Here is a 72,089-nt window from a genome sequence, read left to right as displayed (position 1 = left end):
CAGAGACTGATGAGGCCTGGCAGGCAGGCATTTAGGGAGGAGCCCGTCTGCTCCACGATGAGGCAGAGCCAGCCGCCATCCATCTCCATTACACACATCCACATGCCACTGGGCAGGGGACAACTCCTGGGAGAGTGACCGAGGGAGGGGAGGAGGTGGGAGGGAGCGAGCGACTGTCAGAGTCCTGTTACACTGTTGTTCCCTGCTGCTGCTCCTCCTCAGTTTATGCATGTCACGCTGCTGTAAATCACTGACAGAGGAAGAGCAGCAGACATGATTTGAATGCATGCGTCATGGCAGCTCGGCTCGCTGTCACTTCTCTATATCACTGTTGAGGTTTTGGGTTTTCATCAAGTTCGTTTTATTTATTGTTGGCTTGCCGTTTTCCATTTGGGTCGAGTTGATGAGAACGAAGCAGTATATCCTTAAATCTGTAAAATATGTTTTGTGTTTCAGAATATTAAAAACAACATTTTATGACTTGATTTCATTCTGTTTTGCATTGTTGTTGTTGGGTTATCAGTTCATCTCAGTCAGATTTAATTAGCTATCATCTGTAGGTGTTTTCACTTTGTTTCTGTTTTGATGATTTATTTAGTTAGATTTTGCCATTGCAGCTGATTGAGTTAGTTTGTTTACTGCATTGTTTGTGCTTTTGTCTCAGATTCAGGTTTTGTTCTGTTTATCTTTCATCTTCCAGCTTTCTCTTCTTCCCAGCTGTTTTCTATCTTCTCATCTCTTTATTTTTCTGTGATTTTCTCTCTCTTTCTGTTTTTGTCTCCGTCTTTCTCTCTTTTTGTTTGTCTGCCTGTTTCTCTATCTCTATCTTTCTGTTTCTCTCTTCCTATCTTTGTTTCTTTCTCTTTTTCTGTTTTTCTCTTTCTTTCCTCTCTCCGTTTTCTTTGTTGATAAAAAATATAGTTAAAATCATTTAAATGCTAGTAATAATTATATTATCAGTTTACTTCATTACACATAATAAATAAATCTATTTAACATAAAAATCTCATAATTTACCCACAACAAACCATAATCAGACTCTTAAAATAGTATTACAGGCAGAGAAAGGTGGTTTAATTAAACAAACAAAAAAGCTATTGTAGCATTTTCCTTTGAGAAATAAAACTCAAATCTAACTGAACAGATCTGGACGTCGTCACTTCATCTTGATATGTTTGCTTTACTTTCTTATAATGTGCATAAAAAAAACATTTAGAGCCGTAACGAGCAACAGCTGAACAGCTGTAATCCAGGAATACAGACCAATCACATTCATTAAAGTAAAAGTGCTTTTATCCTCTGCTAACAGGCTCAGGTTTTTATTATTAGCGTCGTGTCTAACGTCATTTCTGTCTCGCCGAAGGGGAGAGTGTGGCTCTGAGATCTGGTGGGAGGCGAGTCATTGCAGGGAGATAACGGCGTGGAAGTGAGCGAGAGCGGAGGCAGCCATCTGGAGAAGGAGTGAAACAACATTACACACACCTGAGGTACATTAAGTGTCGCTTTCTAAAAACGGCAATGTTTGTGTTCTTTCAAAGTGGAGCGTAAAATGCTGAGCTCGACTTCGTGGGGCTCTTATAAGTTTCATTAAAGGGACTGGGACACCCTGAAGTCGTGACTCTGTGCTGCAGACGGATGTGAATGCAAAGCTCCTCATAAACCTGCTGTAGAGTTTAGTGGTGCAGAGGTTCTGCAAAAACACAACAAAAAAGCTCTGAAAATTAGAATATCACGAGACAAAAATGACACTTTGGAGACCAAAATCTCCACATTGGATCCAAACAAACATTAATTTATTGTCAATTTTTTTTCTCCTTTAAATGCACAACAGTAAATTATACAAGTAATATTTTAATGAAACAAACATTACTGTAACATTTGCCATATTTAAAGTTACTTAATATTTTGGACCAATTATATTTTATTTTGTTGGTCTATTTTTTGTTAGTTTTAGCTCATTTCCAAACATTTTTTTCTTAAAACATTTGCTGTATTTTGCCAAAGTATGTTTCTGAATAAGAAGTCGCTGGTTGCTTGTCGCATGACTTTATATTAAATCAAAATAAAAGCTAAAAGAAAAGCTTGTTGTGCCTAACATTTTCCGTTTAAGAAGATATAAACTTGCCAAAACTTACAAATAGTATCCATCTGCATCGGTACAAATTTCTACTGTTCCACACAATCTTATTCCAAGAGCCACAAATGGCCCCCGAGCCACACTTTGGACATCCCAGCTCTAATAATGCTAGAACTGCTTCGTGTCTTGAAAAAACCCACCAGATATTTTATCCTGTTTCCATTAAATCACCAATGAACTGATGAAATTCGGTTCAAATCAGTGAATAATTACATCATAACACACAATAAATAGAAATTTTGGACAAAATTAACAGTCATTGAAGTCGTTCAAGTTTTAATTGAACAAAGTTGTTCAGAAATGATTATAATGTCCAGTAATGGTTAAATTCCACATTAAGTAGTTTAAAAATCAAACCCATATATTTAGAAAGTAGACTTTATTTGCACAGTGTTATATTGATAGCTTTTTTTCTTTGACAACAAACATATTGGATTGGTGAAACATTAGTCACCTTACATGGTAACTTATGTTTTTTTTTTTTTACCATAATTGCGTTAAAATATCTTTTGCTTCCAGTTTTACTTGGAATTTTGTGCTACTTCAGAGGCTGCATGGTTAATTTTTCAAGCCTAAAATCACAAGAGTTGCTTTTTGAACTTGTGATGTGCCACCTCTGGAGCCAAGGGTTACATTTGAATAAAAATTCAAAACTTCTTTGCGTTCTCAAGAGGAATGTCCAAACTTCTCTTCATGGAGACATTTACATGAGAAAAACAAACTTTTGAACTTGGATTAAAGGGAAGTGAAAACCCGGTTTCAGAGGAGGAATGTCAAGTTTTCTGGCTTATAGTCGAGGGCAGCGCTGCTACGAGACATTAGCATAAGAAAAAGCAAATATTTTCAGCTGAGAGGTTGAGGTTATTTCACAAAACCAATGCTGGATGTTAATTTAATAAGAATGTACAATTACAATGATGAAAATGTTGAGACATGGGTTATTTGGGAGGACAAAATAATTCCAGAAAGTGCTTGCATATTTGGCCTCTGCTGCTGTAAAGGTCTGAGGGATTGAAGGACTTTCAGAGCAATGTGTGATGACAAAACACAAACAAAAATACAGAAAAATAAACTTTGAGTTTTATGCAAAGGTCCATCGGTTATTCATATAAACAAATAATCATGGAACATTTGGATTAGAGGACTAAAATAACTACCAGGAGCTAAAATGTTTTGCTAATCAAACTGATCAACTAAACATTATATTTCCAATTCAGTTAATCTGCTCATCCACTGTGTTTTGCATAATCTGGGATAAAGCAGTGGGATTTCTCTCATTTTAGAACAGCATCAGCAAATGGGCATCAGCATTGCTACATAGATCACCATGTCTGCACAGCCTTAAAAAGTCTTAAATTGATTTAAAAAAATAAGTTTGTCTTAAATTCATTACTCACAGGTCTTAAATTTTGTTGTGGCAGGACTGTTTAAAAACATATATTCTCTAAAGTTTTCTTTTGAGTCAAGCACATGTATCTTCAGTGCCTTCTGTGACTTGAGTCGGTTGCGGCTACTGGAGACTAGCTGCTAATATAGCTTTGCTAGCTAGCATGCTCTCTTTCCAGGTGTAAATTTGTGCAAATTGTACAGCCATAGATTTACCACTGTTGCCAACCCATACAATTTGTGATTTTCTTTTGTACTTTTCTGTTGTGACATAGGTCTTAAATTCCATTGACAATGGTCTTAAAAAGTCTTAAATTTGAAATGGTGGATCTACCGTAGTAGCATTAGCAACCCTGAAAAGCTCAACGGAATCATAATACCCAGCAACGGTGGCTCATAAAGTCCAAAAAAGACGGAGATTTCCTGTAGTTGGTTTAGATGAAGGCTGGGCTGTGTTCATACCAGGAGTTCACTTGGAAGCGACTCGATACCATCTCCAAAAGTGGATCTCAGTTTCTCACCAGGGTTCGTTTGAGTTTGTTCACATCTGCAAAAAAGATCCAGACCAACAGGGGTTAGAAACTGGTCAATTTAAAGCGGATCCACCACATTAATAAAAAAAGGAGGGAATTATTGTTGCTACATGTTTGATAGACTCGTAAAAAATCCAATCTTTGCACTTCCTCTTCAGACTCTCCCACCAGTTGTTGAATGCAGGCCACCTCTTCCCTCTCTTCTTTGCTTCCTGCACAGATTACCACACTGTAGCACAGTCTTTTCCCCAGACGCACGTAAAGAAGGGCTGATGTTAAAAGTGGAGGCTTGCCAGCTGGTGTGTAATCACTGTTTTAACCTTCCTCTCGGTCATTAATCATAGTCAACACATTTCAGCGGGGTATGCGATCCTCCAGCCTCTTTAACTGCGCCCAGTCTTATGTATTCATGTGAGCTGACGAGCAGGAGGGCTGATACAAGGCAGCTAATCAGGGAGCCTACCGTGACAAAAGCTGAGGACCTGGATAAAGAGCATTTATTTAAATGAATGGTAATTTAAAAAGTCGGTTAGTATTAATTTAAATGTGTTTGAAGGGCCAAACCTTGCCAGGGGCTGAACTTGCACATACCATTTAAAATTGGCAGTGAATAATGTGCAAGAACACCTCACTCTTGTGCTTTATTTCTCCAAACCTGCAAATCTCTGCTTCGGCAGTTTAAGCTTAGAAGCGAAACGGGAGAATAAATACAATATATCTTTAATTAAATTTTGTAAACAGAATTTATTTAAAAGGAAAAAGGAGCAGAAAGGTATTTTACTATTGGTGGGATAACAAGACCTCTTGTCCTGCGGTTAAACCCACACTAGATTTGATTTTCAGGAAATAGAGCTGCTGTTCTTTGGAAATATACCTTACTTTTTTTATGTTGCACACATTTGTGCAAATTAATATTTGTAGTTCAGCACAAAAAAAGCGGCAGGATGTTGAAAACTTCTCAGCGTTTGTTGCACTCGAAAACTTTTATCTTCCTCTTCTTCTGCTTCAAGTGCTCCAATTGGAAATTTGCCGATCGTCATCTTAAATATTCCATCATCCAAGTGGAGAAACGTTACGTGTTTGCTCTGATGCAACACAAAGCACATTTCTTCTGGAGTCATTTTTGATTTCCATCATATTTTCCTGGCAGAATTGAAGCCAGACAGTTATTAGCTTCTTTAGATCTGGAGAGTTTTTGGCTGGAAGACCTGCGACCTCACAAAAGCTCGGCGTCAATGCGGAAAGCGTGATTCCACTTCCCGAGGGTTATCGTCCAGAATTTCTTTTCATCAGCCACAGAACTGGTGCAATCTATTTCTCCTCGGCAAAAGGAGCACGATGGGTTAAACTGGCAGCAACCAGTTGTTGTCTTTTGCAGCTGGCCGTCCCAACACCAGCTGTAAAGCATGGAGTGCATTAGTAAGATAACACCTCTGTTACTTTTAACAATGCTGCCGTTCCCCGGTGGCTGACGGTTGTTAGTCACAGCCATCAACTGGAGGGAAGCGCGACTTCAAAAGACGCTCAGATCTGAGCCGAGCCATTTGAGAGGAAACAACATATCAGCCTTGCCGTGTTTGATGACTTTGTGTTCCAACTTGAAATGACGGTGTGAAATTATCGCAAACCGATTCATGAACAGACGCCGAGAGTTCAATCTCTGGACTTTTTAAAATTGTTTTTGTGTCCGTTTGGTGAAATAGTTTGCTTTCAGAGCTCCTTCCTCTTCTGCAAACCCGACATTCAGCTGGACAACCTGGCTGTTGAACAAAAATAAATGACTTGCATTAATTTGTAAATCTCTCCAAGCATGTCAAGTGTGGAACAACAAGCCATTAGCCGCCTCTGGAGATTCTTAAAAACAGTCAAAATATTAATTACACAACTTTAAGTGCTGCAGAAGTCTGCCTTTGGGGAACTACAGGATTAATTCTGTTCTGTATCTTAAGACTTTAGTCAAGCACATTTTTATTATGCACCACACTTAAAACTACGTTTTGTGGGGTTTCAGATACAAAATCTGCTTTTTAAATAATTTTAGGTCCTTTTCAAAAGATATTAAATTCAGAGGATGACTTAAGTTCAAAGCAACCTTGTAAAAGTTTGAAACTCCGGTTTCTGAGTTTTACTCGTGACATTCAGCTTAATTTTTCAGATTCTTTGTAAATTTTGGTCATATTTTACTGGACTTGCCTGAAATGTGTTTTACTGTCCACTAAACCCTGAACATAATGTGGCGATGAACATTTAGGAATAAGAATTTTGAATTAATTAACACTTAAACTTCTTCTATAATTCACAGAATCGCTGGATTTTGGTTTAATTATTCATCAAGCTGCGTTAATTTGATCTGGTCAACATAATGACAGATAATCAGAGAAAAGTAAGACACCTGGTCCAGACCCAGCAGAACACTGTGAACACTCAAAATGTCTACATTTTTACAGGCATAGAGATTTTTTTTCCAGTTTTTACAGTTCATCAATGTGCTTTGCACCTTTTCACTGAATAAAATCCAATTAATTGGGTATTAAAATTTATATCGTCAGTCAAACCGAAGAGCATGCGGTGGGGAGAAAATGTTGAATTTGTTGCTGATTTTAAAAGTTTGATGTTCTTTTTGTCGCAGCTTTATTTTATGGTAAACAGATGGATTATTACTTATTTTTAATGTGGTTTTAAGTCAGATGCCTGTGAGTCATTACTAATAGAAATAATTCAAACTGTAACAACATTTAAATGAATAGTGTTTCAAAACAAATGAGGCTATAATGCTCTTGTTTGTCAGAATGTCACTTAAAGCACATATGTGTGTTTTCCTCTATGTTTTACAAGGTAATAGCTTCCCTGCAGTGTTGCAATCGTTGTTTTGTTCTTGTGCAATTTTTAAAGCATCACAGTTATTATTATTAATTTGTCATTTTGTTTAAAAATACTGTCTCATAAAAACATGTATAATCTGTGAATATATTCCCTGCAGCGAACGTTTCCAATTAAAACGCTGAGATAAAAAAACAATAAAACAAAAAAATATTAAACTTTTTTTTTTTTAATAGTCCCAAACGGATATTAGTTATTCTAGTAAAACTAAATGTTCTTGTTAAAGTTAAACAGAAAATAAAAACAAGACCGTATCTCTCTCATTTAAATGGAAAATATTAATATGTAACATTGAAGCAGTGCAAAAACACAAACCAAGTATTTATGGTCTAATGTCTAGTGAAAATATCTTCCTGCATTTGAGATATTAATACTAAATTAAAAGTAACTTTTCAGCAAGATATAGGAGCTTATTTTAAGTAAATAATTCCTCAATATTGATGGAAACATACTGGTTCAACTGGTAAATTATTTCACTTACAATATTGGAAAAATACATAAACAAATTTTGCTGGACGATAAATTGTCCCAGAAGTTATTGAGACCATTTTCAAAAAAATATAATGATAATAGCATAATAATAAAACAAGAACAAGTATTTAAATAAACTTTAAATACTAATGAACATTTAAAACTGGAACTGGAAGACATTTTAAATATCCAAAATAAATAAACAAAACAATAGCAATAACAAATAAAATTAATAATAAAGCCTCTATAAACTGCGTTTAATGGAAAAAGGGTGATTTAAGATCAAAGCACCAGACTAAAGACTTTAATCATCCAGTTTTTGGTGAAAAGAGAAAAAAATCGTTAATCATTCAAATGGAAATTATTGAGTTTGTTTAAATGTATCATCCGATTAATTGATTTATTGCTCATTGCGACAGGTTTAGTTAAAAATGAAATAATCTGCCAATGGAACTAGCACTTTTTCATCAATATTAAGGAATTATTGATTTAAATCAATCATGCAGAAAAGTTACTTGTATTATTTTTTATCTTATTTCAAAAGGACTAAATTATTTCCAAAGAAACTAGACTTTGCAAAACTTTGTAAGCGTTTGTGTTTTTGCAGAGTGATGCTTGTTTTGCAGCGTGAGTTAATAAAGCCAAACCATGAGTGTGCATCTGAGATTGGCTGCTTCCATTTAAAACATAAAAAAATAAAATAAAATACTGTGTGGATGTGGGAGACGCTGCTGCGGTTGGGCAGAGATAAGTCTGTGTGGCCCTGGGGAGCGCAGAAGGATTTCACCTACAACTCATTCAGATATCAGAGTAAGAAGGTCATTGAAACATCAAAGAAAGCTCATTTCTCTTCATGCAAACACTCACCCCGCTTTTCAGTTTCACACTGAGCTCCAAGCTCCAGATTCATACACTGATCCCTTTTATTTAATGAAAGAAGCAAAAAAGATTATTTTTTTCCTGAATGTCACACTGCGTTTAATGGATTAGCGCCTTTAATCTGTTCATTTACTTTAAGGAAATACTTTTAAAGGATTCCCAATACTATGTTTTCTTTTTCTGTACTTATTCAAATGATTTCACACTGTTTATCAGTCCTTAAAGGCCGAAGTCCTTTACGTTTTAAATCAATCAATCTTTAATTATGGAGCTCTTTTCATATACCAAGATTAAAAACCAGTAGAAACACATTAAAAATGACCAAACTAAATAATATCTATAACACACACGTTTAAAAATGTGTATTTTCAATCTTAGTTCTTAATCTGAATTATTTACACTTCATTTCCACCAGCTGATTTTCCTTCATCAATATATTTTGTGAATTTTATTAGCGCCGAAGAAGTGAAGCTAACTAGCCAATCATGTGTGGTTGCTAGGGAAAAATAATCAACATTCGTCCAATCCGCATCGCTACATTTAATTTGTTTGAAATTTTGCCCGTCATGAAAGATACTGGAGAGTTTTTGAGTTGCTATGGTGATAAAGTTGATGAAGCTTCATCACCATTTATAAATAACAATGTAGATGATTTTCCAAATCTACAGTAAGCTACAACTTCTGTTTTATTAGTGTTAGCAAACCATATTTTTGTTTTTTACTTTTTTTGTTCATCAAAACTCCAGTTATGAATATTGATGAAGTTTATTTGATGCATGTATTGCTCTGGTTAGCATAATGCTAATTCTGCTCTGTTGCTAAATGTTTCTTAAAAAAAAAAAAATGCTAATAATGATGATGCTCTTTGCATTTGTTTCTGCTGCTTTTGTAATGTTAATGTTTGAATATCAGGATGTTTGTCATTCTGATGTGGTGTTATAGCAGCAGCTGAAGTTCTGTTTGCTAACGTTTTAGATTTTAACGATTTATTTTTTTCAAATAAACCCAGGAGAGCTACTTGGTGGTGTTACTTCAGAAGCTGGTTCAGTCGTTAGGATCTCATTTCAGTCTATGTGTGGAGGCATATGGAGGGAACCTTTTGTGTGTCTAGAGCTTCATGGTTGAAGATTTTTGGGCATTTTGAGTGTTCGGTGCATGTCCAATGCGTTCAACGATGGAGTTGGAAAATCTGAACTTTATTGATTTAAAAGTTCAGATTTTTAAATCTGAACTTTTTAAAAATCTGAAAAAGTTCAGATTCAGACGTGGAGCAGCAAAGACGTTGATGCTCCACGTCTTTGCTGCTGGACGTGGAGCATCAACCAATCAGAGAGTCTCATCTATGTGACGTAGTGGAGATGCTAGTGGAGATGCAGGCAGTGATGCAGGTCAGCATTTCGTCAAACTGGGTTCGGTTGAGATGAAAACAGCGCTGATAGCGACCGTCGTCAGCGCCTCCAGCTGGCTTGTGAAACTCACAACACCTCTGAACTACCTGGTGAATTAATAGAATCGCCCGACGGCGTCAATCTGTTGCTTTCAGAAAATAAAACCAAGACATTCTCAATATTTCATCCGCCATTGTTCAAAGTAACCGGGAGAGAAAAAAGGCAAGAAACTCATCCTATCGTGCCGTTATCAGCTGTCGCCGTTGTTTGTTCAATAAAAACTGAACACAAAATGCAAAGACATCTGAACTTCTGCTGTGATTGCAGAAGTTTTCACTACGTAACATTTTGGTGCAACTCTCTCAATTTCATCAGCAGTTGTACAAGGAGACCAGCAACAGAAAACATTGGCTCATCCCAACGCTCGTCTAGAGCAAAATGTCAAGTGTCTGATTTCAAATTGCAAACTCATCCATCTTGAAGCGTCAGACATGTTGGGTGTGAATGCAGCATTATTTTGATAGCCATGATTTTTTAATTCTACTCCAATGTGTTTTAGTTCTTTAGTTTATTTTGATAGAATTTAACTTTTAAGCAGTCACGCATTAGCTTGATATTTTCACAGGTTTTAATCTGATTCTGACTTAGCGTTTGACTCTGATTTAGTGATGAAATACTTTATATTTTGCAAGTTATGACTAGGCAGACAAATCTATTCACAATTCAGCTCCACTAAGAATTTTGTCCACCAGTCGCCACTGCGTTAAGAGTTCATCTCTAGTCCCGATAGAATGTAGAAAATGAACATTCAGTCTTCCTTTGTAAAGACTCTTAAGTATTTCTGTGGCTTTTACAGAGCAATGCTTCAGCAGAAATAGGTGTCTGAACCTTTACACGTCTGCAGCCGGAGGGGAGTTTTGTGAAGTGACAGTGGAGTGGATGGACCAGGTCACTGGTTATTATTGTATTTTTGTGTGAAATTGCTGCATCAATGAAGGTGGGTAGGTTAGCAGTGAAGAGACTTGCAAAATGCCTTCCAGCACTTATATTCAAGGCAAGTCTTTCTCTCTTTTTCATCTAAGCTGAGTGATAAAAATAGATGCTACTTGTTGCATTCTGCAGAGAGATGAAGTGGCTGAGCTAAAAATATAAAGACAGTGTAACATAAAAGCGGGTTTTTAGTTGTTTTCTGGTCAGATTTGCCTTAAATGACCATTTTTAAACACATGAGCGTCCAAAGTACTGGAGGAAAAGTGTACCAAAAAATCAAGAAATGTATCTTTAAAATATTTATAAAAAGAAATAGTCTTGATTAAGAAACTATGGGAGAATTAAATCATCAAACAAACCTAAATGAAGCTTATGGAGTTGGATAAGATGTCTAAGAATCATCGACGGCTGTGGGTTTAATGTTCCTCTGATTGCAAATTGGTTAAATTTCATGGCATTATACTGAAGTACAGAACAAAATGTGAGGCCTTGATGATTGGACCAAGAGCTAAAACGCTTCTCTGTTAAAGGCCTCAATTTTTTAAGCAAAAAAAAAAAAAAAAAGTTTAAAAATAAAAGTTCTGCAAACGGCTGCACAGTGGCGCAGTTGGTAGAGCTGTTGCCTTGCAGCAAGAATGTTCTGGGTTCGATTCCCGGCCCCGGTCTTTCTGCATGGAGTTTGCATGTTCTCCCTGTGCATGCGTGGGTTTTCTCCGGGTACTTCGGTTTCCTCCCTCAGTCCAAAAACATGACTGTCAGGTTAATTGGCCTCTCCAAATTGTCCCTAGGTGTGAGTGTATATGTGCATGGTTGTGTCTCTGTGTTGCCCTGCGACAGACTGGCGACCTGTCCAGGGTGTATCCCGCCTCTCACCCAGTACGCCAGCTGGAGATAGGCACCAACAACCCTCCCGACCCCACCGAGGGACAAGGGTGTAAGAAAATGGATGGATGGATGGAAGTTTTGCAAACTCAATGTTAGCCGAACCCGAATCAACATGACTGACCAGTTGGCAATAACCCCAAATTTGTTCTCTGTGTTTTTGAAGCACTCAGAAATATCTGCCTGTTGTCCAAAATTGCCCTCTTTTTCTTCCTTGCATGGAATCACATTTTACTATGTGACTTTTTTATTTTTTAAGTTGTTTTCCTGAGATTTAAAGGTACATTTATGTCGATGCAGCATCCGATTTTCTCCAGTTTAGAAGATTGGAGGGAAACGCTTTATTTGAAGTGAGAAGCATCGTAGCAAATGGATTATCAGAAAGAGCAGGAGCTTCTTAAAGCTTGTATTTTCCAGGGCCTTATTGCCATTTGATAGCACAAGAAAGTAACTATGGACTCATTCACATTTACTTTTTAGTTTGTTTTATTCAAACTCCAGTCCGTTTAAGTCCGGTTCGTTTGAGAAGGTGTGAATTTGCAATCAAACTCCTGTCTGCCCCAAAATCTTGGAGACCTCTCCAAAAATAGGAAGTGGACTACAACACAAGGCATTCTGGGTAAATACAACTAAGACAAATGTGAGTGTAGTGCTAGTGGGAGAAATGGGTGGCAGTCAAACATAAAGGAGAAATCCTTTATGTTTGAACCTAAAACCTGACGCTCCTCCATTTTGTTTACATTTCATGAAGGAGGAAGTTGTGCTTCTTCAGAGGTTTTTGTGTCGTTTCCTTCATTAGTTCTTGGAGCAGCGCCACCACAGGTGAGGAGGGGAACAGGTTTTTCAAACTGGATTGTTTGACAGTTCAATGTGAAAATGTAGCAAATGTCACAACTTTGTTCTCTAATTTAAACGTCTAACAGACTATCAGGAATGAAAACACCCTATGTTATGTTATTTTAACTTCAATTGTAATAAAAATGCTGAATCACTACTTGATTTTTATTTAGTGGTAAATTAGAACGGCATATTTTTATTATCAAGAAACAAAGTATCATTCCTCTACTTCATATTTACACCTTAACCTGTTGGACTATTGTTAGATAAAATCCTATTAACTTGGAGGTTTGTGGCGATATGGTGACAAAATGTGAAACAGTGCAGTTTAGTATACAAAGCACAACTAAATAAACTTTTATCTAATAATGATTGAATGTTCCACCTCTATAAGTAATTGGGGGGAAAAAGCCTGAAGGTTTAACGTTTGTTAAGACTAAATAAAAGCAGAATCCATGCAGAGTCTTTGAAAGTGCTGATAACGTGTCAGCATGTAATGAGTTTGGCCTGAATCTATTAGTTCACTTTCATTTTTATTCATTAACATGCTTTATAATTTCAGTTTTCCACCAGAAAACAACAACAACAAAAAAAACTACTTTACTTTATTTGTTTATATTGAGTCCTAAGAAATGCATACATGCAGCATGAAGTTTTAACTTTTAAACATTCCTGCACATTTCAATGCTCGCTATTGGCAAATACTGGAAAAATTTAATTAAAAGAATAAATCGAGAATGTATAGATATTAATACAGACTCATAAAGTGGCAATATCTTCATTGTTTGTCTTTACAGAGACGCAATATGCTGGGATTATTGAGTGCATTACTTTTTAGGTTATTATTACCACTTATAGATTTGTGTTTAAGTTATGAATTAGTGATATTAGTTTCCACTTCCAGGTAAAGTAAGATGTTGCCGTCAAATTTTGCAATAGAAATGATCTCAGCTGATAGAAATCTTGCAGAAAGAATTTTTTTCTTCTTTTCTCAGACAAAAGCCTGAGTCTGATGCACCGTTTTGTGTGTTCATTATTCTTTCTTTCATGATTTAAAGACTTATTGGATCAGTAAACAAATAATGTTATATTTCTGGTGGCAAAACCTTCCCCATCCCAAGCATCCCAAGTACTGAATTTGTACTTTTTAGTTTGATGTAGTCGTACTTTCCACTTCCTCCCCAAGATAAAAATCAGCTGTTCCTTCTTTTGGCATTGCAAACATTTTCCTACTCTTATATAAACACATTGTTGTTCAACTTGTTCATTTTAATTTTGCTGATAAATTCAGATTTTAAAGCTTCTTTCCTAATTGTGAATTATTCCAACATCACGCCTGTAATATTAGGAAGGAATGTAGGAAAATTAAAATCAACTTTTCAAAATAAAAGGAAGTGTAACCAAGATTTATGAAGTTTAACAAGTAGAAGCAATTATATTTTCATATTAGTGCAAGTTGGTTGAGATACTTTCAGATTAAAGTTAGAATTCAAATTAAAAAGTCAAAATTCTAAGAAAAATGTACAACTCTGATAAAAAAAATTCTGAGACTAATGTTAAAATTCAAATTAAAAGGGAGAATTCTGAGGAAAAAAAGTTAAAATTCTGAATTTAATTTCTGAGAAAAAGTATTTTTTTTTATTTTATAAAGTGAAAATTTTGAGTTTAAAATGTACAATGTAAAATTCGGAGTAAAAAAGTTATATTTTAAATTAAAAGGGAGAGTTCTGAAAACATTTTTAAATTCAGATTTTAAAAAAGTGAGAATTTTTAGATGGTTAGAATTTTAAGCAAAAACATCTAAATTAGAATAATGAGATTAATATTATAATTTTTAGATTAAAGTCAGAATTTATGGATTAGTTTTTAAAAAAGGGTCAAATATGAGAAAAAAATCTGAATTATTAGATTAATTCAGAGTGGAAAAGTTACTTTTCAGAGGAAGAAAAAGTCTGTATTCTGAGATTAAAATCAGAATTTCAGAAATTTGGACTGCAAAAAGATAATTTTGAGAAAAAACTTAGAATTTTAATAAAAAAATAAGTCAGAATTTTGAGATTAAATTTAACATACAAATTCGTTAATAACTGAATTGTAATAAAAAAAAAAGTAAAGAAGTCATATTAAAGAAAAAAGTCAGAATTCACAGTATTTTCATACTAATCCAGATTGGTTAGGAATAACTTTTTTCCCTAATCAATGAAACCCTCATTTGAAAACCACATTATATTCACTTATTGTGTGGTGGGATTATTTGTTTCATGACTACATGTCAATAAAAAACTCTGAATGTCAAGTTACCAATGATACTAGATTAAAACCTCCAGTAAAGCCTCCAGCCTCCAGTAAAGTCCAGTACTTCCAGTTGAATTTTCAAAATCGTCCTTTTTGCCATTTTTACTCTCAGAAAACAAAATAATTGTAATTTTCAATCTTCTGCTCTTTCCCTGCTTTCTAGTAAACTAAGAATAGGAGATTTCTTTCACAAATACATATAAACAAAACAAGCAGTGCGACTGCAAGAAGAAAACAAAAAGCCATCCAGCGTTGCTGCAGAAGAACCTGGAGGGACCGGCTGGACCTGCTCTCACTAATCATACCTCCACTTCACATTCCCCCTGAAGTCTGAGTGCAGCTGCAGCCGCTGACAGAAACCTTGCTCTTTCTCTCTGCAGCTGCTATGCTCAGCTGAAGAGGACCCCAGAGGGTGGTAATATCTACATTAATTCCCACTGGTGCATTATAGTAATGCTCCCTGAGTGTCAGTGAGCGTGTTCCTGTGGATTTCCTGCTGGTTCACTGAGTAACCCCTGGAGCTGACTGCAGCAGCAACAACTGTGTTCGCTTCAGTAGTTTCTGTTTTTAAACAACCTGCAGTCAGGTTTAAATAATAGCTGCCTTAAATGAGGTAATGCTGACTAAATAGTTTGAGAAGATAAATTCTATCCAAGGATATGTGGGTGAAGTAAACCCCCCAAAAATGACTGTCAATACTTCAGCATGTTTTTACTCAAGTAAAAGTAAAAAGTAGCCGTACAAGATATTACTCAAAAGTAAAAAAATAGTGTTTGGTAAAAGGTCTACTCAAGTTCTGAATCGTTTAAAGTTTAAACATTACATCATCACACGCACCAACATATAAAGTTGAGTGGAAAATTTGGCATTTTAAGGACAAAAAAATGACAATAATTCATACAAACCAATAAAAAAACTTATGAAACTTTAACAAAAACTGCAGGCGTGTCTTTGGTTAAAATATGTTTGTTTTTCTTTCAGTGGACAGAAAATACAGAAATTTTGTAAAGTAAGAGCAGAAATACTTTATGATAAAATTACTCAAGTAATAGTAAAAAGTACAGTGTAGTAAAAATACCAATAAAAGGATTTTTACTACGCTGTACTCTGTTCCACTGACAGATTTTTCCACTGATACCCTGGAAAAAATGTAATCTCATAAGTGGAACTAGAAAACTTTTACACAATATATAAAAATAATTATTCAATTATTGCATTTTTGTTTCTCATCCTCCCTTCGTCCTCCTAATTCCCTCTAGCGCCCCCTGCTGTTTGAAAATCACTCACCTAAACTACTATATGACTACACTTAAAAAAACCTAATTTTAAACATAAAATAAAAAAGAGGGAGCAATAATTCATGCTCCTTTTCCTCGATTTTAGTAGTTTATTTTATTTCAGGATCAGCAATCTTGATTAAATCTGAGTTTTGCACCAGTGTGAACGCTCCAACCTCGCATCAGATCGCCCATCATGTCCATAACTTTCCATCTCTCTCAAACATGGTGGATTGACGGCGTTTAAACACCCGATCCAACCCACCAGTGTCCATGTCTCCGAGTGATTAATGGCTGTTCGTGGTAGTGCACACTCATGCTTTCACCTGCTTGATTGATGGGCCTGTGGATTTGACAGATGGATAGATGTGTTGCAGCACAGCGCCGCGTTAGGAAGAGAAACCTCCGAGTGCAAACCCAGTTTGAAGAGAGGAGACACAAACCAGATGCTGAATGTGGTTTTATGTAAAGGTACTAGTTGAAAAAGCAAACTAAATATAAAAGGAGCGCCCAGGACTCCTGATATCGATCCAACACAGAAAACCAGCTCTGAATTTAGATGTAAATATACTGAATTACAGTTTTTGCACCAGTACAGAACATGTAAATACACCAATAACTTCACAAGTTTGGTCCAACATCTAGAAACAACTTTAACTTGTCCAGTCAGCCAATGTAAAATAAATAAAACAACTGAAAACAGTAGGTAAAAACTGAAACTGTTCAGAAATTGTCTATCTGTAACACACAATCTATAACAAAAAAGAACACTTGTTGTTGGTTACAGTGTTGGCTACAAAGGAGCGTTTTTACTAAGATTGATCGCCATTTCCTCTAAAACTGATCCAGAACCCACATGAGTAATGAGGAAATAACTTCAAGCCAAACTAAAACTTAATAGACCTCAAGGCTGAGCATCTATTCCAGGATGTTCATAAGAAACAGACACACTTTGATTATCTGAGTCCACTTAGAAATCTCAAAATGCACTTTTTGACCTTCACAAATCAGATCTTTGAAGATAAATTACATCCCAACCAAAACATCTTTCTAAAATATGTCAGTTTAAGTTTGCTTCATCGTTTTCCAACCATAATGTGACCAACTGATGGGCTTTCAGGTTGATGTAAAGATTTAAAAATAACTCACAAACCTGATTGTTCACTTTAACGTACTAGAAAAACATTAGTGATTAATTTTTGGTTTTAATGTAACTATAGCTCAATCTATGTGGGGACTGGAAAAACTGAACAAAAGTAAAGTAATGTACGCATGTCAATAAAATTAAGTATGTTTAAGTATTTGTGGTTGTTCACAATCCCTAAAGCCCTTCTAAAAACATTTAGAACTTCCTATTTTAATAGTTGCAACACAAAAATACCTTAGTATTCATTGCAACCCGTTTTAGCACTAGCATAGAAGCTAACAGCTACGGTTTTTCTTATCTTCAGAGTTCAACCAATCAGAGTCAAGGAAAATAAATACAGGTCCTGGATTGGCTGCTTCGTAACTCCAATAGCCAATAGTGTGTCAAGTAGCATTGTTGCTAGGCAGACTAGCTTCCCAACCTGCATTTTTTTTTTTTAGTAATTCGGATATTTTCAACTGAAAATTAGGTGATTTTTCAGCAAATAATTAGCAGACACGTTTCAGAGAAAAAAAAAACTGATTAATAAAAACCTTTTGAAAGTAAATTATTCTGCAAATTCTGGTCCAGTGTATGAGCTTCTGACAAGTGAAAACATTTTTATATTAGTGGGAAAAAATGAGGGATATTCAGCTGGCTGACAGCTGAATACAACAGAACAATTACAGATGATACAAATCCATTGTTATCCATGGTGTTTCATTTAAAACAATGAATATTAAGGCATTTCTGACATTTTTTTTTAATCGTGTAACCAACTGATTTTTGCCATATTAAAACCATATTTTGCTAAACATGTCCAGGTAACTTTTTCACTCAAGCAACAACAAAAAAAATCCTTTTCTGTAGCTTCGATCCACTCCACTAACGCTCACTTCGAGACACACAAGACCTCAGCAGAGCGGAGCCGCGTCCTGGTGTTGCTGAAGTGAAAGCGGCGTTGGTTCCTGCAGGAGCAGCAAGACAGACCCATAAATCATACGTCTACTAATGGCAGCTCCAAATGAGCCCTCTCATCAGACAAGACAAGTGCCTTGCTTTGTGTGCTACTTCAGGCTCCAGTGTAACATCTGTGCGCTCTCAACCAAACCTGCAGGAGATGTGTGGCGCCTTTGTACTCATTAGGAATCGTCTGCTGAGACCAAACAGTTCAATTTAACAACATTTACAGCAAATCTGAGGGATAAACACTAAAAAAACAATACTATGTTCCCTAATATATTTTTTATTTAAACTTTTACCAACAGCTTGTATAATGTATTATATAAGCTACAAACATGGAGAAATTAGGACATAGCATCAACTATTCAGTTCATTAAAAATAAATGTTCACACATGAATGTCTAATCTGTGGAAAACTATGGTTTAAAAATGATCTTTTTCCCTACCAAATCCAAATCCTTGCTTTTTTTTCTAAAAATATTTTCAAAAATGTTTTTTATTTTAATCTGCGAGCCATGCAAAAAAGTATTAGTCAGGCTACAAGATCTTTTTGTTTTATTCCAAAAATGTATTCGTAATTAATAATAGCAGAATAAGTTGAGACTTTACCAGGAAAAATGTGTTAAAATTACCAGAAAAAAATCTGTTTTTTCTGGTAATTTTAGTCAGGAGTAATACTCAGGCTACAAGATTTTTTGTTTTAATATTTTAATTTTAAGAAGTTACAACTTTACCAGAAAAGAACACTGTAAAAAAACACCGTAGAATAATTTTTAGGAGAAAAACAGTTATCAGTATCCAATGTGATCACCTTGGTTTGTGCAATTATTTATGATAATATGATACTTAAAGATTAAAAAGATCACAAAAAGCTCAATATTTAAATTTTTGGCTATTTTTCGCGTTCAAGTTTTCATAGAATATGACTTTATGGAATTAATGTTACAACTTTATTCTTATAATTTGATTTTAAGAAAGAAAGGGAGAGAAATCTCAGTTGACCTGGATTCAAAGTTCGCAGTGGACGATTTGCAGATTTTCCGGTAGAACGTTACTAAGACTTTTTTGCAGAATATATCTAAAGTATTTAAAAGAAAATGCAGCTTGGGAAGCTGAAAGGTCTGGCTACAACACTAGATATTGCAAAGCAGCCAATCCAGAAGAGGCATTTGTTTTAGTTGGAAATAAGGAAAATTGTAGATGTCGGCATCTGTTGTAGCGCTTAATATGTATCAGTACTGTTCATATTGATACATATTAAGGTATATTTGATGTTAGAGCTAATAGCCATTATTGAAGTTTTTGTAGATTTTATCTATATGTAGCATCTATGGCCGCTAACCACTGAGAAATCCCGGAGTGTCAACTGTAATAAATCTTATTTATTAGAGTTTGTGCACCACTCAGTGATACTGTATAAAGCATTTTAAAGCAAAAAAAAAAAAAAAAAACTAAATCTTTTAGTTTTTACATAAAAAAATTGAGAATTTTCAGCCATGTTCTTACATCTAAGCACAATTTATCACTTTTAGAAAGTCAACCTACTTAAAGCTAGTTCTTCTAATCATGCAGAGTAAAGATTATTGATGATTTCCATTAAACGCAAACAAACGAGTGAACAAAACTGGTTGAATGGGTTTTTCTTTAAATGCACTTAAGCCTTGAAGAGGATAGCAGCTGATTAAACCTTATTCCAATAGCATGAATTAAAAGTTATAGCCTGCAGCTTCTGACTGAAGCACAATTTGATGTATCACCTGAAAAGAGGCTTCTGTCTCCTTTGGAGTGCCAAACCCAGTGAATGTTGGGCTTTTGTTCCATTTGGTGAGCGTATAATGGAGTTTGAGTGAGGTTTGCTGGTGCTGTATGCAGATAGCGGCTGAATGGAGGAGAATGTAATTACTATACCTGTCCATGCAACAATGGCCGACCACCTCTCCCACCCCGGGCGCCACTCGAACAAGCTGAAAGCAAGTGCAGCTGAATTGTGAGATCACATAAGCCACCGTCTGCGTTGAATAGATGTAAAAAAAAAAAAAACTTTTTTAAGTAAAAGCAGATGGGTTTATCTCCAAGCGAACGTCTACTTTTCCATCCTTGGTGCCAGTGTGGGTTTTGTTATTTATGGAGCTACTTTGATGCATTAAAAATCTCATTTCAGGATGATTCATGAGCAGGAAGGAAGCAGTTTTACAGGCGGCATAAAGTTTGCAGGCATACAAATGTGAAAATAACTAGGCATTAAAAGTCACAACTGCTGTGTAAAATATATTAAAAGCTGCCTGGTAGAAAGCAGTTCCTGCTCTCATCCCAGACAAATCACAAGCTGCTAACTTTCCCTGTCACTTTTCAGCATATTCCGACTCAGGCTGGACTCTAATATCATGAATGAATAAATTCAACGGTATAATTTATGATATTTCACTCGGTTGAAAAAGCTGGTGGAGTTTTTTCTTGTTGCCCTCTGGTGAAACATCTGTATTATTTAAAAAAAGAAAACCCTCTGATTCGTTTTAAATTCTAAATATTCCTACGATTTTTGATGAGACAATCAGTGCTTATTTATAGAAAGCAGGATATGCACATTAAAAGGACAAAATTGAGGAGAATCCACTTTGAACGTCTCCACTATAACATGCACTCTAAAAAGAAAAAGTTGAACCAGCTTAATTGAATTGCTTCTATGGGTAACAAGCAATTCAATTAAGTTTATCCAACTTAATTTATTAAGTTTAACCAATTCAATATATTCTAATCATCCGACTCAATTTGTTAATTTTTTAAACAAATTTGTTTAAGATAACAGATTTAAGTCAGTCTTACTCAAATCATTTAGTTCACTTCAAAAAATCACTATTTTCACTTCACCAAAACCCAATGAGTGAATCGGTGGGAAAAATATCAAGATTTTCAAAACCTAAATCTTCACAAACCATAATCCTGCCGATTAATCAGTGTTATAATAGTTTATTATTTTTTATTTCATTGTGACTTTTTGTTTATCTAATTCAGTTAATTTAAGAGTCTCTGCTAGATTTTATTAGTTGTTATTAGCTAAACAGTGTTTGGTTTTTGTTACGTTTTTACTGGTTATCGTTGTAGTTTAGGTTTAAAATTCAGAATTCAAAAAGGTTAAAGTATTTTATTGTGTTTATGTATCGATTTGGTAATAAATACTCAACATGAGATACCATTTTCAAAAAAATGCATTCAATTATTGTGGAAAAAACAGCTGACTGACGCCATTTTGTGGACTAGCATAAGTGCAATGATATATTATCAGTGAGTTAAAAAAAAAATAAAATTAACTACCATTTTTATTTATTTCAGTTTTTAAAAAATGTTCTATCAATTTTAGTTTTTACTTCCTTAATTCTCACTAACTATAACAACCTCGCCTAGCTCTGCCTAAATGGGCACAAAGTTGGATTAAATCCACTTTTCTTACTTTAAAAAAGTTCAAACAGCATAAAATAAAGTTCTAATTACACAGCAGGTTTGCAGCCAAGTTTAAAAATGAAAAAAGTTAGCTTCTTGACAGAAAAGTATGGAGTTTAGTGCCTCCCTGGCAGCAGTCTGTCTGCAGCTTTGGAGTTTGGATCTGGTCTGCAGGCCTCCAGCAGCTGGGGATTCAGCTCCTTTCCTAAGGACTGTTTTGCAAGGTGGACACTTTCCAGAGAGCGACTTGCGTCTGGCTCTGTTTACCCACCGGACTTCAGTCAGTGTTTTGCCGTTCTTGCAACTTGAAATGTGTCAAGTAAGAGCAGATTTCCTTTTTATTTTCTGGCCTTCCTCACTTTTAGGTGACAGCTGCTGAGCTGGCACATGTGCATCATGCTCTTAAGCACTGGTGTCGCTATGACAGCAGCGCTGACGCTGCACACGAGCAGGAGACACTCTGTGGATCTTTTGTGACTCTATGATTGGAAAAAAAGATACCAAGTTGAAGAACAAAAGTAGAAGCAATTTTCTGAAGCCAAGGCGAAAATATTGAGGTCAGGTGATCTTCATTTTTTCAGTCTGGATCTGAAGTGACAGCTTGTGGGTTAGTCCTAAACACATATCCCTAAATATTTACCGTGAAACCGCTGTGTTGTGCGTGTAATGTGAATGTATTTTTTCTGTTTTGTCACATCGCAGTGATTCAAATCATCAAACTAATATCAAAGATTTCATTGTTTATCAAGGTAAGAAAAGAAATGTGTTGTTTGTGAGATGCTTAAGCCTAATTTATATTAACAGACAGGTTCTTGATAATTAAGTCATTTCTGTGATTCCATGTGTCACACAGGGATAATGTTTATTGGTAACTAGCTGCTAATACCCCTCTAGCTAGCTGATTAAGAATGATAAAGCTAGCTAGCTGTTTTACGTCTATTATGGGTAAGAGCAAATTAATTGCAAGTTGGATGGATAACGTTTGTCTTTGCCATTGGCTCACTTCTGTTGCCAAACCATACAATATTTTCTTTTGTACATCTCTGTGGAGATACAGGTCTTAATTTCCATTCATGATGGTCTTAAAAAGTCTTAGTTTTGAGTCAATTAAACCTGCAGAAACTTTGAGTGTGTATGTTATTAAGTATTGGTCATCGGCAGGCCTGCTACACAATAAATTGTCCCAGAAGTTATTGCAAAAAACAATAATATTGTTGCTTTGGAACCATTTTTAAGTGAAATAATGGTAAAATTCTAACAAAGATTTAACACTGGAACTGGAAGACATTTTAAATATCCAAAATAAACAAGCAGAAACAACAAATAAAATCAATTATGAAGTCTTTGTAAACAAAATTGTCAATTGATACAAAAGCCACAGACTGAAGACTTTTGTCATCCAGTTTTTGGTAGAAAGAGCAAAAAGAGATAAATGATTAATCATGCAAATAGAAACTGTTAATTTATCATGAGTTTAATTGATTTATTGCTTATCGACTGTAACAGTGGCCCAAATTTTCAAATCGGTGCATTCCTTATTTCCTAGGTTTGTTTGCTTTACCTTAATAAATGAAGTTATCATTTGGAAAGTAATGTTTGTATTTCCTCATGTTATCTTTATGTGATATTTTATCGAGTTTGATCTGAAACATTTAAGATGACAGCACTGCATGTGTCTGAGTTGAGGGAACCGACGAGATAAAACCCAAAACTTAAATGATGTTGTTTGGTATCCTCAAAGGAAGCCGCAGCGACTCAGTCAAAAAATGTTTACAGTTCTCATTTCTGAAGATCTCCCAGAATATCATCTGTTTGAAAAAGAAGTCAAAAACCCAATAATTGCTCATCTTCTAAGTGGTGGCAGCTTATTTCCACAAGTGTTCAGATCTATCCCTGAAGAGCCCTCAACACCTCGCCGTCACGCCGCGCCCAAACACTCCCAGAGATAAAACGACAGAGAGTGTGGATGCATGATTTTACAGGCTCGACTTTAATGCCTGTGCGCGATTCTGCAAAAAGGCATCTCACTCTTTGGGTTTATTGACCGGCTCCTTTCTGCCTCAGCTGTAGTGACCATCAGATCAGCCATCCTTTGCTTCACAGTTTATGAACTTGGAAGGTAGCGAGCTGATGATAGACTGTGGGGATGTGAAAGAGGGATGGCACAAGACCCAGAGCCAGGTTGGCTGCGTAATTTCAAATAACACACAGCAACCTGTGAGTGGAGAGTGTGGGTGGGTAATAAATGAGTCAGGAAAGTGGAATACTGAGGAAAAACTAGAGTTTATGTGGATTTTGATATTTGGGAGCTAAAATTCAGCACATTCTTCTAGATTCATGACGCAAGTACAGCTCAACGTCACCCAGCTTCTCCACAACAATGACTAGCATTGGTTTCAGCTGTTAAGTTAGCAATATGATGCGCTAAATCGTAAATGTACGCCTGACATATATAAAAGAAAAAGGGACGCAGTGCTTTGCTCCTAATTGTCAACATTACGACAACTAGACAAAAAGGTCATAAAAAAGTTTTAATTAAGAAGAAAATAGCGAGAAAAGGAAGTAGCTCAGTTATGCTAGCTTGACTATGATAACCTTAACTTATAGATGTGATGTGGGATTCGTTGCTTTTCGGTTCAGTTACAACACAAAAACAATAACATTGATTCACAAATAAATTTAAAAAATCACTAAACAATCTGTATCTCAATTCAAATTTTAGCTGTTTTATTTTACATTTTGAATTACAGCTCATTAAAACTAAATGTCACTGGTCAGATTTAAATAATATAAGGAGGAAATTTCCTCAACAAGCTTGGATAGATTCAAATAATCAATGAATAATCGAATGATCCGGGATATATCATTATACCTTTATACCTCTTTTACATATACCTTTAATCATTTTTCAGGTTGAATGAATGTCGTTTTGTTCTTTGGATCTATTTGACATTTAAATTAAATGCGTCGACAGCTTTCAAATTAAATATATCTGTTTAATAAATAGCACAATTTATTTTTCGGCATATTTCTGTCATGTCTGCAATGTAATATAATAAAGATATAAAACCTCTTAACCCAGAAAATAATCTTATTTTGTTAAAGCAAGTCATTTAATTCGTCATCACAGTGAATAATTTAAGATTTAGTTTTCCAGCAAAAGGAAAAGCTAAAGATTTATTGCCTTATTCCTCATACGGAGGAAACATGATACCTGAAAATCCCTCATAATAAAACCAAGCAGCTCAGGGGACAAAAGCTGCAGGAAGATTTAATATATACAACTAATAAACACTCCCAACATTCAGCGCTAGGCGCCTGGAATCCCCACCATCTGAATGTGCAACATTTCCTGAATAAATTAATTTTTAAGTTTTAATTGCTGTATTTCAGCCAGACTATTGGAATCGGGCGCCGCTTCTCACATCTGCACGGCGCCTGTAACAGTTTGTGTCTGTGTGATAAATTTAATGAGTTCAGTCTTTGTGGAGAAAGATGACCTTTTTAAAATGACATTGCCAGATGAAAAGACTCGGCTCAAACCAAATAACAGCAAACGTCTTCCCCGAGGTCCAGCGGATGATCAGAAAACTCCCCGGGTTTGACAAACTCGCCGTTTTCCACACATCTGGAGGTGAACGCAATTACAAATGAGCAGAGGTGCATGTAAACAGTTCCTCAGCTTGGTTTCCGTATTTAAAAAAAAAAAACGCTGCGGAGGAGAAAATATGTGTTAAATGAGGCAAAGCAAAGGAGCAGAAGGTCCTCTCACATCCTTCTTAGCGATGCTTCTGTTTGCAGCACTCATCAACATTATGATCTAATCTGCACAGCCATATTGCCCTTTGATGCACTGGCTGCCATTATGTTCACCATTAGTGGGAAGAGTTTCAAGAGGTTTCCATTACTACACGAGGAAAAACCTCAAGTCAGTAAATACGGTGAGATCTTTGGAGGGTTTGAATTTCCTCTAGTGTTCGAACAGGGAGCTTCATTTACAGGCTTTATAAAATATAATTATAAGCCGTAACTCTCTGCAAATACACGACAGATATTTGTTGATAAAGCATAATCACGTGTTTTATCATTATGATTGATGGAGGAGCCAATCCCTTTCATGTCTGAGTTTCATAATGATTTTACGAAACTGTTTTGTTTGCTTAGTAAGTCTGGTTCATTTGGGGAGGTGTGAATGTCTCTGTTCGGTTGAACGCACGGCATTCTGGGTAAATTAAACCAAAACAAATGCACTTCACTAGCGCCAAAAACAAAACAGAAATAAAACAACTGCTGAAATCTGGTGTTTACATTTCTTGAAGTTGGAAGTTCCTTTCATGTCTTCTTCAGAGGGTTTTGTCGTTTCCTTCAGTTGTTCTTGTTGCAGCGCCCCCATAGGTGAGGAGGAGAACAGGTTTTCCAAATAGTTTGAATTGTTTGACACAAATAGAGTGTGAATGTGAACCACGCTAGCTGAAAATGTGAAAATGTAACAAATGTTGCAACTTTAGTCCCTAATCGAACTGACTCTACCGGAGTATTAGGTGTCAAAACCCCTGATAGTCTGGTAGTTGTGCACCCGGCCTTAAGAAAATCTTGTGTATCCAAAATAAGACCTTGAAAATTTTGTATTCATAAAAAAAAGTAAGTTAGCCTTAAATATGTTAGTCAAAGCTCTTAAATTTTGATGTGCTAGGACTATTTAATCTTATATATTCTGTGTTGTTTTGTTTTTCCTCATGGTTCTTTTCTTTCAGGCAAAAATTTGAGTAACACCAAATCTTTATTGCATTCTGTGTCTCATGGCGATCGACGCTACTGCTAACTAGCTGCTAACATATCCTAGCTATTCAGCTAGAATATGCTGTCTTGGATAAGTGCAAATTTATCATCGATGTTGCTTATTGGCAAAAAAAAATCAAATTTGGGTCACATTCAGCATCCAAGATCTGAAAACCAGAAGAGAAAAAGTTCAACAAAAATGTAAAAAAAAGAAATAAATACAAGGAACAGAACACAGAGTAAACACAAAGGAATTGAATTGAATATATCAAGACTTATTCTACATAAAAAAGCCAAAACCCAAACACCCTATGGTTGAAACAATCGACGAAAGCAAAACCAAACCCCCCAAAAAGAAAACTGATGATCCTTCTGTCAATAAAATAAGACCAATAAAAACTGTAAACAACATTCAGACATAAATTAGCAAAGGAAATGACACAGACAGATGCCAAGATGCTTTAAATTGAATTAAACAATGTATTAATCAAACCCCAGCTGATTTCTTTATAAAACTGGACGTAATGAAGACTAATTGTGTCTCTACCTCTAATCAATTGCCGTCTTCATCATCCTGCTTTTGCTCCGCGCTGAAAGATGAGAAGTAAGATGCGAGACGAGTGCGAGGTGGAGTCAAACTTTTCCCTCTTGCTCCTTGAATTTTAATGCGCTTTCACTTAATTTTATTGTCCGACCAGATTGAAAAACACATCAGTCTGCGTTAGAGCCACACGGTAGCCTCATTACTCAGTTATGGAAGACTAATCGGACTGACGGTGTAACCTCAGTGAGTGTCGGTGTCAGTCAGAGAGCGGTGGCTTCAGGCTGGGGCAGATCAACCATCTGCCTGCCTTATCGCTCCATTTATGCTGATGAGAGCGAAAACCAGAAATCCACCTCCTTTTATATGCATTTCACGCCAAAAGTTACATTCGAACAGATTTTTTTTTTAACTGTTTTTGCTTCTATTTGAGACGTTTTGACATTAAAATGTATCTAATTATTGCTAAAACACTCAGAGGTCATTCAATTAAAAAACAAAAAAACGTTACGGATTTTCCAGGTTGAGAAAAGTATGACCAGAAAGAAAAAATATCATTCAGATCTTTGTTCACGTCAAGTAAATAACAATAAACAAACAAACAAACAAACAAAAAACAACATTTAACCAACTCTAAATTTCTCTGGAAAACATTTTTTTTCCCTGACTTGCTTTCCTCTTGTAATTCATGTACAATCAAATGACGCTCTTTATAAAATCCCTGTAAATAAATCTGAAGTACATAAACATCTTAATGATGGCATTTTTGAGAAATTACGTGTTTTACTTGCACACTAATTTAAATTCTGGTTGATTTGTGCAAACAGAAGCTTGAGAAAAATAATAAAATAACGATACCAAATTGTGCTTTAAAGAATTGGCATCTATTAGCAAATACAAGAGTCTGAAATAGAACTTATCTTGCAAAAAAACACAAAAATAAAAACAACCTCTCACACACTAAACCAGTGCAATTTGCAGAATATTTTTGCACTAAAATAACTTCAGAGTGGAAATCAAGAATTCTGAGTTCTTTGCAGTATCTTGTTAAAATCCCAGTAAGATACTTTATAATTTGTGGTTCTAATGAGTCAAATTGTCCAGAAGTTTCATTAATGTCAACACTTTTGCAATTAAAGCTTGTCGACTTCCCCTTGCAGCAAACTCTGCTTCGTTATTAAAGGCGAACATGTCAGATGTTTCAGACATCTGGCTCCAAATACAAGGAGATTCTGTTGTTTTTTCTATTACCAACGTTTTCAACTTGAATTGCCACAAAATAAAATCTGTTGATGAATTTCTGGTGATCTGCTGCAGCAGATGCTCTCTGCAGGGATATTCGACCACTAATCCATACATATGTTGATCATGAGGAGGATGGACAGCTGGATGGACAGAAGAACGTTTTAGTTTTCCTACTTTGACCTCTGCGTGACCACATTATAGTATTCAGCATAACTTGGTTAACTGCAGTGTTTTAGATTTTAAAATGAACAGAAATGACTGAGAAATTTTGGGAATTTTCAGGTTAAAGTGAACCTATTGTTCAAAATTCACATTTTTCTTGTTTTTGTTTTTCCATTTGGGTCTCAACTGCTTCAAAAAGCAGTCAAAGCATGTAAAAAAAACACCAACCAGCTGGTTTTTGGCAATAAGTTAATGTATTTTGGTGTCTTGAAACTGAGCCGTTACCTAGCAACCCCAGACAAGTCCAGCTTGGGTTACCTAGCAACCCAGGCTGAACTCCAGCACGTTGCGTCAGCTGGTTTCACCCCTCTATGCACTGTACAATGGCTGCTGGAAAAAGACAAGTGCTTCATTGTCGACTTACCATTCAGAAACCACTTTCTGCATTCTTATTGTTTGTGCAGGAGGCTCGACTAATGCTTTTCAAAGATGTACTTTTGTGTAAAGTCAGCCATTTTCACGTGTGAGTGTAATCATTGAAAGGCGGTCAAAATGGGCAGAACTAAGCAGAATAAAATCTCTTTAACGAGAATAATTTTGTACAAAAAAACATAATGAATATGTTTGTATACACTGTAAAACACAATATCTTACCAGATATTTTATTTTTGGTCTAGTGCAAATATCTTAGCACACTTGAAATAAGTTTAAACTTTCTTAAATGCAACGTTTCAGCACAATATAGGAGCTTGTTTCAAGTAAATAATTCCTTAAATTTGGGAGCAAAGTTCTTGTTCTGTTGGCCGGTTATTTCACTTATAATGAGGCATTTTTGCGTTGTTATAAGTGAAATAATCTACCAACATAATTCGTACTTTTTCATCGATATTAAGAATGTATTTACTTAAAACAAGCTCTTGTATCTTGCTGAAAAGTTACATTTAAGTTAGTTTTGTTTTATTTCAAGCGTATTTGTACTAGAAACGAGACAAAAAATGCTTTTGTGTTTTTGCAGTGCAGCCTATAGATCTATGAACTGTTCAAAGAAGCATAATAGGTCACTTTTAGTAATATATAAACTCCCTGCAAGTAGAGAACATGTGAAATCTCCCTGAAGGTGAAAACTTTAACCCCAATTTTAATGAATAATATCCATTGTTCTGTTAGATTTTTCCTGAAAAATGTTAATCTAAGCATTTTGTTAAGAAAAACTCTGATTGGGAATCAAAGAGTCACTTTCCTCCAGCAGGTCGATCAACCTCGGCACTGCTCTCCGGGATCGCCTTCCCCTTCCACCAACAGCGCCAGCTGACAAATTACTTTTGATTTGCTCATTTCACATCTGACCTTACAATATCGGATTTACAATTGGGCTGTTCAGACAAAATAGCTCTGCAGATTGCCCGCGAGAACAGGTCCTAAAACATCACGCCGAGGAACACCGGTGCTTATTGATCGAGATGAGTGGAGCCTTATGATTGCAGAGGGATGAAAGAACCCAAGAATCACTCAGGACTTTCAGACGGAAACTCTGCAGCAGGAGGAAACTTTCTGTCCAGGGACATTTATTATTATCTAACTGTAATATAAGCTGCCTTAGCTTAAATAACTGTCACCAAATAAGATCCAAACTGCCGTTATGTGTCAGGAGAAAAGCTTATAGATTGAAAGTGAGGATTGGATGAAATAGTTTTTTTGCTGGAAATATTTCTAGAAGATGTAAATCTCTCATCCTGAGGTGAATTTATATGTGGACGAACACGAATACTGTTGATTCTCTGGTATTTTTCAAGAATTGGATACAACAAGTACCTGCAAATCCTTTAGACCTCGACTAGAAACTTTTCTAATGCAGATTTAAACGGCTAAAACATTAACTTTAACTCATTATTACGCGCAGTGGCAAACAGCACGAACACAGAAGCTAACAACTAGTTTTCTTGAGTAATGAAACTTTTACTTGAGCAAAAATACGTTGTTGAAGTAGTACTGCTCTTACTTGAGTTCAGTTTGTGGAAGTATCTGAAGCTAGCTGTTAGCAGACATGCTGCCGCTCTCTTCCTGTCTCTAATCCCTGCTGTAAATAAATCCAGTTTTCCTTAAAGTGACTATAAACTTGTCCTCCAACTGATAAAAAGTTGCTCTTGTTGGACGTCTTTTCCTTTATCCTGTGTTTCGGCTCCATAATGGCTTCGCTCACAGCATAACGACCAGTGTAAACATGGCGGTGTGATGACAGTAGCTGGACTTCCTGAGGTGTCAGGATGACTTGAAGTGTGCGCAGCGGCTCTTATTAAACATACTTCTCCCCTCCGGGCAGAGCCGCCGTCCCCTGTGTGATTCATTCGCTCTGCAGGGAGCAACAACTCCTCAAAACCTTCAATATTTTCCCAGCCTGTTGGTTTCCACCGCCTATCAAAGGTTGAGTTCCCTCCTCCTGGTTTTGCTTATTCCTCACTTGCCTCGTTGCTTTGATTTGGCAGCCGCTCTCCACCGCCACCCACATGCATTCATCAAAAAAAAAAAAAAAAAAAAAGAGAGACTTCCCATTCCTGCTTGATTCACTAAAAAAATTGACTGCAGTGAATTTCCACTTGCAGGCGACGCGTGCGCTTGCTCCAACGTTTTCCTTTGATACAGATGTAAATGAAGCGCTACGCCTGTGAAATCCATGTGATTAAATGTGAAGGATAACCGCTCGCCTCCTGCTGGGAACATGATTTACAATTTCACCTCAGTTCCTGTCTTTCAGGCGTCACATAAAACAGATTGGCTTGTTAAATTGAGCTGTTGTTAATGTTAATTAACTCTAATTGATTGCCACCATAAAATAGTTTATTTGCAAAATGCCGCCCTAATAATTCAGGAGGAATCAGTCGACAGATCACGTTTCATTTTATCTTTACTCTTTAGATTTGCTGATATGATATATCTTAACTATGATTTTCACATCACCCCACATCATCACACCTCCTCCACCGAGTCCTGTTTGACATCACTCACATACACGTTTTTCAGACCAATTAAGTTCCAAAATATATAATTAAATAGTAAAATACATAAAATAACTAATTGGATTTAAAAAAAGCTAATTATTGCTAAAACAATTTTTACATTAATGAAAAAATAGCAATAAACCAAGATTGACCAACACTGTTCTAACCTCTGTGCGATACCTTTCTATTTTATGGATTTAACTCTTTCTTCTTGTTGAGTTTTAGTTTTTATGTGGTTCACGTGTTACGTCTAAAATAAAGAAAATGATTAAACATTTTTAAATCAACTTAAAAATAAAAATATTCTAATAATACCAAGTAATAATTAATTAATTAATTAATTAATTAATTAATTGATAAAAAGATAAATAAATTAAAATAAATTAATGTCTGTGTATTTGTTTTACAAAATTCTAAATTATATAACAATACTTTAATAAATACTAACTAATCTTTTAATAAATAAATTGAATAAATTAGTAAAACCACAAAAAATCAATATATCAATATTTTGATAAGATTGAAAATATGAAATATTCCAATTAAAGTAAAAAGCAATAAATAAAACTAAATCAATTTAGAACTTAATTTGTGTAAAATTAAGTTGTATAAAATATTGTAATTCATACAAATTAAATAAAAAAAACATCTATTAAAAATACAATCGAATACGTTATTTGATTTGAATAATTAAAATGTTATAAAATATTCAAATTTATTAAAAATAATTAAAAATAAAATATTCTAATTGACTGCAATAATAAATGAAAATGTAATAAAATATTCTAATTGACTAAAATAATAAACAAAAATTAAATGAAATATTCTAATTGACTAGAATAATAAATAAAAATGTAATAACCAAAATAATAAAATAAATAAATAAAAATACATAATTTTTGAATATTTTTTAAAAATAAGTCACAGAAGAATCAAACTATTAAAATAAAAATAAACAAAATAAAATGACACTTTGTGAGCTCCATACTTGACACATTTTATTAAAGTCCACTGGAGCAGAGCAGGATCTGCTTCACCTGTAGAAAATCGACCCAGAGGGGCGTAACCAGACCTCCAGCCCACCATCCTGCCATCACATCGCCGTCGGTGGTACACCCTCTCTGTGGATTACCCACAATTCAGCCCGGCACCGACTAGAGGCTCTGAAGCGCTCCATCTCATCAGGGGTCATATGGGCTGGCGAGCGGTGGCAGCAGTCCTGGTGGCGCCGCTGGCAGCAGACGGCTTGGCCGGCAGCGAGGAGCTGAGCTGAGCTGTGGACTGTCGCCTTCAGCAGATGGGCTGCAGACACACGACTTCACTCCGACTACTGATCACACTATATCATGACGCCCTGTGGGCCGTGTCAATCTGAACACACAGGCTGGAATGATATCTGCTCCGAGGTATTAAGAGCTGGGTGGTAACTGTTGTCAGGCTGTCACAAACAAGGTGACATATTCTTTGATGGGAGAAAAAAGCAATCTGCTGTAAATGTTACCGAGGGGAAAAAACGATTTTATTGGGTTTCACACTGACAGGAGGACATCAGGTCGTGTCCTTTGTGGCTTTATTGATGATGTTTTTTGCTAATTTTTCACAGGTATATCAATGAAATATGTGAAAGTGGCCTCTTATTTGGAAGCAAGTAGAAGATAGGAGTGTTTTAGTGTTTTATTTGGATGTGGAGAAGATGTGTTACTAACATAGAAAGGAGTATTTGAGGCTGAATCGTCACTGCAATAACAGCAGTCTGAGCTGGTTTTACCCGGGACTCAGCCTGCTGGAGCAAACATCTCGATGTTGCGCGGCGGTTTCTGGAGGGACGGTGTCAACAGAAGGCTGCTGTAGGCAGCAGGCAGGTGCTGCTGCTGTGAATCAGCTCAGCCTGACGCGTACTTAGCCAAGGCCCAGGCAGCTTTAGCATGTGTTCATTAGCGGATGCCGGGGAAGCTTATCATTCTGAATAGCCTCATTAGTGATAGGGATTAATAAGCGGCAGGTTCATTAGAGAGACAGGCGGAGAAGTGTGTTGGCAGAATTGCAACAAGGATGCGGCGCTATAAACTGGCCTTCGCCTCTCGTGTTGTTTCAGCTAATAACAGCAGAGGCTTTAAGATCAAGAAGAATAAACATCGTCTGGTTTTATTGTGTTCTGGTTGTTGCTGCATGTTGTATTACTTTTATTATTGATCAACCAGTTAATCAGGCATCTTGTTAAAGAGAGTTCCCTCTCAGTTTGGAAAAATGTTTAATTTAAATAGGGCCGAAACGATTAATCGTAATAATCAATTATTAAAAAGTAACTTAGTGATCGATTAACTGTTTGCTGGAGTTTGCAGGCTCAAAGAAAGGCAATTTGTTGAGAAAAAAAAACATATTCAAAGCAGCAGTTTGCCAATAATTATACGAAATATGGCTGAAAAACGTATCACAATATGAGCGTTTCTTTTCAGTTGATATTGATATATTGATAATTTTTTTTGTCTTAGATATCTTAAATACTGCCAAACTGGTGACATGTTCCTGATTCATCCACAGTTTTCAGTCCACACCGTTTTTTAATTTTATTTTTTATTTTTTATGCAGCTATGAGCCACAATGACAAAACATAAAACTGCTGCTGTGCAAGTTACTCAACAGGTTGTTGCTAGGTAACCAAATAATGAGTGAGTTGCTATGTAACCATAGAATGAGTGAGTTGCTAGGTAACCATAGAATGAGTGAGTTGCTAGGTAACCATAGAATGAGTGAGTTGCTAGGTAACCAAAGAATGAGCGAGTTAGTTGATTCCACCAAACTAGCTGTGAGAGGTGGAGCAGCTAAAGCTTTTCCTCGGCCTACAACTCCCAGAATGCTGTGCGGTTTTGGATCATACTTCAATTGATTATGTCTCTATTGCGATATATCTTGTTAGTAATTTTTTGTTCACTCCTATTTCTATATTTTGAGAATAAAATGTTTATTTTGTTCTTTTGTAAAAGGAACTGAATTACTTATTTGCATATTTTAATGTATTTCTATTATTGTATAAAACAGGTTAAATTAATAATCTGTAGGATACTGCAAGTTTTTCATTCATAAAATAAGCAATAACTAAAATAATTGTTCTTTGCAGGCCTATATTTATGACTTTCTGAATATGAAAACCTGGAAAAATTTGATTTTTGCTTTGGGACAAAGTTTTAGAAAATATGCATATCTACATTTCAAGCTTACAAAGTCGACCATAGTGTTTAATCACAGCGCTCAAGTTTTAATGACTTGACAGCACAAGTTTTCTTTGTATCTGAAACATTTATATGACAAACATATACAGAAATAGAAAATCATAAAGGCGACAAACACCTTTCCTCACCGCTGTGTGATGGGAATGAACGGGACCTTGAAGTGAGTTATCCATGCAGCAAACTTTCTTCTTTTGGCATCTGAATAACTGCATATGCATCCCCTGCCGAAAGCAAGCTGAAAAAAAAAAAAACCTTTTGCCTCATGCGCTTTTGTGGCTCATTAAATATTAAATGCAGTGCTACTCTGTGTTCTTTTATTTATCCAGTGCTTCAACAACCAAGATTCAACGCCCAGTCTGCGTTCAAGAAAATACTTTGGAACTTGTTGTTCCTTCACACAGGGCTTTAAAATGCCCGAGAGTCAATAAATCCTCTGCAGATACTGATCGTTTCTTCATTCTTGATGGTAAATATTGTTTTCATATCACTAGTTTCATCTGGCGTTGACTCACGCTGTGCTTTCAAGTTCCTGTGACTCCGCTACGCCATCATGGTGACTCTTCTTCTTCTCCTGACTCTCATCGACTCCAACCAGTTGGGCTTTTTTCAAGAGTCAAAATCCAAACAATCTTTACCGATCTGGTGTGAAAGTAAACAGTTGTTCCACACCGTAATTTTTATGCCAATTGTCTTACTCCAACAGGTGTAATCTAGGATGTTTTTTGGATTTAAACAGCTCAAGTGATGTGTTTTATTACAATAAACCATAATTATGAGGAATTTTGTATTCATCAAGCAAAATAGGGTGCAAAAGAGATTATCCTGATTCTGAAAAGTAAAAATATTGATACTATAATTGGGGCTGCAACTAACAATTATTTTACTATTTGACTATTTTTGATGATTAATTGATTAGTTGGACAAAAAATGGCACATTCTACAGATTTTATTGAACCACTTAAGACTGTTTTTTGCATACTATTAGATACCCACTAAAATATGCAAACAAATAAATAATTAAATACTTTTTAAATAAGAAAATAAAGATTTTAGTGTCTAAAATTCTTTTAATAAATCTGAATCAGGAGAAGCTAAAACTAGACGACTTAAAGAGTTTTAGCAAAAACATTTCCAGATACAAAATACTTATACTTTTGTACAGTCTTGGCTTAATTAGTGCTCTAAATATGGATTTCTTTCACCAAACAGACTTTTTGTTAACAATTAGTTGACAATTATTTCAATGATTGATTAATCACGATTAATCTAAACTAATCAATAAAGCATCATTGAAATTGGCCAGTTATTGGGGTTTGACCATAAAACCACCAAACATTTTGTTGAAAATGGTGAAGAATATCTAAATATGCCATGAAACCATTTCCCACATCATAATACCGCCACCTCCAGCCAATAATCAGAGAGGGATTGACGATACTCTAAATTCTGACTCTCCCAACCCGGCCGGGATCTGAAGGTTGGAGCTAAAATTAAGACGTATGAAATCAGCGGATGTTTTTTTGTCCTAACTTCAGTGACAAGACAAACAATTAAAATCACACAAATCCCAATTCTTCCCATTTTGACGTTTGGTTTGAACCTCAAAAAGTCATCTTCATTGAGTTTAGATCCCTAAAAGCTGTGAAATATTTGCTTGAAGAGGAATTTCAAGATGCAACATTTTAGAAAACCTCAAGGTGTCACACTGGAGCACCAACGTTTTTATTTAAGACACATTTACTAAAGTTTGGTCACATTCAACTGAATTCAACAAAATTCAACTTAGCAAACACAAACATCAAATTTTCAAGAATGTCCCTTCATGATTAAAATAAAGGGACAGTCTGGAGCTAATTATCTAAATTCCCTGAGGTCGAACTCAATGCATCAGTCCAACAAACAGGTGCATTTGTTAATTTTCTGCTTTTATATGAAGTGCAGATGATGTTTACCCACTTGTAGACTCTGATTATGCTGAAAATAAATGAACAAGTTTTTCAGATTTTGAGTCTCGCAACCTCAGCCACGAGTTGACGCGACTGACCTCCCCTCTCTTCAGCGTTTCGAATAAAAACGCTAAATAATTTGGTGCCTTTGTGGCACTCTAAAGGCTCGGAGAACATGTCTGACGCCCACAACAGGAATTAGTATGCGACAGATGTTGCGAGGCATCAGAGCAGCACAACGACTGCAACAAAGCTGCAGAAGTTCGACACAGATGTACCTGGCAGCAGCAGCAGCAGAAAGAGAAACGAGGAAGGAGGAGTTCCTTGGCTCCGTTCGACTGTAATTTGAGCTGCAGGAAGCAGTGCACCTGTTTCTGAGGAGACAAAGCAACCAGAAATCTGATTTGCATCTGGGTTTGTCATAAATAATCATCAGCTTCAGCAGGTGCAACACATTGTGCCTGAATCTGAAGCCTAATAGGGATTCCTCATCCTCCCAACACATCTTTGAATAGATTTTACTGGGTTGCTTTGAGCAACTCACAATGCGCCATGGCGTTATAAATAAATTGGAAATTTAATTTGGATAATTCTCAAACACCTTCAATATCACTGCAACCCCTAAAACAGCAGATTTGGTGTCCAGACTGGCAAATTGAAACTACTGGCTCCCCACATAATTCATTAAACTAAACATGCAAAAATTGGTTTTTATTTCTTGAATCATTTGAGTTGTTATAAACAAATTCTTACTTACAGTAACGACATGTCCGAGAGTAGATACGGAGATCGAGCAGCACCGTTTTTATTTTACTCAACTACATTTTTGTTACATTTTTCTACTACATTTCCAAATTTTTGGGTCATCAATTGTTTTCGTTTTTGTTTCAAAGGCCACAAATGGCCCACGGCCCACACTTTGAACACTCCTGGTCTGAACCATTAAATTGTAACTGTAGCTGAAAATTTGGGCTTATTGTTTTTATGACCTTCAGGTTTGTTTGGTTTTGTCCAGAAGAAGAGCATCCTGCTGCCACCACCACTTTACTTTTAGTTTTAGTTTTTATCTATATTTACGTCTACGATTGTTTCAGCAAAACTTCCTTGTAAAACGAAAAAATGTTCAAATTGCTCCTGCCAGCTCACCAATAAACTAATTTCTGGTGCTAATGTGCTTAATTTCAGCAGCCCAATAATTTCCATTTGCATTATTTAGTTTTTTGAAGGTTAATTTTGTTTACAGAGACTTTATTATTCATTTTAGTTGTTGTTTCTGTTGTTATGTTTATTTACTTTGAATATTTAAAATGTCTTCCAGTTCCAGTGTTAAATATCCATTAGAATCTGAGGTTTATTCATCTTTGAGAATGTGTTTTTGCATTATTATTACCATTATATTACTTGAAAATGGTTTCAAAATGACAATATTATCGTTCATTGCAATAACTTCTGGAACAATTTATCATCCAGCAAAACTTGTATTGGTGACAGGCCTAGTAGAGTTGATATCGTTTATTTTAAAACCCAGTTAAAATGTATGATTTTTAATCTGTTTTTGATCATTGTTCTTATTTTAAATTTTTTTGGCTCGTTTCTTCACTGTTGCATCAATTTTTGCTTCTGTGAAACTTTTACTTTCTTACCTCTCCTTCAAAACATGAGTAGATTCTCCCACCTGAGCTGTGAGTCTCTGCAGCTCCTCCCAAATCACCATTAACCCACTTTACAGTTTTTTCTGACTCATTTATTGACCTTCATGTGTGTTTATAGATTTCTACCAGTTTGTTATTTTTCCATCTTGATGCTCAAAGCAGTTTCAGCCTCAGATCGTTAAAGCAGCAGCTCGGCTTCATAAACAATATCTCACACTCGGGCCCAATTTCCAGCATCCCCGTGAAAAAAAAAAGTGAATTATAAATAAAATAAAATAAAAAGTAACAAGCAGACAGCTGCTCTGCTGCACTGGATGTACATTTCCGAACAAAATAATGTGGAAATGCTGTAGATAACCCCGCTTTGTGATTAAATTCTCTCCCCAATTTAAACAGCTCGGCTTTATTTAAATGGAAATAAACAGCGTAATCTGAAAATGTTATAAGTTGGCAAATGAGCAGGTGATGAAAGTGCAGGACCGCCTTGCTTTCCCGCCATCCTGTTGCTCAGCAGAGGTAATAGCCCCACCAAAAACTTTGCCCTGAATAACAGCACTGTGCCTCCACGCCATTGTAGCTGGTGCATAATGGATTTTCCCCCTCATAACTGCTTTAATGGACTTATTTGCATACAGAAATGAGTAAATACAGTGTATGTTTGTGCTATCTAAAAATAGCAGCAAATGAGGAATTGAAAATCCAGAGGAAGATGAGTGAAGCTGACACCTGTGTCAGTTTTATTTTCCCTTCCAGCAAACATGGAGCTGAGCGTGACTGGTTCACAGGATTCACTGATAACTTTTTAAACTATTTTTTTAATTTTTATTTTCCATCACAAACTTATAGAGACATTTAACTCGCGTCGCCCCGTTTGCTCGTCACGCTGCGGCTTTAAGTTCGTTGGATGGAGCGTCGACATTTGAGTCGTTTCATTTTTTATGATTAGACAGTTAGTTTTGTTTTAGGGTAGAAAAATAAACATTTTCCAACATTTATGGATGTGGAAGTAGATTTTATGTAAACCCAATCCTACTTTGGTGCTTTGTAGTTTGTGTAAAAATAAAACAATTTGATACCAGACATTTTAAAACCCTTGGTTGTTTACTAAAAGAATGCAACACAATATATCTGACATGTTTTTATTATTTAAGTGTTTGGTACAAACATTATTAAGCAGACAGAATATCATATGCATTTATATTTATTTTACTTAGTAAACAATGTTTTTTTGTTGATAATTGGACTCTTAATGAAAACTAAGGCTGCAACTAGAGATTATTAAAGCATTTAATCAGATAAAAATGTGCACCTTTTGCTGATTGTTCATTGAAACCTTTTTTAGATTTTAAAAATAAATGAATAAATAATTCAATTCAAGCATTTTATTGCCTTAAAAGCAGAGATTTTAGCTTCATTTTGTATATTTTTAGTTTTTCTTGATATGTAAATATCTTCTCTAAATAAATGACCTTTTTAAGAGTTTCTACACTCCAATTAACAATTAGTTGATAATTACTTTAATAACTGATTCATCTTGGTGGTCATATTGTTTCTTAAATACAATCAAAAACACACCGTAAATATTAAGCTACATATTAACTAATTAGATCGTTATATTTGCATGTTTTCACTATCATGCCAAATGACAGTCTGTTCAGGAGTAATAATAAAAAAATATGATCTTTTACGTGAAATCAGAAAGTGTCACAGTTATCGGCAGATTCACACTCTGCAGCACGATGTGCCAATCTCCTTAAAAAGAAATCATGACTGACACTAAATAGGAAGAATCCATTTATAATTAATAAAACCGACTCGTCTTTGTAGATTCCCGGGTTTTTATCTGATGTCGCTGCTTCGAATTTCACTCAACTGCAATGAAAAATGAATAAGAAGGAGTAAGACTCTATTTGTTTATCTGTGTGTACACGTTTGACACAGCAAACAACATAAATTATAGAAACAAACGACGCATGTTTGAATTACTGAAGAGGATTTTCAGTCTCTGACTTTCACCGAGTAAATTCATTTTTAGGAATCCTGAAGATAAAGAACAAACCTCATTTCTTGGTGTGACAAAGGAGTCCAGTTTCACAGATATGGAGTTCATTACAAGCAGCCTGATAGGATTTTGGAGGGATGACGAAAATATTTAGGTTTTAGTGATTAATGAAGTTTAAGAAGGCATTTAAAACCAAAGAGCAGCACCTCAGACTGCCTTCATTAATGTGAAACAGCAGCGCGGTAAGCAGTGGAAATCATGTGCTCTCATAAAAGGATTTCATGTAACTTCCTCCCACGCTGAGGAGTCTAATGTTGCAACAGATAAAGTGACAAATGTGACAAAAACAAAAACATTCCAACCAAAAAATTAAACAGCAGAAACAAAACTTTCCAGATTGGAAAACAAACAAAATAAAACTTTAAAAAAATAATTCTCATGTTAGTAAAAAATGCCATTTTAGGTTTTTAGTAGTAAGGTCATTTAAGTTTGAGAAGTTTTCAAACATCCATCCATTTTCTTACACCCTTGTCCCTTAATGGGGTCAGGAGAGTTGCTGGTGCCCATCTCCAGCTAACATTTTGGGCGAGAGGTGGGGGTCACCCTGGACAGGTCGCCAGTCTGTCGTAGGGCAACACAGAGACATACAGGACACACAACCATGCACACACACACACCTAGGGGCAATTTGGAGAGGCCAATTAACCTGACAGTCATGTTTTTGGACTGTGAGAGGAAACCGGAGTACCCAGAGAAAACCCACACATGCACAGGGAGAACATGCAAACTCCATGCAGAAAGACCCCAGGCCGGGAATTGAACCCAGAACCTTCTTGCTGCAAGGCAACAGCTCTACCAACTGCGCCACTGTGCAGCCCCAGTTTTCAAACATTACTGGTAATTTGTTAAATTACTGTTATGAGATTTTAATTTTTCATCTGATTTTGCTCATTTGATCAAATTTACTTTTACAAAATAAGAGATTATGACTCTAAATTCCTCCTGCCAGAAGTGAAATTATGCAAATTTATGTTCACAAAATGTCCTCTGGCAAGTGAATAATTGATGTAAATAATAAAATACAACAGTAAAAAACAATACAACAATGTAAAAATGACCAAATCTGGTATTTTTGAACTCAGCTTTTCAAGTATCAAATTACTTTTTTGTCTCATTTTGTAGGATATGGTACATAATTTGTTCATAATTAACCAACTATGTTAAATAAACATAGCTATTCTTCAGTTATGTTTTCAAAATCACCTGTATTTTAAGCCTCAAGTAAACCAAACACACATATCTGGTTTTAAATTTTAGTTTTTTTTATTTATTAATTCCATTTAAATGCAATTTAAAGTAAACCCTGATTGATCTCATGTAAGTTTCCCTTTGAGGAAAAAGCACACACACCTCCATATTGCGCATAGTTTCACATCATGGTTACGCATATCTGGTTTGTGGCTGATATGAAGCATAACTTAATAAACTCTTATGAAACATTATGTATTTTTCTACAATGAATGTTATATTTAGATTTAAAATAGGAATAGAAAATAACCTTTATTGAGCTGTTTTGGGGAAAAACAGCAGAATTACAGACGTGATTTTAGCTGAAAATGATTTGGTTTTGTAACTTCTTGTAGCTGCAGCTGTAAAAATGAGCAGCACCACACACCAGTATTTGAAATTTCCTCTGAGAATAAAAGAGTTTTTAAATTAAAACCCATTAGATAAGAAAGGAAAGGCAATCTTCAAGTATTCGCACCAAGTTTAATTGTAAATCATGCTGCAAGTGCAGTTAATTTGCTCAAGTTTCCCCCTCAGACTGCTGGTAATTTGCAAGCGTCTATTTGCATTGCTCTACATTAAAACACCAAGAAGGGAGGGAAGTTTAGCTGAGCTAATTGATGCCGAGAGGAGCTCAGTCGACTCTCTCAAATCTGCCTTGGAGGTGGGAGATTATTTCCTTCTTCACACCAAATGTAATATTTTGTGTCTTGAGAGTATAATCCATCTTCTTGTGTACGTCTTAATGATATTTAGATGCTCTTTTGTAATGAAAATTGACTTTATTTATAGGTCTTTGTATGTAAATGTGTTTGTAGCCTCTCTGTATTACAGCTTCCATCTGGGCTCATCAACATTTTGTGACTTTTTCTGCTGCAACATACTTAAAAAAAGCTTTTTCTTATGACTTCTACTTCCCATGTTGCAGGAATTTGAAAGAATCCGTTCACAGTTGTAAACATGAACCATCATTACAAAGGGTTGGCTTTACAAATACTTAGTTAAACTGAGACTCTTTGGGACATATTAACCTATATGTCCTTATATCTCAGCTGAAGAGGGGCGCCAACACCTCCAAATTGTGTGTATGTTCAGTTTAGCAAAGTATAAAAGAATCCAATAAAGACAACAGGAAATGTGAGGGATGCTGCTGAAGGGTTTTTTTAGTGTAGGGTAACAGTTGGACAGTTTCACCATTTTTGCACCAACTTTGTTGCAACCCAGACGTTTTTGAACACTTTTGGAGGTTCAAAACGCTTTTGGGTTTATCGAGATCAGTTTTTAAAAGTTTCAGCTTTTCTGACAAAGAAGAAGTTTGTGTCGGCCATCATCATGACGAAGACTCATTGAGATCGGCATCAATGTCTATCTGATGTTCTACTGTCTTTTGGACCAGAACAGGGTGTTCACGTGTTTTAAAATGTCTTAAACTCATAAAGCTAAAACTAAGGCCTTAAAATGTCTTAATTTATTTTTTTGTTTTGTTTTATTTAAGTTGGCCTTAAATATGTTAGATTTTTGTTGTATTTGTTTTTTTTTCCTTGCAGGATTTTTATGAGTCACCCCCAAACATTTTCATTACATTCTCTGACTCAAGATTGTTACTTGCTAACTTATTCTTGCTAGTTAACTAGCTTGCTAGCTAGCTATCTTTTTTGCATTTATGGGTAAATTTATTGGGAGAAAAATCAGTAATTAAAAATATATAAACAATATAATAAACATATGATTTTCTTTTGTACATTTTGTCAAGATGCAAGTATTAAATTTCATTCATAGTTTTTTTTTTTAAGCTCTTAAAAAGTCTTAAATTTGAGCTACCCTGCAGAAATCCCAGCTGCTGCCTTTACAGCCGGTTAAAAATGGAAAAATATTTTAACTGAAAAAGATGTTTTCCTTGTAAAAGTTGTTTCTAAACAACTTTAATGGTTGAGGCAAACAGATTTCTGACCTCAATTTATTTCTTTCAAAAATAATTTTAAATATTTGTTGTGGACTTTTTTGCAACAATTCCTCAATTGAATGGATCATCAAGGTCATAAAGAAGCAAAAATCTAGTCAGAAAATTTGACAAGGATTAAACAAGCTGCAGGTATTTGAGTTAGTACCCAACTGTCTCCGTATTTATAGATGTTTTTTTTATGATAAAAAAAAACATAAAGAAGAAAAAATTAAGTAAACCTGTTTCCTCACCCTGAGCCACTGTTATCTATGTTTTATACCTAAAGCAGTGCATGCCTTTGTTTTCCTGCTTGGCTGTTTTTCACCACTTGGACACAAGCATCCTTTGGTTTCCCCAAGTAAATCTTACACACCTTCACACAGGTTATGCTCTGCAGCGTCCCATAAAACACTCACAGGCCGAATGATCCGAGCCGTGAATGATGACCCGTATTATCTTCTTTCATGGAAGCAGGCAGACACACTGCTTAGCTACATCATGAGCCGGGCTGAGGCCGCCTGGCGTTGACGCTGTGCAGGTGATCCATCCTTTAGGTTCAGTCCCTGAAGGGTTTCTCGTCGGCTGTTTCTCTAGCTCAGTGTTTCTCAAACTTTTTTAGGCTGAGGACCACTAAAATAAAACATCTTGATATATAAAACTTCATATGAAAATATAACTCATTTATCGTCCAGTTCTTTGTTCATCCTAATGCAGGGGTGTCCAAAGTGTGACTCGAGGGCCAATTATAGCCCTTGGACTGATTTTGTGTGGCCCCCAACTTCAACTCAAAAACGATACAAATTTGGCCCATAGATGCAGATGGAGACTTTTAATTTGTAATCAGGGTATAAAATGTTACCAACATATTTTTTTTTTACACAGGAAAATGTAAAGCACAACACAAAGTATTTGTGATTTATAACCCAATTTTAACAAAAGGTAAAATCAAGAGAGTTTTACGGAAATGCAAACTTTGCTGCACCCAAATCAGTTCTAATTTTTTATTAAACTTAGCTAAATATAGCAAACATTTTGTGACAAAGTGACCTAAATCATGTTCTAAATTTATTCAATCAAACCCAAATGAAGCTAAAAACTAGATATCTCTATTTTAATACAGCAATATCTTTAGTTTTTCATTTGAGTGACCCATATTTTCACACAATCGTTTGGTAAACTAACTGTATCCATCACACTTTGAGCAAATAAATGGTTATGTACATACAGTACCTTCCAGACCACTAGGGGGAGTCGGTTTGAGAAAGACTTCTCTAAGAGCATGCTTCCTATTTTCTGCTCTGAGTTTTTAATCAAAAATCACATTGATAAAACATTAAACTCTTGTAATTTTCCTCCCACAATCCCATTAAAACATGTAAAGCTGAAAAGCAGACTTTGATGTCTTGTTTAATGGAGGATCTCACCGAATAAAGTGAGAAGCCTCAACAGACTCATTTGGAAACAAAATTGAAGGATTAAAGAGAGATGCATTCTGCTGGTGCATTATATGTCCAGAGAGTTTCATTTAAATGTAAATTACAGACTTGCCTAAGAAACTTGTGAACCCAGAGCCAGCAGAGATTTATCTGCATGTAAAGACACGGGCGAGTTATGGAGTCAAATAGAAAACGAGTTTTGCATTAGTAAGCTGAGCGACGGGCCACTGCTTAGGTGAGAGCGGTCTCTGTTGCCTCCACTCAATGTTTTAAAGCTTTTTATGCTTTGTTTATTTAATAATAATGTGTCTCTGCAGGCTGTTTCTCTGACAGTAGCAGTACGAATTGAAAAAGCTGCATTTGTGGGTTAATTTGTTTGGTTTTGTTCATGCTTAAGATGCAGTTTAATCTTATTTGGGTGGAAAAAATGAGGTCATATGTTGAACATTTTGTTAAAATTACAGCATAAATATTGATATTATCAAATTAAAAGTTTAACATAAGGCCTATAAGCAATACCGTGCATTTACATGGAGATAATTAGTTGATAAGATCAAGTGATAAGCATGTTGGAATTTAAATTAAATACAAGATTAGACCTGGTGAGGTGGTAAAATGGATTTATTGTAGGATAATTGAAGCTCCAGGGTTTTTTAAAAATAAATAAATCAATTTATCCACCCAATAGCAGTACAGAAAACCAAATATTGTATATAATATCACTATCATAATGTATAATTTAGAGATATTGTGCTTATAAGTTGGGGTATATACTGACAGAACTGGTTTGTCTGTGTTTTTTATTTAGCTGCACTATTGTCACAAGGATGTTTTCTCCTCCTGGGGATAAGGCCATCAATCTCCCGCTGTCTCTTTCACACTTTCTGTCTGGCTTTTTCCACTTTTTATACCTTCTAGCAGTCGATGCAGAGACGAGCACGTTGGTTTCTTCAACCCGTATTCCTTCAAAATCTACCGATTTAGTACCAGAGTCACTACAGAGTCAAAAAATCCCTCTGAGTTGGTCAACACTCTCCACATGTACCTCTGTTGCTGAATCAGAAAGGTGATAAGAAGCCAAATGTTTGTAAATTGTTGTAATTATCTCCTGACCTCTGTTAGCCATTATATTGTCCAGGAGTTGCAAAAACAGCCGAACTCAAAGAAATTCAAGTTGGCGACGAATGTTGTCCTTGCTTCTCGTTTGACCTTTGCAGCAGAGGCGGTAATTATTCGGTGTGTAGTGTTGCTGTGCATTACATGGACAAATGTCACCGAGATGTCTCTGTGAGATGAACGCTGCCGCCTTAACCCGCTAAAGAAATCTAATTATCTCCACCAGCTGCGGCTTCATTGTGTCGCGCTTTTCTTTGTGCAGCGTGTTTACCTGTTAATTTATTCCACAAATACAGCAGAAATGCTCAGTGTGGGGGATCCGACTATCTGATGAACTGGAGATGAAACCTCTCTGACATGTTGGGGGCTCTTTTGCTGCAAAGCTGAGCTCTGACAGGAAATTGCTTCTTGTCAGTGCAAAACCTCTAAAAACAAACATGTCACCTTTTGGAGTAGCAAGAACTCTTTCTAGCATTCTTTGTTTTTGCTTGTCTCTCAATTATCCTTTCATTGCACCTAGTTTTAATATGTTGTCATCACATCAGTATTTTTTGTTTGTTTCTGGGACTGGAAAGCTAAATGCTAACATTTGTGCCTAAAATATTTGTATATATTTTCTTTTTTGGTTACTTTTTTGGAGCTTAAAATGAGGAATTAAAAGTTGAATTCAGCAAATTCTGGACAGTATTTGATGCCAGAAATGTTCAAATGTAACAAATCTTATTCCACACAAGAACAATCAACACTGGTGTCCCCCAGAGCTGTGTTCTTGCCCCACTATTATATTTTCTCTTTGCTGGGTGTATATAAGTTGCAAAGATATTTTTCATGTCAAGCTCCTTCATTTCCCACAATCAAAATGGGTGCTAGCAAGTTTTTTGAGATAGTTGGGCGCCTAACCTTGTTTCTTCTCCACCAGAGAAGCCACCACTCACATTTTAACGATTTAAAACAACAAAAAACAAAAACTCTAATTTGCCTATATTTAATTTGTTTAATGTATTAATTGAGCGCAAAGCAAGACCGAAGTCAAATTACTTGTTTCTTTCTGCACAAACGGCTAATAAATCTGATTCAGAGTCAGTTTTTTTTTAATCAAAGCTCAGTAAAAGTAAGAGATTTAAGTATTTTTATATTCACTTCATGAGGAAATGTTTAAAAAGTGCAGCAATTAGAGGATTTATTAGAAAGAAATAGGAAGCGGAGATGATGTCTGCTGCCCTCATGAGTCAGACACCCAGTGTGGAGAATCATTGCAGGGTTTGTGGAGCTCATGACTCTTCCCACAGGGTTTTTCTTCCTCCGTTTGGCATCCCCAAGGTGAATATCCAATTAACCCCTCAATGTTTGTGCAGAGACGGATTGGTTCATTTGAGTGCCAATGGACCAGAGGGCTTTTGGAAAGTCACATCAACACATAGCCTGCATTCTCTCTCTCTCTCCTGAATATTCACAGACGCAGACTCTGATGGTGGTCTGTCTCCTCTAAACAGCTCTAAAAAGGTTTGGTGTTGACATAAAATGTAGATAATTGACTCTCGTCTTGAATATAAAACGGATCATTCCCAAGGTGAGGAGGCATATGGTGCGGAAATGTGGAAAACTGCCACCTCTCAGCAAGACAGCAAAGGCTGTGATTCTAACTAGTCAGAGGCTTTCAACAATATATTAACATGTATGTTCAATTTGGGTTATTTTTATTTCAAAACAGACCTTCACTAGACAGAAGCCTTTAAACAGCCTGGCTGATGGGAACAGTGGTGCAACTGGTTCTAGATCTGCAACACTAAACACACTGAACATGTTTTCTCCTTCTGTTTTTGCTTGACTTAGATTTTACAAAGATAACCTGGATAAATAAAAACAGCAACTCAAGCTAACTTGCCCCAATGTGAAATAATTACCAAGAAGATGTTGTGGTTTGTTTTCACACTGAATTGTGTCAAACAGCCAAACCCTTTACGACCTATTCCCCTCCTCACCTGTGGGGGAGCTGCACCAAGAATACAAACATAAAAACCTCTTTAGAAGACATTGAGCTCAACTTTCTTCACAAAATGGAAACAAAAATGGAGTGGCATCAGATTTTAACAGTTGTAAGTTGTAAGATTTCTCTTTTGTGTTTAGTAAAAGACGTTGAGCAGCTTCTCCTGCTAATGCTAGGCTAACATATTTGTTTTGGTTGTATTTACCCAGAATGCCTTGCGCTGTAGTCTACTTCCTGTTTCTGGAGCCACTTAGCTTTCATATCTGCATTAAAACACTACCATAATTCCCTTCAACCAAACCGAGACCGAGGTTTGCAGGCGGACCAGGTTCCCCTCCTCGCCTGTGGTGGCGCTGCACCAGAACCACTGACGGAAACGACACAAAAACCTCTGAAGAAGACATAAATGCAACTTCCTTCTTCACAAAATGTAAACTAAAATGGAGTGGTGTCAGTTTTTAGTGGTTTCAGGAGTTTTTTTTATCCATTTCATTCTCTGACGCTAGATCCCTGGATTTGTTTTAGTCGTATTTACCAAGAATGTCCTCTGCTGCAGTCTACTTCCTGCATCTTGCCATTTGGGTTTTACATATGCATTCAAACTGCACCAGAATTCACTTCAACCGCACTGAAACCTAGGTTTGTCGGCGGACTTTTGAGGGTCTTTTCACACTTGGTAGTCGGTTTGTGGACCAATTTCTTACATTTTCAACTTGTATTTGCCCAGAATGCACTGCTATGGTCTACTTCCTGCTTTTGCAGCAGGTTCCGGTCCACTTTGCGTTCACATATGCATTCAAACTGCACCAAAATTCACTTCTACCAAACAGAGACCGAGGTTTTTAGGTGCACTAAAGTCAAACAAAGTTATTGCTGCTACAGGTTGGTAAATATGGCTTCCACCGTATTTCTTTGGTGTTTTGGACACTACATATTCTTGTATGCTATATATTTTTGTATAGCATACAAAAATATGCAATAAATGATTTTCATTTATTGCAGTGAAAATCAAAATGTTCCTCTAGACTCGTCTTCACCCACAAAGCAACATATCCGCTAATTTGAACACCGGATTTCAGTCAAGTCGTTTCCAGCTATCGTTGTTTACTCTCCTTGTCTACTTCATAAAGAGTCTAAATGAATTGTTTCTTTCTACACAACTAGTTCAGTCAAATTGTTTATCCTCTTTGCAGCCTGATACACAAGTCCGTAGTATTTTATCCCAAAAAGCCTCACTGTCAGCTCCACCCGATCCAACGCTGTCATCAAAATGGAAAAACAAGCTCCAGGCGTACTGGACTCATTGCTGAGGAGATGTCACAGCTTGCACGGCGACATATTGTCGCCGCTGAACAAACACAGTTTGCTAAGGAATCGAAGGGCGAGAGACTAGTAATGAGAGGGGAGCTCCTGGTTTGGTGCCATTTCTTACCTTGGCTGTCTGTCAGGAGCCTCGTTATCTCTGCTTTCTACTGCTGGCCGGCCTTGTTATCCTTAAGTCCTGTCTATTGTCTTATTATCTCAGAGGAGAAAGAACCAGTGTCATTTTTAAAGACTGGACAGAATCTATTCATAGAAGCCAAGACAACATTTCAGAGCAGTACCTCGCCTTTGAGCATTAGCTAAAATCAGCTGCTGTATTACAGCAAAGGAACATCAGCAAAGTCCTGATAACGCTGTCAGAGAATAACAGGAAACTTCTAGTCCAGACATCATCAGTCCGGTTTATTAGAGCGAGAAGTTTCTAATCTTTCACTGGATTTACTGCAGAGTAGGTGTCGGTAAAAGTTGGATTATTAAACTCAAAGTTGGGCTTTAACGTCACTCAAAAATATCTCAGGAGAAGGTGTAGGCTTGTCACGAAGGCAAAAGTAATAAATTATTTTATTGTTTTAAGAGAGTTTTCAACTAATATATTGATAACAAATTTTACTGGTTGATAAATTCTCCCAGAAGTTATTGATTCTGATGAACATTTGACACTGAAACTGGACGACATTTTAAATATTCAAAATAAATAAACAAAACAACAAATAAAATGAATTATGAAGGCTTTGTAAGCAAAATTGTCCTTCAAAACAAGGGATAGTTGAGACCAAAACGCCAGACTGAAGATTTTTGTTATCCAGTTTTTGGTAGACAAAGAAAAAAAAAAGAAAAATAACAAATCATGCGAATGCTAATTTTTACACTGGAACTAGAAGACATTTAAAATATCCAAAATAAATAAAAAAAGCAAAAATAACAACAACAACAAAAATTATTGTGAAGGGCTAGTTGAGACCAAAGCACCAGACTGTGATAAAAATGATAAATGATGCAACTTGACTTATTGTTTTTTGCAACAGGCCTAATGATGTTGGCATAATAATGTAAGTTCTTCTGCTTAAAAACCAATAAACTTTAATTTACAGATCCAAAATAAAAACACAACAACCACAAAACAAAAATGTAAAGCAGAAATAAAAACCACTTACAACCAAAACCATAAATAAAATTAATTATATATATAAAAAAAGAAATCAATCATCAGAGTGGAAACTATGGACCTCATTTTATTTTATCATGTGATAATTGATTCATTTCATATTGTGACAGATTTAATGTTATCTTCATCCCTGTTCACTGCGTCTTACAGTCACAAAATAAATCTTCACAAACGTTTAATCCTTGTTGTTGTTGTTTGGTTTGACGAACATCTCACTCTTTCCTGAAGCAAAGCAAACATTTAGTTTCCAAATGTGAACAATGCCTCTGCTGTGGCTGCCTTAGGATATTATTCTATTGCAAACAAATTGGGAAATGTTAGAGCACAGAAGTGTTTTATTATTTATAATACTCAGAAAATCTCTTTTCTGCCTCACAGGTACATTGCCTCTACTTAACATTTCAGCATTTTTACCCTTTGCAGTGTGAAGTTTTAATGTAATATCCCCTTCGGTTAATCTTTATTCTAGTTCTTGTTTTAGCAAAACATTTTTATAAAGAACTTAGATTATTCTTACATCTGGGAATAAAATAAAAAAGTTCAAAGATTAGTTTGATGCTTTTTGGAGTTGTAGGAAGAAACAAGGCTCATAATAAAGAAGCTTTTTCTGAATAAACTAGAAAGAAAACAAGCTTGTTAAAGTGTAGAAGCAGAACAAAATCAGTGAGTCATGAGAAAAAACTGATACTGACTGAAGTAATAATAAACTACATAAAAAAACTTATAACCTATAAGCTTGTTTTAGGCCTGTTAGAATTACCAACATTATTTCTATTTGCCAAAAGCCACAAAAATCAGAGAGAGAATATGTCTGAGATTTATTACTTATTGATTGGTCAGTATTTGGTGCCATATTCTTTGAACTGGATGACTTGGCAGAGGGCTAAACATCATTAAAAAATCTTAAAAAGTCTTAAAATCATAGAAATAAGTAGGTTGGCCTTAAAAATCTTAGTCACGGATCTTGAATTTGGTTGTGGCAGGATTATTTAATCTTATATATTCTATGTAATTTATCTTTTCTTGCAGGAATTTGCTAGCTAGCAAGCTAGCTTTTTTACGTCCAACGTGGTTTCTCTCGTTGGACGTAAATTCATCGGACAATGTTTGTCTCTACTGTCACCAACTTGTACAATTTATGTGTCTTTTGCACATTTTTGTGCAAAAATTCTTACATTTTATTGATAATGGTCTTAAATTTGAGTTATAACAAGAGTTTAGGTAAAAATACTAAAGATTGTGACGAGAAAAAAAACAGAACCAGAAGAGACGACAGAAACAAAACAAAAAACGTGAATTCCATTGAATTAACTGAATGAAATGATCTTAGAAAACTTTAGATTTGGAGGGAAAACAATCCAAGAACTGACTGGATGTTATTTCCTACCACTATACACATAGATTGTATTAATATTTTTCCTCTCTGTCTTAAGTGTATAAAACCAAAGCACCTGGTTGATTTCAAATATTAAAATCTGAGGGGAATTCACACAGCAGTGCGGTCTCCTCCATCTTTTGCATGGGCTATTTGCTTTATTTCTACTGTGGATTCACAAAGCAGAAACACAGCAGATGTTAGCAGCGTCACAGTCATCCTCCATGCAGTTACCAACGCAGCAGATGCCACAAAGTGATCAGATACTTTTAAAAATCTTTGTGTTTAAACTTGTTCTGTAACTTTTTTTTTACCAACTGCAGTAAGAAAATATTTGCTGGGGATTTTTCTTGTTTTGTTTAAATTTAGCTTTTTGTTTAGTCATTTACTGGTTCATGTTTGTTATTCTAATTACTGTTTTATGTCATTACTTGAATTTCTCTTTCATGGTGTTTAGTGTGTAAAAAATTAGAAATATGTGAATTTTTTTCCAGAAAGTCTCTGAAATTAATCTCAAAATTTCTAAAGGGTAATTTTTAACTTTTGGCACTCCGAAATGTCCATGTTTTTTCCAGTTTATGAGCTTTATCTCAAAATTTGAGTTTTTCATAGCAAATGTTTCAAAAAATAGAAATTTCCATGTTTTTTTCTGAGATTTATGTTAAAATTTCAGATCATTTTTCCAGCTGACTTTTGACTCATCAAAAATGTTGAGAATATTCTAGCAAATGTTTAGCTCCTAAAACTGTAAAATTAAAAACAATTGGGGGGAAAAAATCTTTTGATTAATATAAAAAAAATTCTAATTCTACTTTTTGAACTAAAACATTTCCCGATAATTTTTGTTTTTTTTCCGGTTCAAACCCAGAAATGACCATATTTTCTTTCTGTGAAATCTCTGAATGTCAACATTTCTGAGTATGTTCTTACAAATGTTCAACTTTTAAAGATAAAAAATTTCCAAGTTTTTTTCTATGACATTCCTGATCATTTAAAAAGTTTTTTTGGAGAAATGTATTGATTTTTTTCTATATCCAATGACTTTAAGATGGCGTCGTATAAAACAGAATCGCTGCTCAGGGAGGTATGTTCAATTGATTGGGTGCTAGTCACGTTGATTAAAGGCAAATGCACTATTTAAGTTTTTCAAATCTCCTTCGCTTTAATTAATCTAAAGTCAGACAGCCAGACTTAAGCTTCTCTGTCTCCTCGGAGCTCGTCGTCCTCTTGGGTTATCACAAACAAGCCAGTTGGTGGAGCTCAGCCGACTGCTTTACTGCTTACAGCACATCAGAGAGGCTCAGGTCTGCTTTCTGGGAACTTCTGAAAAGCTATTAAGAAGTAAAACAAATGCTAAATTTCAACCTGTCCTCTAACACAAAGTGTACCGAGGCTTATTGAAGGAAACGCCCAGGAGACGCGCGCGAATCTCTCTATCCGCTCAGACAGCGACAACTTTGTGTAACTAACTGCTGCCGATCCGCAAATAACACAGCAGCTTCCATTTCCATCAGGAAACACATTAATTACTCATCAGCACATCGTTTACCCCATCGCCCTGCTGGTCCATGTCTCACCCAACGTCTTGTCACAAACAATTAAGCCAACAAAGTTGGCAGTTAATTAAATTAAATCCGGCGACGTGTCGTTTGGTTGCAAAGTCGTTGCAATTACAGAGTCTGGAGGGTGCAGGTTGGTGAAGAATGAGGTATTTATTGGAGAGACGGATTTGGTTTGACGTTGGAGAGATGAAGGTGGGCGGCGAACTTTAACTCTGAGCTCGTTCCGGTCTGAAGCATCCGCTCGCTCTGACCTCATGCCCTCGTCAAATTATGCACTCCTAAGATTCACCATTGTCAACACTGCAAAAACTCTAAGTCTTACCAAGTGTTTTTTGTCAAGTGTATAGTAGAAATATCTTAGAAAATTTGAAATAAGACAAAACTGCCTGACAAATAAGTTTTCAGCAAGACACAGGAGGTTGTTCTAAGTTAACATTTACTTAATATTTTTAAAAAGTTCTAGTTCCACTTGGCAGATTATTTCACTTATAATGTGAAATAATAATGTTTAAATGCTCAAGATTTGAACACTTTAAAATTAGTGCAGAAAATCACTAAAGAGTAACAAAAGAGTAAAAGTAAAAAAACTTAAAGACGTTATGCTGCTAGCACTTAGCACTGAGCAACAAGTCAGAGGCGGAAGTGAGAATGCTGCGCAACATAATCAATCACCGCCGCAACACGAAGTGCTAAGTAATAAAAGATAACGAAGCTTCGAGGCAGATAATTTGTCTTGAGGAATTTTAATAATCGAGGAACTTGAATCATTTGAGGAATCGTTACAGTCCTAACTGTAAAATAACCAAATGTGAAGAAAGTGAAGTGAAAGAAAAATCATTTGAAGAAAATCCAAAAAATTGTGAAATTAATTTAAGTTGATATTGGGAAAAACCAATTGAGATTTAAAGTGAAATGGGAAAATAATAATATTTAATCCAGCTTCTTACGGTGTGCAACAAAAAAAATGTAATAATTTCAACAGATTTTTTTAAACGGTTGAATTATTTACATTACTTAAAAGTGACTCATGCACTTCTTTGAGTTTTCCACTAAATTATCAGTTTTACATGTGACACATCCATAAATGTCTAAAATAAAACACATCATCGCATCATTACATATTCCAGTTGCTCACAGTGCAGCTTTGCAATTACAAAGGCCAGGCCATTTTCATAAAATTGGCGATACATGCATATTTAACCCACTTATCAGTCAAATGCACAAATTGTTAATCAGTAGAGAGGGGGATTAATGAATGAATTACATGCTTTAGTGATCCCTGCTGAGAAATTTGGTGTTTTCTGAGCTCATCTTTCTCTGCTGGAAGGTCAGAGCAGAGGGTCAGCTGCAGAAAGAAAAAAAAAAAAAAAACGCTCCAGGAGCTAAAAGGGCTTCATTCTGCAGGACAGGTTGGATCCCTGCCAGCATGTCGGGCTTCACCCTGGGTTCATCTATAGACGAATGGCCTCGCTAACCTTACGACAGGCCGAACTTCACCATATGAACACATCAAGGAGCTGCCTGCAAGGTTTTCACAATGAAAATTAATATAAATGCAAACGTGGAAAATCTTCCCTGCGACTGACATCCTGCAAGTTGAATTTCCAGTGATTTGTTTTGCATGTTTGGATAAATATTCCTTCTAGTTTGGCTCTTTTTAATGTCCAAACTTTTTTTCTTTTTGGAACAATTTTAAAACAGTTTTTTTATTTTCTCAACAATGAACTTAAAAATTACAATTTTATTGAAATAAACAAAATGATTTTATATGAAACAGATTGGTAAACAGAGATGCACCGATATTAATATCTGTATCGGTTCCAATATTTTTAATAAATATAGATTGGGTATTATGACCATGTACCTAATAAATAAGGGCTTATTTTACTTTATATTTAGAGTTTCTAGTTGAAGTTTCTGAAACATTTGAACGAAGATTTGTTACAGTTTATTTTTACATGTTCTTTACTATTTATTTTCCATTGGCTGTTGTACTCATAATTGCACTGACTGAACTAATAAAAGTAGTTTTTTAAATGTCTGACCAGACTTGTGAAGCTATTGTGAAGCTGTATTTAAGTGTGAAGAGTTACCAAATAAATTTGTATTTTACATCTAAGTTTTAAAAACAGAAAAGTTTCAAGTCACTTAAGCATCATTCTTCTGTATCAGATCAATATCAGCTGAAAAAAAAAAAGAATTGATGCATCCCATAAATCCATTGTAGATACAAAAAGTAAGGCTGTCATAATAATTGCATGATAAATTGAAACAAATTCTATAATTTCCATTTGCATGATTTATTGTTTTTCTTCTTTCTTTCTTTCTTTCTTTCTTTCTTTCTTTCTTTCTTTCTTTCTTTCTTTCTTTCTTTCTTTCTTTCTTTCTTTCTTTCTTTCTTTCTCTCTTTCTTTCTTTCTTTCTTTCTTTCTTTCTTTCTTTCTTTCTTTCTTTCTTTCTTTCTTTCTTTCTTTCTTTCTTTCTTTCTTTCTTTCTTTCTTTCTTTCTTTCTTTCTACCAAACACTGGATGATAAAAGTCTTCAGTCTGGTGTTTTTGTCTCAACTATCCATTTTTTGAAGGATCATTTTGTTTACAGAGGCTTCATAATTCATTTTATTTGTTGTCTTGGATATTTAAAATATCTTCCAGTTCCAGTGTTGAATATTCATTACATGTTGAAGTTTATTAGTCTGTCAGGATATGTTCTTTAATTTTTATCACCATTTTATTACATGAAAATGGTCTCATAACAAACATTATTATTGTTTATTGCAATCATTTCTGGGACAGTTTGTTGTCCAGCAAAATTTGTTAACATTGCAAGTTGATAGAAAACATGTAAAGAATTTTGCATGATTGCACTAGGACAAAACAGATGAACAGTTTCTACTTTTCTGAGTTGATTGTTTTCTTATTTGAGCTGCAAGCTTAAGATGAATGCAAAAACTAAACTAATAAATCTATTATAACTAATCTATTTTTTGCATTTTAATGGAAATGTTACTTGTAAAACAAAAGATGAAAAGTTTATATTCATATCAACATATTAAGTATATAATTTCCTCAGTTATTAAGCTTTGATTATACATTAGCATGTCTCCTTAGCATAGTGGCTAACAATATGTGAAGTAATTGATTTATTGGGATTCGTTGTAGTTTTGTATTTCATAGAAATACCAATCCTTAGGCTACAATAAAAAGAAAACTTTTTGTGCTTTTCTCTTCTCAAACAGATGCAGAAAGCTGCAGCCAGGAAGCAACTCGATCCCAGGTGTTGGCGCTGTCCAAAGGTAAACTTGGTCAACTTGAAATCGCATTTTCTGCTTCTTCACCCAATTCGATCTTAAAGAACAACTTAAAAAAAGCTTCCAAAAACCTGAGGGTTTTATGGAAATTAACTTAAAAGTAAAACTTCAGAGTTTAGCCTCTGAAGACAATAAAAACAGTGAGAATGGTTAAACAATTAGTTTTTATTGCAAATTGAGCATGGTGTTTGGCTTCAGGGCGAAATGCAAATGCGGCTACAGATCAGAAAGGGAAACATTTTTATTAGATTCCAGGAAAAACTGTAAGTTTGCAGCAGTTTTTATCAGCTTTAAGTTTCTTCTGCTGGCTCACTGACACCTATGAATTTTAGCATAAGAGCAGGTATATGATCTTATTTCTAACTTTTCCTTTTCAAATGTGTTCAGGCTTTTAGCTCATGACAGCAGTTTTAATTTACTTGTCAGAAACTGAAATATACAGCACCAAAGGTAAAGCGAGGCAGAGATCTGAAATTACGTTTGTAATAGCTATTCAAGATAAAAGCACTGATGGAATACTTAGATACTTAAGTTAATAAAGTGGAGCTTTATATGGTTATTTATCCAGTTTGAGGGGAAGAAAATGGGAGTAAGACTGTCTGGATCATTGCTGTAGTTAACAAAAATTAACAAAATAACAAAAACTGAAATTAAGAAAAGGGTTAGGGTTTGGGCTAGCTCACAAACAACAGCTGCTTTAGTTCTCAGGCTACTTGTTGTAGCTGTGATATGAAACGTGTTGTGAGCTCATCCCTCAGCTTCAGTTTGTTTGATTTTTTTTATTTTAGATATAGTTTTAGTTTATTTAAGAAGCTCCCCTAAGTTTCCTTCTAAGATATTTTCTGTAGCAAGAGTGGTCACTTCAATCTTTTCCTGTCAACAGTATTGTTCATATTTGAGTTAAAATGTAATTTTTGTCAAGAAATGATTATAAACAGGTTTGATGAGTAAATTATTTCTAAAAAGGGGCAAATAATAGTTTCTACCTCATATTTTTTTTACGTAGAAAAATCTTTAGTCAGTTATTTGTTTGTCACATAGTTAAGCCATGCTACCATATTAGCATTTTTTTCCTATGTTTATGCTTTATTAAAATACTCCTGAATGTCTTCAACCTTTTTCTCTTTGTATATTTTCTCCACTTTAGTTTCCTTAAACAAAAACAAACTTGTATCTTTGGACCGAATACAATAGAGTCTAAATAATAATATGCTAATAAAATTCACGTTTGAACAGATTTCCATACAAATGAGTCACTGGTGCTGCTTTGACAGCTATACTTACATTTGACATGAAGTCAGGGAGCACAGCTGGATAGAAAGGGAGAAAGTTTAATACATTTTCTTACCATGCGAGTTTTAAATCCAAGCTTTTTAAAAGAGTTTACATTTAGCTTTGGGCTCAGAAACGGTTGCTAGGCAGCTTTATGCCTGAATGACACTCCTGTGTCGTCAGAAACTGAAACAAAAGGCAAACAGATCGCGTCCTCTGAAGGGAATGTTGCAACAGCTTTCTGGATGTTTGTCCATACAATCTTTTAGCTTGCAGCAGCAATTCCCTTCCTGGTTGAGTGTTTCAACGTTGCCATGGGAACCCGGGCTCAGTTTCGCAGGAAGAAAGAGCCAGAAAGAGCTCAAACTCTTGCAGGTTCTGCTAAAAATGCTCAAGAAAATAACCAAATAAGCCTCTGTGACATTGATACACAGAATGTAGATTTTTAAATAATTATTTATTCTCATATGTGAACAAGTTTAAGGAAAAAATGTGCATGTATTAGCTGTTAAATGAAATGTGCAAGGACACCGTCATATTTCAGTCTAGTGTTACTTTTAAATACCTGATAGACTTTCTTGAAAATTAAATGGAAAGCATGAACAAATCTTACCTGTTTTATGTCTGTTTAGTTGACAACAGATGTAATAATTGTGCAAAGTTGGCAGAAGTTTTTCTTCATTTTCTTCGGTTTTAGAGTCATGTCTTCTTCCTCTCTGAGCATTATTTCAGTCCATGGTGCAGAACATGTTTCACTGTGGAAAATTAAGCTTTATTTCACTTTTCTTTTGAGTTTTTTTTTTTACCAAAACACGTTAAAGTCTGGGACATAAAAACATTTCCAAGCTGTTTACTAGTAAATAAAAGTGTCACCGTTACCTAACTGAAAATCCACGGATATTTCTGATATTTATAACGATTATTTCAGTTTTTTGTTATTTGAGAAGCTTGAAAAATCTTTCCCAAATTGTTGAAAAGCACGTTCATATTTGAGTATGTGAACTTATGAACTCAATAATGAAAAATTAATCAGAAAAGTCACAAATTTTGTTAAGTCAAAAGTTTAAGTTGATCAAATTAAGTCATTTGTTCTCATAGCAACATCCATATTTAAATTTTAACAAATTTTTATTGGAAAAACTCCATTAACCCAAAAAACTAAAGCATCAATGAAAGTGAATACTTTAATACCCTAAAAAGGGGAAACATATTGAATTAGCTTAAGAAAATAATGGAAATCAATTCCACATAATTCTGTTTTTTTCTTACATCATCAACCAAACTTTATGTATTTATTCTTTTGTTGTGTTGACCCAATCTGATAATGTTAATTCAAATTAATTATCAATTGATTTGCTTTTATGTAATTAACTTTTACAAACAAAAGCACCTGAAATTTATCCGTCTCTGTCAACCTTGACCCGGCCAAAGTAAATCTGAATAATGTTGTTTACTGCAGACGATTAGCGTTTCTTTCATGTTTCAGTTTCTTTTCTCTTCAAAGGGATTATATTCATTTTGAATAATAAAACCTGTTTGGCTATAATAATCCCCATTGAGATACTATGCTCACTTCCAGGAAGTTCTGGTCAAGATAATGGCATTAGTATAATCAACAATAGGTTTAAAAAAATTGAATCAGAGCAATATCTGAAGTTAATACAAATGTTAAAACACCAGGTTGAATATTAAGATTATACCAGCTAAAATACAACAAATTGAATCAGCTTGGAAAAGCTAAGCAGAAAAATTACGTTTCTTTCAAGTGAAGTTTGAAGAAATTCCTAATTTTTCATAATTTTATCCACAGCATAAGTAGCGACAAAAGTTGGTGTGTTTTGTCGTCTGTGTCACTTTTCGCTTCTCTTAAATCATAAAGTTCCACGTCCTGGCCTCACTTTTCTATTAGATACTAAAAAATAAATAATGCATGTTTAATTACAACCTGTGAAACTAAAAGCTTTACTCTGACTCTTAGCAAACTGCTCAATTGGGCAATATGGAGGTGTGTGCGCTTCTCAAGTGAGATATCTCTGGTTTTGACATATTTTCTTGTAAAGTTGGGTGACTTTTTTGCATAAACTTTGTTAGAATATTTCAAATAGTGCAGTATTTTACTAGGCGACTGCTTGATGTCGTGGTATCCCATCGTGATGTGGTCAGTTTGGATAAAAATGTGCTCAGCATCAGCATTCGAGTGGCCAGAGTTGGAACTGAGGGGCTCTAAGTGAGCCAAGAAAGCATCCCACACCTCATTAGGGTATCAGCAGCAGCCTGAAATGTAGATAAAAGAAGATTTGGATGCATGACTTTATGATTTCTGACTCTATCAGAAGAAGCAGCAGAAGTTAAGAGCTATCTAATGCAGTTTAGATGTACTTTCCTGGACTCCATCACTGGCTTCGTATTGAGGTTTTGTCCTGAAAACTATCAACCGTTGAAGGTTTTAAAGCCAAGAAATACAAGTGATGTTTGAGTGGCTGCTTGATTTCAATCAGCTCTTCCTGGACTCACTTTTATGGAGTTTTTTTATAGGGATATTCTAGAAATTAATTTAATTAGACCTGTTTGGCAACCTGAAATAGGCTGAAGTATCTCAAAAAGCATCAAGAAAGAATGAAGTTTTCAACATCTATCAGTCTGGACAGAGTTATAAAAATCTTCCTTAATAAACTGAAACTTGTTTTCTATTTTTTGTTTTGGTCATACGGAAATGTTTCTGCCTCCTAAAGACAACCAAAACCTAAGGGAATAAATCATAAGCTTTCAAACTAAGATTAATAGGAAAGAAATATCCAAATTGATCAACCGCCACCAATACAGAACCCATCTGACAACATGGAGTAGAGCAAAAGATGTTAACACCATCATGTCCGAGCTGAAGAAATAACAAAATTGTTATTTTTGTCTGTAAATCAGAAAAAAATGACAGTGATTTCTAAGATTTATGTACTCCAGAATGAAGGAGAACGTCTGACCATCCATCAGTTCAATAGTGACCTAATTAAAGTTTTTACATTTGATAGTCTGGAAGATTCTGTTTAATTGGGGACCAAACTTTGCAACATGACGTTTTCAGCTGCATTGTCTTAAACAAACCCTATGAAAAACCTGTTGCCCTCCTGTAGGGGCGCTGCACCAAAAACCACTGAAGGAAGACATTGAGCGCAACTTCCTGTTTCACAAAATGTGAACAAAAATGGAATGGAGTCAGGTTTTAACTATTGGAGGATTTCTTTTCTGTCTTTGGTAAAATAAGAGTAATTTCTCCCACTAGCAGTAGACTAGTACGTTTGTTTTGGTTGTGTTTACCCAGAATGCCCTACTCTGCAGACCACTTCCTGCTTTTGGTCCACTTGGCGTTCACATATGCATTTAAAACTGCACCAGAGTTCACTTCAACCGAACCAAAACCTTGGTTTTAAAGTAAACCAGAGTTTAGTTTTTGTTCAATTTCGCAAACAAACTAGAGTTTAATTAAAGTGAACTAAACAAGGCAGGTCTAAATGTAAATAATGGTTGTTTTTATAAAGAAGAAAAAATGAAAAAGACTCATTACCAGTTCTCAGAAATGGATTCAACCACTTGTTTAATGCTCGTTTCTATTGACCCAAATTGGCTGTAATTCCTTTTTTTTACCTTTAATAAATGAAATTCTCCTTTGAAAACTATAATTTCTTCTCACTCTTTGGGTTTGAGGATCTTAACAATGTAAGTTTGACCAATCTGTGGCAGCAGCAGGAAACAAAAACTTGTGACCCGCGGTTCACTTTAGGACAGAAATTTCAGGTGAAATATACAAGTTGGCCCCCGACTTCACCTGAAAGTGAAGTCAGCAGCAAAGAGCCGCAAGCTGTTCTGGACAGAAGTGACGTGTGATGTTGTGGGAGAAAGGTTAAGACTCCTAAAGCTGCTGCTTCCCTACAGATTTGGGGGGGTTGTTTTGGCTTTATTTGATGTAGACAGGAAATCCTGGGTGAGGAAGAAGAGGAAATATAAGGTGCAATAAACGTCCAAAGTTGGACTCATCCACCTGGACACAGCAGCAGAGATATTGGCTTTTCGTTGAGAGCAAAGCAAACATTCACACACCCTGTCCGTCCCTCACGGGGACCCAACATGGCTTCTGTAACTTCATTACAGAGACGTATGTTTTCGACCCGTTATTAGAACAATAAATTATCTAATTTGCTCCCTTGTGGAAGAGGCTGCAAAGTTTTCTGCAGCTGTTGTTTTGAATAAAACTCTTCCTCCTGTCATTATTTCCCAAACAGCCAGACGAAGCCTGGATGCAGCAACTCTTCCAACGCTTTGTGGGGAAAGAAATCGAATTTCCTAACACTCCAAAACACAGTAGTGGCTAGTTGTTGTTGTTTTTCTACATTTTGCAGGAAAAATAAACTCCTTGTCTTTCAGAATCCACCTAACTAACACTTGAACCTACACAAATCAAAAACGAGACAGCCTGGATGCAAATTAATTAAAAGTGAATCAGAGTTTGCTTGAATGAATTGTAATTACTTGAGAAAGCGACATCTTCTATTGATGTTTTAATGAGCTTGTATAGCTTAAGGGAGACTCTTAAGTGAAGAGGTATTCAATTAAGAATAACTTTTTTAAATTCTGGGAAATGTTTTTGTGTTGCAAAGCAATACATCTTCTGTTCTAATGTGTAAGTAGAAGATTATTTATCTAATATTCCCAGATCGCTTTGAAATCAGGCTCAAAAGCATCGTGTTATTTTGCTTATTTATTCTAATTAAAAGTATTGTATTTTATTACTTTATAAAAGTTGCTAATTCTTTTGACAGGAATTTCTAGAATGCAAGCGAAAAACAAACGAAACTAATAAGAATTAAAATTAGAATTTGACTTAATTATTTGTGTATTTTGTGTTTTAATTGCTTCTGAAAACAAGTATTTTATATTTTTAAATTTATTAAAAATCTAAATAATTACATTTTGAAGGTCTGTCAGAATGAGTCTGCTTAAAAATAGTTTTAAAAATTTTTATAAACGCTCCTTGAACTTTTAAACATTTTCTAATGTTGCAAAATTGCAAAATCCTAAACTTTAGTGTTTTATTTGTATTTTATGGACTTGAGCAGCGTTTCTCAACCTTTTTTGGGCCACCGACTCCCATCAAAGAAGATGTAGGCTACTTTGCTCTGAATATTATTTTACTATTAATATAACCATCACTACTGTTGATGTTTTGATTTTTATGCTAGTTTCTGTATTTATCATGAAAAATAATTTCCCAGAGAACAAAAAAGTCATGGGAATAGAAATTATTTTTACAAAAACTGCAATCTATTTGCAAAAGACTGTGCTCTGGATCATTAAATAGAACTGCAACTATATTAATCATAACTCTTCTCTTCAGTGAAGGCAGAACAGAGCTGCATTCATGCCGACATGAAAAATAATATTGAAGAAATAAATATATCAAATCTAATCAAAAACATAAATAAGGGATAAGTTCCTTATTCTTATTGTCTGTAAAATATATTTCTTCTCAGTACTAGATATGGTCTAAACAAACCCACTTCAACAATATTATTTTACCTTTTATCTGGAAATAGTGTCTGTTTATTCTTGCCATAAAGTCCTCTGTATTAATTATTTCTCAAAAGGTCTTGCCATACCAGTTTATTCCTCTGTATTTATTTTAGTTTCTTAGTTTATTCTTGAATTTTGTTCTTCATTCATTTCCATTTAGTTTCTTTTGATTAGTTTTATCCTCTCTTGGTTTATTGCTATGTCCACTTTAGTTTCTTTCCTGTTGTTGGTTTTATTTGATCGTGTTTATTGACGCTCACCATCAGTAACCTTCACTCATCACCTGCTGCGCTGCCTAATCATCATGTGTTTCACCTGATTTGACACTCAAATAGATTTTTCACTGTTCACTGCCAGATTCTCTGATCCTGATTCACATCCAGTTCATTGTTCCGTTCTACATTCTGCTTCTCCTGTTTCAGAGTTTTGCGGAGCGTGTGTCGTTATTTTTTGTTTGTTTTTTGTTTTCTTACCCCATAAGGTGCGGAGTGGTCGGGAAGCGTATCGATAGAGAAAAGAAGACTGATGTAAACCTTTTAAAACAACAGAAAAAATCCCAGTATTCTGATGATAAAATTTCAAAAGTGCTGTGGTACCGTTTCATACCGGATCACTTTCAGCCCCGATGTTAACTCTATAAAATGAACGCTCTCTGTGGTTTCACCACAGACATTGCAACACTTTTCAATATAAGTTGCTGCTTTTACATGATCACAGCACTGCCAAACATATGTACAAAGATCCTCAATAGAACATAAAATATTTGAAAATCAGACACATGTGACCTGACAATATCATGTTGTGGAAACTGGCATGTACTGGTGAGAGCTTTACAGGTTTACGCAGAAAACGGTTCACAAGTATTGGGAGAAATAAGTAATCTTGTATTTTGATTTATTAATGATTAAGAAATATGTCATATGTATTTTGTGTTGAGATTCATTAACAATTATGAAGCTTATGATTCTGTATTGTGTTTTATTGATGAAATGAGTAAACCTGATTTGCTTTGTTTAAGATGAGTACTACAGGTTAACGTAATGGTAAATGATTAAAGTGATGAATAAAAAAATAAATTAAAGGTTAATGATAGAATTGAAACATAAATGGGTGATGAATTAATGATGATTGCATTCAATGGTCATGATAATGCAAGCATATATAAACTTGTGAATGGAGTAATCATGTTGTGAACCATGTTAGCCTGGGTTTCTCAGTCTGCGTTATAATTAGAGCAGAGCTCAGGGTCAAGTAGGTGAAATGAGCAGGTGGGCGTCAGCAAGGTCCTGAAGAAGGACTGGAAGTGCTGATCAACTGGAAAAGAAGGAGATGTGAATCCAAATGGTCGGTGGACATACAAGCAAAAAAGGGAAGTGAACGAGGTGTTGACCCGAGTGGAAAGGTCTGGTACTTTCCATGAGGCAGTCTAATGGATGAGAGGCCCCATAGGTCATCGCCACGAACACATTCTTGGGATAAGAAAGTATAAAACCTGTGAAAAGAGCAACAAGGGGATCTTAGTCTCCAGTGCTGAAGTCAAACCAACAAGAAGATGCAAATGCAACATCAGTGGAGGACCAGAGCCACAGAGAGGTGAAGACTTCACACTGCTAAAAAGGGACAAGACCCATCGGCCCTAACTCCTGGCTCCTGATTAGATCGCGGCCCCGCGCTCGACCAAAGTTATCAGCCGGTGTAACGCAGAACTGATGCGGTGAAGCTGCCAGTAGCAGGAGAACGGAGCTGCACCAAGAAGCTACAAACACTGAATAGAAGAAGAAGAGCTGCCATTGATACAGTTGCAGCCAAGCATGATTTAATGTTACAAAATACATTTTACCAAGTTGCTCAAAGTCTAAACTGGTATTGTTGTGCATTTAAGGTGTAAAGTTTACCTTCGACCAAACGCCCCCCAAAGGCATCCCAGCGCCCCCCTTTTGTAAAAATTTCCACCAGCGCCCCCCTGCCGTCCTCTGAACGCCCCCTGGGGGGCGGTACCGACCACGTTGAGAACCGCTGGACTAGACCAACAAAAAACGGGGCTGAGTTCAAACTGAAAAAAGTTTTAACCACTTCGTTCCTTAAGTACAAAAGTAGATCTTAATATCTGGTTTAGTAATTATGTTTTTTTTGTAAACAATGAAATTAAAATGTGGATTTTTGTTTAAAAGTTATTAAATGTGTTGATCACAGTTTTTCCTTTTGATTTATATTTATATTTAGCTGGAAGAAAAAAATCCTAAGAATTTTTTGTCATTTTCTCTTTGCCTCCACACAGATTCACCATGTTGAGAGTACCACAGCGCCACCAAATGGCCTGGCATACCTACTACATCATTTTCTGTAATCTGTTTTGTGCATGTATGTTTTTAATTAATCACTAATATCCATATATGTATCTGTGCATCAGGTTTTATAAATATATTTATATTTTTATTTATGATTTTTAATTTAATTTTATTTGATGCAAAAAACATACATCAAAACAATCTAATGCCTGCATCACAGTGTATCTAGCTATAGCTAATTTGCAAGACTCTATTAAGAATAATATAGAACGATGTGGTGTTTTTAAACTGTTCCTGATTTTAATTTTTATTTAGTTTTGAAGAATGACATTTTGCTAAATCTACATTTTCACCAACGGACTCCTTGGTGATGTCAGCATTCTCCAGGCCGCCATCTTGTTTGACAAGCATGATTTACAGATTCTGATTATTTGGACTTCAAATTCAGGAGGGGTGGTTGAAATAAAAGCCAATTATTGAAAAATATTTTAATAGGCCTATCACAATAATCAATAAATCAATTAATCGCATGATGAATTAAAACAAACTCAATAATTTCCATCCAGTTTTTATCATATTGAAGGACAATTTTGTTGACAGAGACTTCATAATTCATTTTATTTATTGTTTTCTTTCTTTATTTAGCATTTCCTTCCAGTTTTAGTGTTAAATGTTTATTACATTTTAAAGTTTATTTATCTTTGGGAATGTGTTCTCACATTATTATATCACTTGAAAATGCTCTCAAAACAACAACATTATTGTTTATCGCAACAATTTCTCAGATAATTTAATGTGACAGGCCAATTCAGAAATCTAAGTAGTGCTGATAGTATTTCTGCTTTTATTTCTCTCTAACTCTAGTTCTACATTTGCAGTTTACAGACTAAATCTGTTTAACTTTCCATGTACGCCGTGTTTTCTTTTTTCCTCTCCTCTGCCTGTTGCATGCTAATGTTCCCGAAGCACATAAATAGAAAACCCATTTCCACTGATAACACTCATTAAACTGCCTGTGCTGTAAGCCTTTGTTAGTCTTTAGATACTGTACCACAGCTGTTCTGCTTTTCATCCTTTTTAATGTTACTCTGTCGTTACCTCTCCGTTAATTGGCTCACATTGTGTCTTTATGCTCAGTCGCATCAAGCCAACGCCCCGTGGGATTTGAGCGTCCGGCTTTTTTCACGTGAAAAACACCAATCCCTCCCTGGTTTCCAGGTCTCTTCTGACGGATCAGACAGTAGCTGTATGGGTGGAAGTACAGTAAACAACAACTGCCAGCCTGCATCAAACACAGATCCTCGGTTTTCGCTCGTCGTCGTCGCCCCTCCACGGACGCCACGAGTCGCCATGCATGTAATAAAGACGGTGTCACTCGGCGCCTTGATACGGCTGTCTGAGTCTATCAAGATCCAGGTTCTCTGGGGAAAATGAAAGAGTAGATCTGCAGAAGCGGGACAAAATGAGATTGAGAGCTCTCTTCCTTTTTATGTCGAGGCATTTTGAACTGACGTTCCACTTTATTACAGCATAATGACATAAGCGCCGCAAATTCTCAAGCATTTGGAGATAAGTGGAAGGAGTCATCGAGGAGATTTTAGGCTTGATTATAATAAATTAGGATTCTGCAGGAACTCAAGCTTGATCTTCATCCCGAGAACACAACCACGCATCCCTAAGCGCGCACACTTTTCATGTGTTTGACCTCTTCATCTCGCCACACGCCCACAAAATCCACTCCGAGACAAAGTTGTTTAGCCTCAGCACTGGCCTCAGCCTCAATGAAAGCCCTTTAAGTGCCTTCGACTTCCTCCTTCTGCTCGCCTTTTGTTTGCCTCCATCAAGCATAATACAGCCGGCATCCACTGAACTTTCTCTGCCTTCCCTTCACCTTCTCTAACCCCTAAAGACGGCGCGTATAATGTGCCGAGCAGGTGTGGAGGACGGCGCTCCATATTCAGCAGAAATATAAAAGCAGCACCGCGGTTCAACTACACCCTCCAGAATTACAGGAAAAGCTGTCAGAGGTCCAGACTCTCTTCTCAATGCATGACAGATCGCTGAGATTATGCTGCACTGAGGCAGCGCTCTGAAAAGAGCTGGATACATCCAGGATTAATCTGCCACCATGTGAATATTGGTGTCTCTCCTCTTCTGTTTCACTGACCTGAAGTCAAAGCCTCCTATCTGTCCTTCACGACTGAGGCGGATGAAGGTTGACTTTAAAACGCCTGAAGTGGTGACGCTGTCCACATCCAGAGGAAAGATGATGACGCTGAAAGAGGCAGAGTTAGAAAAGCTAGCAAAAAATATCAAGAGATAAGAATGAAGGTGTCCAAACCTTTTGTCAAAGTTGTACACTCAAAAGAAAGAACAATGTCAAATCAGGCAAATAAAGCAGTCCGATATTTATCATACATTCAAAACTTCAAAGGGATTTTTACAATGGTGTATTAGAGCCATTGTAACTGGAAAAGGATTAACTCCCCCCCTAAAGAACTCAGAAATGTTGTGATCAATCTCAAAAATTTTCTATAAAATTTAAAAACTTTTAAAACCAAATGTAAAAAAAATTCCATATTAGTTTGTGAAAGAAAAAAAATTCTGAGATCTAAAAGTTTGATTTCTGAATCTACTCTTAAAAGAAATGTACTGGAGTTTTTTTCTACAATTGCGGCTCGGGGCCATTTGTAGCCATTGGAGTGATTTTGTGCAGCAATTCAAAAATTATACAAATTTCTACCGTAAATTCACATGGAGACTTTGAATTTGTTGTCAGGATTAAAGTTCTTACCAACATAATTTTCTTACAAAGTATTATAGCAAATGTTTTGAACCAAAACGACTCAAATCCTGTTCTTATTACTGCAAATACATTTATTTATTTCAAAACAAACTGAAAACAAGATGTCTTTATTTTAATACACCAAACATGCAAAATCTACAATGATGCATTAGGGCCATTTTAGAGAAGTAAAAAAGTTGTACATTTCTGACAAAAATATTTGAGAGTAATTTCAGAAGTTTCCTAGAAAAAAACAAAAATTGTCTAGAAAAAAAACCTAATTTCTAGAGCTTTATCAAAAATGTTCTACAAAATATGCAAATTTCTGAATTTGAAATGGAGAAAATTTTCTTTTACTGTCAAGTTTTATAGAAAATTTCTTAGATTGAATCCAACATTTCTCAGATTTTGGCAAAAATGTGTTCCTTTCTTTCTTTTACAATCACTCTAATACACAATCATAACGATCCCCTTAAAGTTTTGGATCTTCAATAAATATCAATCTACTTTATTTGCTTGATTTTAGGTTGGAGTTTTTTTCCTGCAACTTTTTTTGAAGCTCCAATTTTGGCCCACAAAAAGTTTGGAAACTCCTGCTTTAGTCCGTCTTTGCTATCATCATTTGCTGGTGTTTAAAAACAAAAAAATAAATCAATAAACAAACAATGCAGAGGTGCTAGTAAAGCCTGGTGGCCTGCCAGGCTTGTAAAACACTGCAGGGAGGAGCTTTGTCTGGAAGGCGGGGCTAAGGCCACCCAGGCGTTTTGAATGGTTGCAATGGAGATTAAAGGATTCTTCAAATAAAGCAACACTTTAGGGAATAACATCATAACATGAGTTGAAACTAAAATAAAAAATTATTCGTTATAATGCTACCCTTTTAATCATTCAGCAATAAGGAAGAGAGGAAGGAGGCCATTTTTTATTTAAGTGAAGCATCTTAACACCTCCAAATCACTCAATATAAAAGAAAATATAAGGTTTCAGAGTGGCCTAGTCAAAGTTTGCAACTAAATTTGAATGTTTGAAAACCAAATCTAAACAATTCTGCAGACATTTCTCATGATTCTACCAAACTTGAATTTACCTCATGTATTTAAGTGTAAAAACAATGTGCAAGGGGGGAATATTTTTCCTTTTTCCTTTGATTTGGTGACAAACCGGACATTGGGTGCAGGATTGGATCTTGTGAAAACGTTGCGTGACTAATCCAGGCGGTGAGTCACAGACTGACTCATCTTCACAGCAGCCCATCGGGTCTCTGGAGCAGGATGAGAGACCCGTCTGGCAGCGCCGAGCAGGAAGCAGCTGACAGATGATCACTTAGATCATGTAGATGTAAATACAGAAACAAAACAATACAACATGCTGCCGTCAAAAAAATAAAAACCGAGAGAGAAGAGAGTCTCCTGGGGTTCTGGTTAAAATGCTTCACAGCCATTAAATCATTCACAGATTTATGGAAACAAATATTCTGTCCCAGCTGGGTTTTATTTACTTTTTGAAGCCTGTTCCCAATATTGCTTTTTGTTTTTTATTATTATTGGACAGACTTTGCTAGTACCTGGTTCTGATTTAACATTTAACATATTGCAAAAAAATAAAACTTTCTTCCTGTGTACTTATGCCATATAACTTTAGATAAATCTCCCAGCATGCCTAGCAGTTGTAAACATCACTTTAAGGGCTACATGCACCTGCTCTGCTCCTTTTATTGGGCGTTTTAAATCCAAACAAATGTTATTTCACTCTGTCATCGTGTGCAGCTCAAAGCCCCGCTGCTTTAGAACAGCAAACAACAATTTAGCACCATCCGCGTTTCTGTACCGGAAGACAAGAAGCGATCAAATATGAATGGAGCTGCTGTCAGAAGGCATCAGGGCCGCGGCGCGCCGCTGAAAAATGAATGTTCTGCTTTCAACCCAACGTATGTCGGCGTTTATAACTTAGATAAGAGGCAGGCAGGGAAATCTGAGGAACCTTGGAGTTACCAACTGAGTGCAAAATTAAAATGTTGTCTCATAAATTACAGGCTGCTGTTGTTTGAAAATCAACTTTTCTGGTGTGAAACATTTTTTATTTCAATGATTTTGTGTGTAGACAATGAGGAAATGAGCAGAATTACCCAAAAGAGAAACATTTTTAAGGTTTAAAAAGGTGTAACAATGCAACTTAGGTCAGATATTTTATATGTAAAAACTATAAAAATACAAGGATTTGATTTTTCTCACTATCTGACATTAGTTAAGAGTGATGTTGTTGTTTTCATTTGCTAAAGTTCACAGTTTAAGTGTTTAATATCAGTCAATATTGATAATTATTGATGGTAAATACTGATAAACTTTTGGTGTGACCTATGTATTTATTTGTTTATTTGGAAAACTTGTTTTTTTGTCATTTTGTTATTCAGAGAAAGTAAAGAAGTGGGATGCTACACATTAAAGAAAACTGAACATCAAATAAGTCAATAATTACATTTTCTTACTTTCCTTTAAGCAGATTTGTTAGTTTTTTTGGTTTAATTATGCAAGAAAAAAGTCAGAAAATGTTTAGAAATGGTAAGTATTGAAAATTAGATTTGTTACATAAACTGAATCCACTTGTATTTTAATTTTGGCTGCAAAAACAAAACCTTACCAAGTATTTTTGTCTAATTTCTACTACAACTATTTTAATAAGACAAAACTAACTCACAAGTAACTTTTCAGCAAGAAATATGAGCTTGTTTAAAGCCAATCATTTCTTAATATTGATATAAAACTGGTAGACAAATTACGATTAAAGCTTCAATCAGCTAAATTAGAGAAAAATATCAAATTTTCACTCTTTTCATCATCTCCCTTTGTGAAGAAATGACAGCACCCAGAGGAAGAGTCTGCAGACTTGGCAGCTTGTATCAATAATTCATCATGTGTTCATATATTGAACAACTACGGGTTCCTTTTACTCAGACGTTTAGCCGAAACGGAGAGGAAGGAGCCGGAGCCGTCTCAGACCTCAGTGGTTAATTGCACTAATTCTGGGAATGCTGCGATACGCCTCTGCAGACCAGTGGAAATTAACGTCTGAAGGGAGGAAAAAAAATAAAAAAGCTCCTGTGTTGTTTAAGAAATTAATTACAAGCTTTTAATGAAAAGGAAGCGCTCCCATTTGCATTTTCATGGCTTGAATATCCGATGAACGTCACGCTGATGCGGACTGACAGGACGAGGTTCCTCTGCTCTGACCACACGCTAATGAAAATTGCCTTTTAACTGACATAAAAAGTCGAACCAAGATAATGTCCCTTAAAGTCATTCCCATTGATTTTTGGATGCTGCTTTTGAATAGCACTTATCTATAATTTACATCATTTTGCCGTAGCAGCACGTCTCCAAGTCGCTGCTGTGGTTTTTAGCTTTCCTTCCCGCCGCGATCGGGCGTCTCCACTTCTCTGCTAAGCCTGAGGGCCGAGCGCCTCGACATGAAGGAACATTCCCCAGCGTCCGGCACATTGCAGCGACAAATTTATGAAGATGGTGTTTTGAGAGGCGGTTCGACCCTTAGCATGCTGGCAAAATGCCCCGAGGGCAGCCAGTAATGGATTGCATGATATCCAGGCATCCGTCACCAGCCAGGATGGGAGGGCGAGAGGACTCTCGTTACGA

The sequence above is a fragment of the Poecilia reticulata genome, chromosome 2, assembly GCF_904066995.2.
Source record: "Poecilia reticulata chromosome 2, P_reticulata-male-v2, whole genome shotgun sequence".
NCBI classification, from domain to species: domain Eukaryota; kingdom Metazoa; phylum Chordata; class Actinopteri; order Cyprinodontiformes; family Poeciliidae; genus Poecilia; species Poecilia reticulata.
The sequence above is the reverse complement of the archived record's forward strand: the minus strand, read 5'-3'. Positions refer to the sequence as shown.